Source organism: Elaeis guineensis, chromosome 1 (assembly GCF_000442705.2).
Source record: "Elaeis guineensis isolate ETL-2024a chromosome 1, EG11, whole genome shotgun sequence".
Classification (NCBI taxonomy): domain Eukaryota; kingdom Viridiplantae; phylum Streptophyta; class Magnoliopsida; order Arecales; family Arecaceae; genus Elaeis; species Elaeis guineensis.
Window position 1 is genome coordinate 103082248 of NC_025993.2, and position 72089 is coordinate 103154336.

Consider the following 72089-nt stretch of genomic DNA (forward strand, 5'->3'; position numbering starts at 1 on the left):
TTTTAAGATTTTTTGGGATATTTTTTAAAAAAATTAATTTTAAATGGAGAAAATAATTTGAAATAATATTTTTTATTTAAATTAAAATTAAAATTTTTATTTTTTAAAATTTAAAATTATAATTTTTATTTTTTTCTCATTTTTTTTCTTTTATGGTATTTTTTAAAAAAGTTAATTTGAAAAGGGGATTGTAATTTGAAATGATGATTTTTATTTTGAATTAAAATTAAAATTTTTATTTTTTAAAAATTTGGAATTATAATTTTTATTTTATTTTATTTATTTTTTTATGATATTTTTTTTACATCAATTTTTTTCAGATATTTTTTAAAAAGATAATTTGAAATGGAGATACTAATTTGAAATGATGATTTTTATTTGAATCAAAATTATAATTTTTATTTTTTTAAAAATTTAAAATTATAATTTTTATTTTTTTATAATTTTTATCTTTTTTGAAGAATTAATAATTAAAATCATCAATTCAAATGGTGTTTTTGAAAATATCATTTGAAATGATGTTTTCAAAAATACCATTTCAAATGGCGTTTTAAAAAATGCCATTTGATTTGACGATTTTATTTTTTTTCTTGTCCATGTGAAAAATGAGTGAAAAAGGATGGTAACGTGGCCATCATAAAACACCATTTTGAATGACGTTTTATACTATTTATATTATTTTAATAAATAAGTTAAAAATTAGATTATTTTTGTAAATAATTTTTTTTTTAAAATTAATTAGGTAAAGCACTCAAAAAAAGCGAGTAGGCTATGGCAAAGTTTTGCTAAATATGCAGCCCGATGAATGAGTTTGGACATACTTTCGTATCAATGATATTAAAAAATAAATAAATTACAAAAACTCCTCTGAAGCTAGGTCAAAATTATATTTATATTTAATAATTTAAAAAATTATGTTAAATTTTTTTATGTTTATTTTAATCTTATAATTTAGTCTGGATCGTTAGATAGTCTGTTAATTCAAAATAGGGTTGAAGTATCACGTAATTAAAATTTTTCAAATTGATCAAAATATCCTTTATCAAAAGATGAGTAAGATAAAAACCCTCCTCCTCGCTGGTTTTCCTATGTCTATCATTCAGATTTCTATCAAGAGAATAAAATGGAGGGTAAATTTGAGATGAGGTTCTCATCAACCCACCAAAGAAATGATGTGCTCTGGCTCCACAGGAAAATATAGCCCTTTTAGTCCAGTGGTGGTAGGGGATGGCAAGGCCAAGCATGAAAGCGATCATCATGAAGAAGCCCATAAACTGGATCTGGCCGATGATGTTGAATTATCGATGAACGTGATGGTTAATCAGTAGCCAGGGATGGCGTCGCAGAGGATGATCAAGGTCTGGGCACAGGCAATCTTGTAGACTTTCTCGAGGGTGTTCATGGTGGCAGCCTTGGGAATCCAGCTGACGGTGCTGAAGATATTCTTCTGGAAAAGGTTTTGGCTGTAGAAGGCGATGTCGAGGAGGAACCAGGTGGTGGCAGTACCGAGGAGGTGCAGGCTATGGTGGTGGGCGAATTTCTTTGAGAAGATGCCAAAGTTGCTGGCTGATTTTCTGATGAGCTGCTCTACTGTTTGCTGGTCCTCGATGATGTCGACCTGGATCACCTTCGACATGTTGGAGGTAGTCTACTTGGTGTTCCTAGCGATAAGCTGGTGTACCGGGCGGTCTTCGGCATCTTCATTCGATGGTAGTAGGTGAGCGTCATCGGGAAAGCACTGAACATGACAATTATCTGCCAGACGTAGTCAGCCTGGGGGATGGTGGAGGCAGCTCGGTTAACGTCATAAGGCGACGCCTTGGAGCTGTCTTTGAAGGCGACGGAGACAATGAGGGTGATGATTCTATCGGAGAGGTTGCCAAAGCCCTACATAGTAAAGATGGTGCCCAAAAGAGAGGCCAAAGGCAAGGGAGCAGACCATCATGAGCATAAGGGTGAGGCCGTAGACCTTCTTCCAACCCATCCTGTTGCCCAGCCATCCAAAGAAGAGCTGGTCGGAGAGCGTGCCATGGAAGGCCACACCATTGACGGTGGCCGACACGTTCGATGGGAGCGAGCTGGGAGTACCAGATGCGGGGTCGAAGTAATAGATCCGATTAAGGAGCTTGATCACCAAGGAGATGCAAAAGAGATCGTAGGCATCAGTGAAGAAGCCCATGCCGGCGATAAAAGATTGCCATGAAGTGGAGAAAGGGGGAAGAAGACGGTGAAAAGGATTATGATAAATTTCATTTACTGAGTTATAGTGGAGGACAATTTGGTTATTTCAGATACCTGAAACGGTTTGACTAACGACATTAAATTTCAGGGGTGTAAGTGTAGATTTTGAAAAACAGTAGGTGTAACTGTAATAAACATAAATCTCAGGGGGTTTTTGTAATTTATCCTAAAAAAATGTAATGATGCAAAGATAAAAAAAATAGGTTTGAATTAGGATCATCGGTAGTAGGATCAGATCAAATGTGGATTGAATTAGATTTAGATTGAGTAAAAAAATTTATCAAACTAAGTTTAATTTATTTTTTAAATAAATCAAAAATTTAGATATAAATATATTTATTTATTAAAAAATAATTTAAATTAATTTATATAATTTATTTATTAAATATATCAAATTAAATTAAATAGATTATATAGACCAAATAAATCAATTAAACATATTAGAAATAGATTAAATTTCTTTAAATAGATTAAATAAATTTTAAATAGCTTAAATAGACTGGATCATATTGCAATCCAATTATTAAATGGATCAAGATGGATAAAATAGGTCAAATATATAAATATGAATCTAATCCATTTAAGAAATGAATCTAGATGGATTAATCCATTATGATTCAAATTTATTTATATCAAATCTAAATTTATTTAAAATGGATCATCTGTGAATTAGATTGATAGATGGGATCATAAATTGTCAACTTATATATAACTAATATGCAATCTTCAAAAATAATCAGAGATCGAAAAACTCTTAGAAAGCATTTAGTATGGAATAATCCACTCAGGATCAAGGGTGATGTGGGTAGAAGTGATGAGATCACCACATTTGGTTACATCATAATGATCCTATGTGGTAATGATTTCAAATCATATCTCAACTCAATGATAGGATATCTATTCTCAAGATCAGAAATCCAACATCACCTCGAGATAGTGATCTTAGACTAAAATATATGAACAAAAATATCTCTTAGTCTAACAAAATATTTGATATATCAATATATTATTAATATATTATATCAATATTATATATATTATATTATATTTGATATTATATATTATATTTATAATATATATTATATTATAATATATTGTTAATCATATTATTGTCATATTATGATTCAATGATGATTTTAAATTAGAATAAAAATATCTTATTATACTTTATATTTATATAATAAAAATATTTAATTTATTACTTCTATTTTTTTATTTTTTTAATTAAAATAAATATGTGCATTGATAAATAATATATTATAAGCATAAATAAAAATTTTAATTTTATTATAATAATTAATATATTTTTATAAGATTAATAATTTATAGGACTAATAAATATATTTTTATAGAACCTATTAATTATTAATATATTAATAAATATAGTAATTCTTATTTATAATATATTATATATGATTAATAAATATATTTTTTTAAAAAAAATTTATGGATAGTTTTGGTATTGTATAATCAGTAATCTTGAATTTTCATAAAATATCAAACAGGTTACTCATGGATATCTAAAGATCTTTAATCATCAGACTATGGTCTATTAAATACAGTGATCTTAGATCACTAGTGATCATATCATTATAGGATTTAGATCATTGATAATCTTATATCATGGTGATGATCTCATTTAGATCATCAAATGCTATCCAATATAGTTCTGACTATAGGAAGGGAGTGTTTATCCTAACTTTCAATTTTTAACCTTTATTTGTGGTTGGTTGGTTGGTAGCTTTGTGTATATAGGTTATTTGCCTTTGCATTTTCCCCTCTATCCCAAAATAGATATGGGGCTTCGATGACGATGACAAGTAAGACCGCTTGCATCATGGCTAAAACCGCCTACGTGACACTCCTTCAATCTTCATTAAATGCTAGAGGTCTAGTGGACTACCAGTGGAGATCAGCTTAGGGGATAAATATTTTTTTTCTTGAACTATATCCATAATTGGTATCTCAATTAGGGGTGGCAATCGGGTCGGGTCATAAATGGATCGGATCATAAACAGGTCGGGTCAGAAAATTATCAACCCAAATCTGATATATTTATTAAATGGATCAAAAATTTAAACCTGAATCTGACCTGTTTATTAAACAGGTAATCCGATCCGATCTATTTAATCTGTTTATTAAATAGGTCAAATTAGGTTAAACGAGTTAAACAGATTAAATGGGTTAAACAGATCGGGTTAAATGGGTCAGAAATAGGTTAAACAAGTTTTAAATAGGTTAAATAGGTCTTAAATGGGTTAAACAGGTTAAACAAGTTGGGTTAAATGGGTCAGAAATAGGTTAAATAGGTTAACAGATTAAATAGATTATCTGACTCAACCCGATCTAGATATTAAACAGGTTAAATGGGTCAGATATCTAAAATCCAAATCCTATCAATTATTAAACGGGTTAAATGGGTCGATCCATTTATGATCCAAACCTGTTTAGTCTAAATTTAAACTTATTTATGGTGGATCGAATACAGATCGGATTGATGGATTGGATCATATTTTGTCAGTCCTAATCTCAATAGCACCAATCCTCTTTATTCTTGATTTTTAAAAAATATCATAGGTGGCACATTATTATATCACTTCAACATGCCTGATCGTTCCCTAGCATTATCAAATGAATTACAGTACCTTAACTTTTTCAAGCTAAACCTGTTATCATGCTCTAGACAAAAAATAAATTCATTAAGCACCATATATATATATATATATATATATATATATATGGTTTAAGATTTAAGGTTTGTCATTTAGGATTTAGGATTTAAGTTTAAGAATTTTAGATTTAGGATTGAGGGTTCAATGTTTAGAGTTTATATATATATATATATATATATATATATATATATATATATATATATATATATATATATATATATATATATATATATATATATATATATATGGTTTAAGATTTAAGGTTTGTCATTTAGGATTTAGGATTTAAGTTTAAGAATTTTAGATTTAGGATTGAGGGTTCAATGTTTAGAGTTTAGATTTTAAGGTTTAGGTTTTAGGGTTTAGAGTTTTGGATTTCAGGGTTTAGGGATTAGGATTTAGGGTTTAGGATTTTAAGGTTTGGGGTTTGGAGTTTTAGGAATTAGGATTTTAGGATTTGGAGTTTAGGGTTTTGAACTTGGGGTTTGGATTTTAGGATTTGGGATTCAGGTTTTAGGGTTTGGGATTTAGGGTTTAGGTTTTAGGGCTTAGAGCTTAGGATTTGAGATTTAGGGTTTGGGGTTTAAGGGTTTAGAGTTTAGGATTTTAGGGTTTAAGATTTAGGTTTTAAGATTCAAGATTCAAGATTCGGAGTTCAGGATTCAAGGTCAAAGGTTCAGGATTTAGGGTTTTAGAGTTTTAGGTTTTAGAATTAGGGTTCGGGGTTTAAGGTTTGGGGTCTATGGTTTAGAATTTAGAGTTTTGAATTTAGGGTTTCGGGTTTTAGAGTTTCGGATTTTAGGGTTTAGGATTTAAGGTTTAGGATTTAGGGTTCAAGTTTTCAGGGTTTAGAGTTTAGGATTTAGGCTTTAGGAGTTTAGATTTAGGAGTTTAGGGTAAGGGTTTAGGATTTAGGGTTTAGTAACCACCTTCAATAATGGTTTCCATTATGGTCAAATTTAGAGTTACAACAAGGGAAACAAGCCAATGTGTGAGCTGCAAGTTTTTGAAAAGCAAGAAATGAGCCATGAGTAGAACAGTATTTACCTAATGATTGTGAAACTTTTGTCTACTAAAATTCGACATTCACTATAAAAATGTAATTGTACTTCCTTGGTGCTTCTAATTTGGTCTTGAATGCTTCCCATTGTATATAGTTGGGGTAACAATGGATCAGCCTAGATTGTGTTTGAATCAAGTTAGAATAATAACACCGGTAACCTTGACCAAATCTTGATATCAAATTAGGACCTTTCAACCCATACCCAACCATAGGTTGACTCCCATGACCTTCATATTTGACATATACTATGCAATGCATGTAATATTAGGCAAACTTATAGTTTTGTACTTATTTGTTACTCAAATGAAGTACAAAACTATAGTTAATTATGGTCAACTAGATATAATATGAAACACATCTTTGTCTGTTGTTGTAAAAAGATCTCAGGCTTTTCTTTAAACAGCTTGATGAGGGATCACTGAGAGAGAGGTTTGATGAGACACCATTGAGGGAAAGATTTGATGAGGGACCTATTGTTAATCTGTGGTGCTCTCAAGTCTTGGAAGGCTATGAGAGAAGTCACGGCGATGGCTCTGGAAGGCTAGGATCGAGTATAAGTCCTAGGGCTAGGACTAGAGAGGTCCTAGGGTGAAAGTCTGTTTCTACAATAGAGGAGCTGACTCGGATCTAGATGGAGTCGACTTGGACTGGATCGAGCCGACTCAGGATCCTGAGAGAGTCGGATCAGATATAAAACAGAGAGTGGATTTTTCTGGCATGCACGGTGGCATGACAGTCGAGCCAGCTCAAGGTCTGATTGAGCCAACTCAAGTTGGGAACAAAATGATGCGTGGATTCTGGCTTCGACTAGGATTGAATTTGATTCTAGGGGTCTTGAGGCCTTGTTTGGGAGATCTTAAGGGGGTTAACTCAAGGGCTTGGTCTAGGATTAAATCTAAGGAGTGAGAGCATATGAGACAGACATGGTTCGATGAGTACTTTCATATATTGAATTGAGCCAAGAAAAGTTTTTGATCGGGCCTAATGGCTGTATATAAATATACATAGATTGTATTAGGATTTTACATAACAAAAGGAGTGGAATAAAGATCTTTTCTTCCTAACTTTTTCTCCCTCTCTAGTTCTAACATCAAACCCTAGCATCCTTCTCTCTTCTTTGTTGTTTGCTGGAGTAACATCTAGATTCCATACGAGGTGTTTATGATTAGATATGGATGGGTCGTATCAGAGTTTTCGCAATAATTGGTATCAGAACTCGATTACATAGAAGAAAGAAGAAGATGCCGAAGATCAAGTTTCAGCATAGATTTCTACAGTGCGCAGGTTTTCTCTCATTTTCTTTCTTGTTGCTTCTTTGGTTGAGGTGATCTCTCAGTTAGGTGGAGGATTTTGACTCAAGAAAAGATTGGAAGAAGGTGGAGGAGATCTATTTTAGATCTGATTCTATTTTTGGGGTGTGAAGCGTGGTATTACAAAAGGGTTAGGGCTGGTTATTTGCTTGAAGGGTGCGATGGCTTCAAGCGATTTTAAGGTGGAGTTTGAGAAGTTTGATGGCAAAAAAAATTTTACCTTATGACAGCAGTAGGTGAAAGATTTATTGGTGCAGGAGTGGATCTATAAGGTCTTGATAAGAAAAAGATCGAAAAAGATTAGCGCTAAGGATTGGGAGGAGCTGGAGGAGATTTTCTTCAACACGATCAGAATGTGCTTGGCGAATCAGGTGTTACTAGAGGTCAGCATGAAGACTACAGTGATAGGCCTTTGAGAGAAGCTAGAGAAGATATACATAAGTAAAAGCATGATGAATAAGCTCTGGCTGAAGAAGCAATTATACAGCTTGCGAATGTCCGAGGGAGATGATCTAGTTGGTCACATCTAAAGGTTCAATCAGGTATATTTTGATTTATTGAATATGGATGTGAAGATCGAGAAAGAAGATCGAACGTTGTTGCTACTGTGCTCACTCCTATTGACGTATGATGGTCTGATCACAACCTTGATATACGGCAAGGAGTCCTTGAAGTATGAGGAGGTTGTGGCTGTCCTGAGATCAAACGAGCAGTGATAAAAGTTCTGCAAAGAAAACTCTACTTCAGAGACGTTCGCTGTTCATGAGAGGCAAGGGAGGTCTAGGAAGAGAGGTAAATCCAAGGGCAGATTAGAGAAGGTTTTTAAGTGTTACAGGTGCCAAAAGATTGGACACTTCAAGAAGGATTATCCATTACGGAAGAAAGAAGGAGCAGAGAGGGACTCCATCAGTATAGTCGCTGAAAGTGAAGGGATGGATTATCTCTTGGTAGTTTCAAAAAAGCCTATAGGGAGCAGAGGGTCCGAGATGTCTTCAAAAAGATCTGCGGAGTGCGGAGGATCTGAAGGGGCAGCGATAGAGTGCAAGATACAGCTGAGACATAGGTAGTTGCCGGATGCAATAGAGATATGATCGGAGATAGGTGGTTGTGGAGTCACGGTACGAATGCAGTCGGGATACCCGAGACATAGGTGGTTGCACGGAGTGACAAAAAGGTAGCTGGAAGACAGACAGCTACAGATCGAAGGAGCGATAGAGAGACAGTTAGGAGATAGACAGTTGCAAACCACAGGACGGATGCAACCGGGACACAGGTGGTGGCATGGGGCTGCAGTGCAGGCATGGTCGGAGAGTGGTGATAGTGGAGCTGTAGCACAGGCATAGCCATGAAAATAGATGGCTGTGGATCGTGGCATAGGTGCAGCTGGGGAGACAGGCAGCTGCGAAGCCACAGCACAGGTGCAGCTGGGGAGACAAGTAGCTGCGGAGCCACGATAGGGGCACAGCCGGATATAGGTGGCTGTGGGACAGATGTGCAGCTGGATTACAGACAGCTGTGGGATTCTGAGCTTCAGATGGAGGCTATGGAGTACTGGAATCGAGAAGGATATCTTGAAGGATGCGGGCTTCGAGTTTCTCAGTGGCGGAGGTGTGGAAATTTCAGTGCAGGGGTAAAAAGGTAATTTTGAAACTTTTTCAAAAATTATAATTTTACAGTAAAAATTATTAATTAATCTAATTAATTAATATGTATTAATCCTACACAAAGATCTAAATATGATATATGTAGCATGCATTTAAATTTAAAATTTAAAATTCTATAGTAAATATTTTACTGTTATGTGTTCAGAACACATTACCTTTGTGCGGATAGTTGATCACCGCAGTCTGATCACCGTCGAGAAGGTCTGATCATTGCAATACAGCCATACAATACGTCTGGCCTCTGTAGATCATCCACACGAAGCTTCCGATCCGATCGGCTCCTCACGAATGCTAGTTCGTCGCAGAACCCTTTCGACGGTCGATGCTGATCGAACTCTTTTGATCGATGTCTGCCGACTCTTCAGATGCTTCAGATCATTAGCAGAGGTACTTGAGAGGTTGATGAAGCTCTTCCTGAAGTCTGATGGGCTCATGACACTCGTAGCTCACCTTCTCACTTCTCGAACCCTAAGCAGTAACCTTAGGGTACTCACAGAAAACCCTGCGCCCACTCTCTTTCTTTTCTTTTCTCTCAGAATTTTTTTGAACTTTCAACTCACTCACAAGGCCTTCTCACGCAACCTCTTCTCTCTCAGATCAGTTCTACGCACGCCCCACCTTCTCTTCCCTTTTAAAATGGTGCAAGACTGCATCTTCACCGCGTGAGAGGATAAAGCTAGGTGGTTGCTCACTTGAATTCAAATCAAATTTGAATTCAAATGCCAACCAACCTATCTTTATCCACTCAAGGTGAGAGAAGATAGGGGCATGGGCTTCTTTGTGCATGGAGAGTCTACACAAGAAATCTTTTTTCGTGTAGAGCAAGTGGCGCACAAATGGATAAGGTGGCGCATGGGATTAGTTGCCCATTCAAATTCAAACATCATTTGAATTTGAATGGCCAACCAACCAATCTTTATCCACTTAAATGGCACAGAAGGGAGGGGCGTAGGAAGGCTTATGTGTGGGAGAAAATTCATGAGAACTTGTTTCTCATGAATTCAAATAGGCGCAGGTGTGTGAGGTGGCACAGGGAGACTAGTCAAAGGTGGTTTCAAATGTTAAACCAACCTAATTGAACCACCTTATTAAAATAGGTTAGGTACAATTAGACTAAGTTAAACCCAACACAATTAGGCTTAATTAGGCTCAATAAAATCTTAATCAAATCAGGAATTGACTAAGTCCAACCCCTGATCAGATCAGGGACCAAACCACCTTGATGATTAAGTCAACTCTTAACCTAATCGGGTCAAATCCAACTAAATCCAATTCAATTGGACTTGATTCAAAAATAATTACTCAATCAAATTAAGTTAATTAGCAATCAAATCACTAATTAAACCTCTCATAAATATTGAGTCCAAATTCGATGGGCAATCGGACATCAGAGTCCATCGATATGAAACTCTGATCGAAGAGTTCCAAACCAGTGGGACTCTTGACCCCGGTACCCAAAATATGTGGAACTCATGATCAGAGAATCCTAATTCTCGATCACAGAATTCCAGACATGTAGGACTCAGAGTCTCCGAGCATTAGGACTCTTGGTCGAAGAGTCCCAGTCCAGTAGGACTCTTCACCAGCCATCAGATCAGATAGGAACCTCTAATATGTGTGACCCCACAGGTTTGAACCTAAGCCGGTAGCACAGGAATCAATTTCTGTACTAATTGAAGTGACCATCTAGCAATGATACCCGACATTCGGATAGATCGAATAGTCGCAATCACAACACTCAGAACCTACGTGAATATGGTTACTGTATAATTCATCCCTTTTGACCTCTGTGTATAGGACGACTCAGGGTTAAACTGTCAACCCTGCTTAGATCATCCGAATCGTGCTCAACTCAAATAGTCCTGTGACTCCTCACTAGGACTACCCTGACCAAGGTTTTGCTAAATTGAAATATGACTATACACAGCTCCTGAACTGGAGTGGTCAATCCCATCTTGACACACGCACCGACAAGTCAAGTACTTGACTACACCCAGCAGCCTTCCGTCACTAAATTAGAAATTCAGATAGTCCAGTGCCTAAGTGTAGTGAGTTACTCGCAAGTCACCATGGCGGTCTCAGGTCAGAGGGACATTTATACCCATATCCCATCGGAGCAAATCTTGACAGCAGAAAAAGCTCCAGAGTTGGTCATGTTCAGTGCAGATGTACCTTTACATCTCACTTGTATACCATACCAGTGTCTCCACACATCTTGGTTAAGAGGACAACCAACCCATATGGCACACAACGACCTATGCTTGATAAACGTTGTTATCCTTAGTGACAACATATCATTTGGTCGCAAATAGATTTAAGGACTAAACGACAAATCCTCCTTTGTCGAGTCTAAATAGTTCTAAGGACTTCACCACAACACAGGAGTTCATTAGAAGATAAAATAATTTGTGATGAAAAATATCAAAATAATTTTTATTTATTTATAATTCATATACTAATACAAGAAAGAGCACAACCGTCAACAGGCTGACGATTGGCTTTGGGATACTATTCCCAACAATCTCTCACTTGGCCTAAAGCCAATCGGTGCAGTATCTAATACCCATCTTCGACTTGAAGTCGTCGAACTCCTTCACCGCAATGGCTTTAGTGAATGGGTCGGTCAGATTTTTCTTATCGTCGATCTTCTGAAGGTCGATGTCATCTCGATCCATGATTTCTCGGATAAGATGGTAGCGGCACAGAATATGCTTCGTCCGCTGGTGTACCTTCGGTTCCTTCACCTGAGCTATGGCTCCAGAGTTGTCACAGTAGAGCAGAACTGGACCAACAAGGGAGGGTGCTACTCTGAGCTCGGTAATAAATTTTCTCAGCCACATCGCTTCTTTGACAGCATCTGATGTAGCGACATACTCTGCCTCGCAAACTGAATCAGCCACAGTGTGCTGCTTAAAACTCTTCCAACAGACAGTCCCACCATTAAGGGTAAAAACAAATCCCGACACACTCTTGCTGTCATCGTGATCAGACTGAAAATTGAAGTCTGTAAATCCCATAAGTCTCAAGTCCGATTCACCATAAACAAGCCACTGGTCCTTAGTATTTCTTAAATACTTCAGGATGATTTTAACAACCTTCTAGTGATTCTCCTCTGGATCAGATTGGTATCTACTCACTACCCCTAGTGAGTATGCCACATCTGGTCGTATACATGTCATGACATACATGATAGATCCCACTGTCGAAGCATATGAAATTTTATTCATACGCTCTCTCTCTTGAGGTGTTGTCGGACAATCCCTCTTCGAGAGAGAAATTTTATGGCCTATCAGTAGATAGCCTTTCTTGAAATTCTCCATGCTGAACCTCTTCAGCATAGTATCAATGTATGTGGACTGGGATAAGCCAAGCAACCTTTTAGATCTATCCCTATAGATCCTCATCCCTAGGATGTAGGAAGCTTCTCCCAGATCCTTCATGGAGAACTGTGACGACAGCCAAATCTTTATTCTCTGTAATACAGGGATATCATTCCCGATTAAGAGAATATCATCCACATACAATACAAGAAATACCACTACTGGACCATTAGCCCACTTATAAATGCAGGGCTCTTCTCCGTTCTTAACGAAGCCATACGTCTTGATCGTCCTATCAAAACGTATGTTCCAACTCCGGGATGCCTGCTTAAGTCCATAAATGGACCTCTGTAGCCTGCACATCTTAGACTTATCTGTGGATGTGAACCCTTCAGGTTGTATCATATACACCTCTTCATCCAGCTCTCCATTTAGGAAAGCTGTCTTCATATCCATCTGCCAGATTTTATAGTCCAGATGGACAGCTATTGCAAGCATAATCCGAATGGATTTGAGTATTACCATAGGAGAAAATGTCTCGTCATAGTCTATACCATAACGTTGATGATATCTCTTAGCAACCAGACAGGCTTTATAGGTCTCCACCTTTCCGTCTGCGCCCCTCTTCCTCTTGAAGACCCACTTACACCCTATGAATTTTACTCCTTCGGGTGGGTCAACCAAAGTCCACACATCGTTGACCTTCATGGACTCCATTTCGGATTTCATGGCCTCTAGCCATTTCTCAGAGTCAGGTCTCTGCATTGCATCCAAGTAGGTGATCGAATCCTCATCATTTTCATTAAGTTCGACAGGATTGCTGTCCCGGACCAAGAAACTATAGTATTTATCCGGTTGACGTGGTACTCTACCAGACCGCCTTAAGGGTGCAGGAACAATAGGCTCCGGATCTGATCTAACCAAATTCGGTTCAGGTTCAGCAATTTGTGTCGATTTTTCTACTTGTCGAACTTCCTCAAGTTCGACTTAGAGGCAACAGTCCCTTCACCAAGGAACTCCTTTTTCAAAAAGATTGCTTTAAAGCTGACAAACACCTTTTGCTCATCAGCTAGGTAGAAATAATACCTTTTGATCTCTTTTGGATATCCTATGAAATAACACTTGTCAGATCTAGGTTCAAGCTTGTCCGTAATTAAACGTTTAACATAAGCCGGACACCCCCAAACCCTAAAGTGCGAGAGTACTGGCTTACGTCCTATCCATATCTCATATGGCGTTTTGATTACAGACTTATTCGGAACCCTATTTAGAAGGTAACAAGCCAATTCGAGCGCATATCTCCAGAGGAAGATCGGCAGACCAGCAAACCCCATCATGGATCGAACCATATCCAACAAGGTCCGATTCCTCCTTTCAGACACACCATTATGCTGTGGTGTTCCAGGAGGAGTCCACTGAGAGAGAATTCCATTCTCCCCAAGATATGTCAGAAACTCATTGAAAAGGTATTCACCTCCTCGATCAGATCGAAGAGTTTTAATACACTTTCCAGTTTATTTTTCTACCTCATTTCGAAATAGTTTGAATATTTCAAACGACTCCGACTTATGCTTCATTAAGTAGACATACCCATACCTCGATAGGTCGTCTGTGAAGGTTATAAAGTAAAAATATTCACCTCTTGCACTTGAGCTCATGGGTTCACATACATCAGAATGTACCAGATCCAAGAGTTCACTGGCTCGCTCACATTTTTCAGTAAAAGGTGACTTGGTCATCTTCCCAAGAAGACAGGACTCACGGTTGGAAGTGATTCACAATCACCAACTTCAAGAATTTCTTCTTGAGCCAACCTGTTTATCCTGTTCTTATTGATATGACCAAGCCTACAGTGCCAAAGGTAGACTTCTGACATATTATCCATTTTAGGGCATTTACCGAGAGGTTTGAACCACATTAACAGACTGTGATAGTAAGTAAATTTTATTATTTAGTTGTCCAACAAACATTATAACACCATTCAAAATGACATTGCAAATATTTTCTTTTATTAAAAATTCATAACTGTACATGGTCAAAAGGCCTACAGAAATAATATTTAATAAAAAGCTTGGACAATAGTGACATTCACTCAGAATTACATTACGAGAGTTGATTACAAGGTTCATGATTCTTAAAGCTAGAACTGGAACTTTACTTCCATCTCCAACGTTCAGGAACCTCTCGCCTTCATCAAATCTCCTACTAACCTATAGACCCTGCATCGAATTACAGATATGATAAGAGCTTCCGGTATCCAATACCCAGGTAGTAGTATCACAAATGAAAAAGTTGCAAGGTGTTATCATATAATTACCTTGCTTCTTCTTCGGTCTGTTCGGATCCAGGGAGGCAATGTATAGAGGACAGTTCCTCTTTCAGTGCCCCTGCTTCTTGCAAAAGAAGCAGTCCGCCTAGCTCTGATCGGGCTTGTGCTTCTTGGTCTGACCCTGTGCAGACGTCCCAGCATGAAACTGCACCTTCTTATTCTTCTTCTTCTTGTTCTTCTTCCCTTTCTGAAAGGGTCGACGATCAGAAGAAGACCCTCCCACAACATTCACAGACTCCTTATGGAGCTGGTAGTCCTTCTCAAAGTTCTGCAGCAATCCCAACAAGCCGTGATAGTTCACTACAGGCTTTGTCATCCGAAAATGAGTAAGAAAGGGGAGGAAGGACTTGGGCAAAGAATTAAAGATCGCATCCTTACCGAGCTGCTCGTGCAAGGAAAAGCCTAGTTTACTTAGGTGCTCAATCATTTCGATCATGTACAGTACATGATCGGTGACTGAGGCCCCATCCCTCATCCGAGCATTGAAAATGGCACAACTAGTTTTGTGCCTTTCAACATCGTCAGACGTGCCAAAGGAGTCGTTCAACATTTGAAGCATCTCTTGCGGCTGGACGTTCTCGAACCTGCGGCTGAACTCATCATTCATTGCCGCCAGCATTATGCACCGAACGGTGGTGCGGTCGTTGAGCTACTTCTGGTAAGTATCTCGGATCGCTCCTCTAGCATTCGGGGCTGGCTCCTCAGATGTCGGATCCGTTACTACATAAAGGATCCGCTCATGCTCAAGGATGATTTTCAATTTTCGATACCAGCTATCGAAATTAGGTCCCATGAGCTTGTCATTATCTAATAATGATCGGAGCGACAGGATAGTAGCCATAGCTGCATAAAAGAAAATCAGACCTTTATTAGTACATAAATTATTAATACTAAAGACTTGAACTTTAGTCTAAAGTTTCTCTCAGTATTTATACGAATTGGTAGCCTCAACCTCCAATTCGAGGAATTACTTTAATTCCTTAGTGGGTACTAGAATCCACACAGGCTACACACGAGCCCAACTTTGGCTGGTCAACCCATGTGCATCTATGGGTAGGTTCATAACCAATTATTTCTCTAAATAACTTCTAGTAATTTATTTTGCCTCAGAACCTAATCACTAGGCTTTGGCCTCCACTGAAATGATCTGGTTAGGTCCAACCATTAACATGACTTGATTTGGTGAATCTGACCAATAAATGATCAGGCCTGACTTTGACTGGCCAACCTGACCACCATCAGAAAGACTCAACCAAATTATCATATTATGAATGATAATTTCATTAGTCAATAAGCACCAGGCCTTTGGGCCTCCAGTGATTATTAAACTAATTGACTCATTATCACTCACTTAATGGGAGGCTATGACTTAGTTATCACTATAACTTAATCATTTTTAGGGACCTAATAATTTTTGAAGATTTTATTAAAGGATAGAAGAGAAGAAATTAACCAGCCAATTTCAATCCTCCCACTGACTTTACTAAGTCAGATTACAAAGAATTTAATTAAAGCCGGCATTAGGAGCACCTAAATCAGTCACACTGATTTACCTAATGACATGAGTGAGCCCTAATCACCAAGTGATCTAATCAAAACCTAACTCACCAGGTTGGCCAGGTAAGTGAGATCAGTAAAAGAGATATGCCATTAACTCGTCAGAGATCGAATCAATGTGAGTAGCTCCCATTTAAAAACCACTGGTCAGACTGTCGAACTTACCTTAGATACCAACCGGTTCATTAGTTTTAATTTGATCAACTTAGTAAATAGGGTTCCACCACGTAGCCATGAATTAAGTCCATCTTGGTCTAGTTAAAGATATGGACCCATTCAACTACAACTATTGGAGTTGAGTCTAGATTGTCCTTGACCTAATCTAATTCAACTTTTGATTAGATTTGACCAATTACTCTAACTTAGTCCATTTTTTTAAGCTAACCTTAGGTCTTACCCAATTATGGACCTAATCCATCTAACCCATTGACCCACAAGTTTATGCAATTGTCTTAGGTCTTAATTCACAATTCTAGATCAACTAGACAACACTCAATTCTATTAATTAAGTATTTGGACTAATGGGTCAGGGTTTGGCATTTCGAAAATAATTTTTCAAATTTGAAAGATTTTATTTTCTGTTCACCAAATGTGTTGACTCATTTCACAAACAGATCAGCACATTTCATAAACAGCAATCCTATTGCTAATTACATAACAGAAAATATCTCAATCAAAATAAATCATGAATATTCTTTTAGATCTAATCTAACACATTCATGATAAATTTTACAATTGAACCTTTACAATTAAGTCCTTTCGCTGCTTCGTCTGCATGAGATATAATCGCTCGGTACCACTACCACCATAGGAGAACCCCATCGAATAGGAGGAGAGGACCTTTAAACCCTACTTTTCTCCTATGACCGGACGACCATGGCAACCAACCCAATTAGACTACTTGCTACTTGGATCAAGTATATCTAAATATACCAATTTCAAAAAATTTAAATTTTAAATTTTAAATTTTAAATTTTAAATTTTAAATTTTAAATTTCAAACAAATTTTAAATTTTGAATTTTGAATTTTGAATTTTGAATTTCAAATTTCAAATTTTGAATTTTAAATTTTAAATTTTAAATTTTGAATTTTGAATTTCAAATTTTAAATTTTAAATTTAAATTTTAAATTTAAATTTTAAATTTAAACTTTTAGATTACTACTTAATCTACGCATGTAAATGTATATCATATTTTAGAACCTGCTCTGATACCATTTATGAAAATTTTAGTGCAGGAGTAAAAAGGTAATTTTGAAACTTTTTTAAAAATTATAATTTTATAGTAAAAATTATTAATTAATCTAATTAATTAACATGTATTAACCCTACACAAGGATCTAAATATGATATATGTAGTATGCATTTAAATTTAAAATTTAAAATTCTACAGTAAATATTTTACTGTTATGTGTTCAAAACACATTACCTTCGTGCGGATAGTCGATCGTCGTAGTCTGATCATCATCGAAAAGGTCTGATCATCGTAATGCAGCCACATAATACGTCTGACCTCCGTGGATCGTCCACACGAAGCTTCCGGTCTGATCGGCTCCTCACGAATGCTAGTTCGTCGCAGAACCCTTTCGACGGCCGATGCTGATCGAACTCCTTCGATCGATATCTATCGACTCTTTCGATGCTCTGGATCATTAGCAGAGATACTTGAGAGGTTGATGAAGCTCTCCCTGAAGTCTGGTGGGCTCATGACACTCGTAGCTCACCTTCTCACTTCCCAAACCCTAGGCAGTAATCCTAGGGTACTCACAGAAAATCCTGCGCCCACTCTCTTTCTTTTCTTTTCTCTCGAAATTTTTTTGAACTTTCAACTCACGCACAAGGCCTTCTCACGCAACCTCTTCTCTCTCAGATCAGTTCTACGCACGCCCCACCTTCTCTTCCCTTTTAAAACGGTGCAAGACCGCGTCTTCACCGTGTGAGAGGATAAAGCTAGGTGGTTGCTCACTTGAATTCAAATCAAATTTGAATCCAAATGCCAACCAACCTATCTTTATCCACTCAAGGTGAGAGAAGATAGGGGCGTGGGCTTCTTTGTGCGTGGAGAGTCTACACGAGAAACCTTTTCTCGTGTAGAGCAAGTGGCGCACAAATAGATAAGGTGGTATATAGGATTAGTTGCCCATTCAAATTCAAACATCATTTGAATTTGAATGGCCAACCAACCAATCTTTATCCACTTAAATGGCACAGAAAGGAGGGGCGTGGGAAGGCTTATGCGTGGGAGAAAATTCACGAGAACTTGTTTCTCATGAATTCAAATAGGTGCAAGTGTTGTGAGGTGGCACAGGGAGACTAGTCAAAGGTGGTTTCAAATGTTAAACCAACCTAATTGAACCAACCTTATTAAAATAGGTTAGACGCAATTAGACTAAGTTAAATCCAACACAATTAGGCTTAATTAAGCTCAATAAAATCCTAATCAAATCAAGAATTGACTAAGCCCAACTCCTGATCAGATCGGGGACCAAACCACCTTGGCGATTAGGTCAACTCTTAACCTAATCGGGTCAAACCCAATTGAATCCAATTCAATTGGACTTGATCTAAAAATAATTACTCAATCAAATTGAGTTAATTAGCGATCAAATCACTAATTAAATCTCTCATAAATACTGAGTCCAAATTCGATGGGCAATCGGGCATCAGAATCCATCGATATGAAATCCTGATCGAAGAGTCTCAAACCAGTGGGACTCTTGACCCCGGTACCCAAAATATGTGAAATTCATGATCAGAGAATCTTAATTCTCGATCACAGAGTCCCAGACATATAGGACTCAGAGTCCTCGAGCATTAGGACTCTTGGTCGAAGAGTCCCAATCCAGTATGACTCTTCACCAGCCATCAGATCAGATAGAAACCTCTAATGTGTGTGACCCCGCAGGTTCGAACCTAAGCCGGTAGCACAGAAATTAATTACTGTACTAATCGAAGTGATCATCTAGCAATGGTACCCGACGTCCAGATAGATCGAATAGTCGCAATCGCAACACTCAGAACCTACGTGAATATGGTTACTGTATAATTCATCCCTTTTGACCCCTGTGTATAGGACGACTCAGGATTAAACTGTCAACCCTGATTAGATCATTCGAATCGTGCTCAACTCAAACAGTCCTGTGACTCCTCACTAGGACTACCCTGGCCAAGATTTTGCTAAATTGAAACACGACTGTACACAGCTCCTGAACTGGAGTGGTCAATCCCATCTTGACACACGCACCGACAAGTCAAGTACTTGACTACACCCAGCAGCCTTCCGTCACTGAATTAGAAATTCAGGTAGTCCAGTGCCTAAGTGCAGTGAGTTGCTTGCAAGTCACCGTGGCGGTCTCAGGTCGGAGGGATATTTATACCCATATCCCATCGGAGCAAATCTTGACAGCAGAAAAAGCTTCAGAGTTGGTCACGTTCAGTGCAGATGTACCCTTACATCTCACCTGTATGCCATACCAATATCTCCACACTCCTTGGTTAAGAGAACAACCAACCCATATGGCACACAACAACCTATGCTTGATAAACGTTATTGTTCTTGGTAACAACATATCATTTGGTCGCGAACAGGTTTAAGGACTAAATGACAAATCCTCTTTTATCGAGTCTAAATAGTCCTAAGGACTTCATCACAACACAGGAGTTCATTAGAAGATGAAATAATTTGTAACGAAAAATATCAAAATAACTTTTATTTATTTATAATTCATATACTAATACAAGAAAGAGTACAACCGTCAACAGGCTGACGATTGGCTTTAAGATACTATTCCCAACAGGAGGCACGCAAGGTGCAGGCAAGATGCATAGGGCATGGTGCACAGGAGATCCACTATGGTGGCAGTGGATGTAGATGCGTTAGATGCGTGAGCATGGAGTACTGGAGGACAACAGGACACTGGAGGATGCCAAGAGACAAGCAAGGTAGCAGGATCGTGCAGGTGGATTGTGCGGGGTTTGCCAAGACTTGGGGCATCAAGGTGGAGATTGTTATGAATGTGTGGTGCTCCCAAGCCTTGGAAAGCCATGAGAAGAGTCATGACGATGGCTTCGGGAGGCTAGGATCGGGTATGAGTCCTAGGGCTAGGACAGAAGAGGTCCTAGGGTGAAGGTCTGTTTCTGCAACAGAGGAGCCGACTCAGATCTGGGTGGAGCCGACTCAGACTGGATTGAGCTGACTCAGGACCCTGAAAGAGCCAGTTCGGATATGGAATAGAGAGGGGGTTTCGCTGGCACACACGATAGTCTAGCCGACTCAAGGTCTGATCGAGCTGGCTCGAGCTAGAAACAGAATGGCGTATGGATTTTGATTGTGGCTAAGATTGGATTTGATCCTAGAGATTTGGAGGCCTTGTTTGGGAGGTCTTAAAGGGGTTAACTCAAGGGCTTGGACTAGAATTAAGTTCAAAGGATGAGAGCATATGAAACATGGATGAGACATGGTTCAGTGAGTGCTTTCATGTATTGGATTGAGCCAAGGAGAGTTTTGGGTCGGGCCTAATGGCTTTATATAAATATACATAGATTGTATTAGGGTTTTACATAATGAAAGGAGTGCAATAAAGATATTTTCTTCCTAACTTTCTCTCCCTCTTTGGTTCCAACATCAAACCCTAGCATCCTTCTCTCTTTTTTGTTGTTTGCTGGAGTAACATCTAGATTCCATGCGCGGTGTTTACGATCAGATATGGATGGGTCGTACCAGAGTTTTTGCAACAGGACCACTAGGGGGTGGTTTAATGAGGGATAACTTAGAGAGAAGGAAATCGGTGCTCTGTTGCTGAGGTGATTATTCATGGCACTGTATCGAAGCTTCCAAGGCCCTCGAATTTGTAATTTTCAATTCCAAATCCTAATCTTGGCCTTCACCCTTTTAAGCCTATACAAATGAGGGGCATTCAAGAATAAGTTCTCAAATGCAAATCCTAAACTCAACCCTCACCGCATTCAACTATTCTCTTCTCTTTCTCTCTCCATCTTTGTCTCTCTATCTCGATATTTCTCTCATTTTTCTACCTATATTTTGGGCTTAATATCGTGTATGATACGTCATCTTAATAGTATTGACACATTATTTCTACGTCTGTAGTCAAATGATGAAGTCGGATCCTAGTTGTCGGCAGATCAATGTTGTAACAACTTATAAAGTATACACGTCTGATTGAAAAAATTTAAATGATGTAATTGAAAATAGAGAAATAGTATAGAATTTTTTAAGCAATTAAGTTTTGAAGTTTTCATGACTAATTAATACTTTTAAAACTTTTGGGGTTTATTTGGTTGGGGTTAATCTAGTATGAAAAAATAAATCCTATATCAAATTACCATATTTGGTATGAAAAACTGAGAGATGGTAAAAAAATTAATGGATCCCATCTTGATTTTTTAGAGAGAGAAGGTAAAATAAATATCATGCGGGGTTGGTATTTGATAAAATCTCAAGTGATGGTAATCTATACTTAATAAAAATATCCCAATATATTTAATAAAGATAAGTGCAGAATAAAATAGTGATGATAATGAAAATACTAAAAAGGATAAAGCTAAAAAAATAGAGCACATTTATGGTCATTAAATTTATTTTGATGTCTTTTCAAATTCATTTAATAAAGAGCTTTTATAAAAAAAATGTTAAGATGTAGATAGCATTATACAATAGATTATATAGTTATACTCATTATATAAAAACTATTTAGAGATGACCATATTATCTTGATATTAAAAAATATTTTATTTTAATTGATATATTTATAAATTTGGCTAAATTTATATAAAGGATTATCTTTAACCAAACATAGTAACTTTTTTGTATCATTTTTTAGAGTAATTTTTTCACCAATCAAACATAGTAAAAAATATTTTCTTTTATAATTATTTTTTTAAATTAATAATTTTCAAAAATCTTGAAATCTATCCTATGCATTAAAGTGCATCCTGCACTCTCCCAGCGCACCACGTGTCGAGCTTTGAAAATCTTTGATAATATTTTTTTTTTCGAGCTCTCATGACGTCCACCTCCTTTCTGCTCTCCTCGCTGCCACCTCCCGTCGGTCTTCATCGTTGCCTTTTTTCCAGCATCACCGATGTCAGCCCCCATAGATCTCCAAAAAAGAGATGCCGATCTCATCCTTGCTCACCTTGCTGCCACCTCCCATCAGTCTCTGCTATCACTTTTCTTCCCATCGTCACCATCATTGGCCTTCTCCTTCGACTTCCCCCAGGTGCTTTCCTTTCCATAGATCTTTGAAAATAAAAAATAAATAAAAAAAAGAAAGAAAATACCCAACACAAAACCCCAGCAATCATCTCAGCTTCTTTGTTCTGTCGCTCCAAGCATCCCACCCGATTGGGACTTCTGATTGTCTAAGTTTCCCTGCTCCATTGCTGCAAGCCTCCCACCCGGTTGGGACTCCTGAGGATGGAATAAATAGAGAAAAAATGGGGAAACATAAGGAAAATCAACAAAAATAAAGGAAAGATGGAAAAAATTTAAGGTAAGACCTTTTCCCACATAAATAATGATATTTTTTTTCCTTTTTGCCTCTTTTTCTTATCATTTGATTATCTTTTTCAGAGATCTGTGGGAAAGGAAGGATTTCTTAGGTTCCGATTGGATTTTTTCCTTGAAGTATATGGGATTTTGTGCGAGTTGTGTTGGTGTGAGTTGGTCTCTTGAGGTTTTGAGAGTTTAATCTGGATAGAAGCATGATATTTTGTAGGGTTTGGAGATTCTTTACCAAAAGGATTCTTCTTTGGCTGTAAAAACTTTTCAATTTATAGGACTTCGTTCTTATGATAATGATGTGGTGAGCTATTGGGATCACCGACGAATAGCATTTTTCATGGAGGCAAGGTAGAGATGAACAGAGGGCAATATATTTTTTTAACTATATTAGGAGAGTTCAAAATTTCGAAAAGAAAAAAATTGATTAATCTATGCGAGAAAAGGTCTTGCCTTTTAATGTTTTTATGTTTTTTTTTCCTGATTTTTCCTCAGCTTTTTCATTCTTAGGAGTATCAATGGGATGGTTTTCATTTTTCTTTTTCAAGTAGCGGTAGCACTTTTTCTCTTTTTTTTTTGTTTGGACTTAACAGAGAAAGGTAAGGTTAGCTGATGTTTCTTCTTTTTTATTTTTTTTACTATTTTTTATTATTATTTTATAAATTTATTAGAGGATTCAAAGGATCAAATTTTTTTTGGTCTTCAGAGCACTCAAAAGGAAGAAGCCAAGGTGCTGAATTAGTAAATCAGGTGTGGGCTAAATTGTAGAGAAACCAAATTATTGGATTTTTGTTTAACCAGCTCTGGATTTCATGTTGATGGGTATCGAGTTAATGGCTTGGTGGATCCAACTATATTTGGATCCATGTTATCAGGTTGGTAGGTGCACTAATCGAGTTCTAGATAGTCAGGTTAATAAATTAGTTCGGCTAGGGTTAGGGTCCAATTTGGGTTAGGTGTCAGGTTTAGGTGTAGGGGTTGGGTTAGGGTTGAGTTTAGGGTTATGATTTGGGATCGGCTAGGTGTTCGGGTTACGATTGAGTTTAGGGTTAGGGGTTGGGTTAGGATTGAGTTTAGAGTGGGTTTGGGCTGGGGTGGGTGTTTAGGTTAGGATTAGAGGTCCGGTTAGCATTAGGGTTAGGGGTCTGGGATCCGATTAGAATTAGAATGAGGGTTAGGGTTAAGATTAAAGTGAGGGTTAAAATCAGGGCTTGAATTAGGGTTAGAGTTTCGAAGAAGGTAGAATTGGAGAATAGAAGATTAATTTAAATATATTTTATAATCTAATGATTTTATTACTGATTTTATGATCTACTATAATTACAAGCATGGATTTAATTAAAATTTGGTCTAAGATTTTGCTACAGGAGGTTATCGGTAAATTAGATCTTATGTCATCGGTTATGGATTAAAAATTTCAAAAAAAATATTGATCACAACTTTTGAAAAACACGTTCATTTAGAAATTTTTCAGTAGACCACTTCTCCGAAAATATCACTTCTTACAATTTAGTATTTAACTTTTACAATGAATATGTTATCACATATTTATTTTTCTTTTAAAAAACTAATTTTTCTTTCATTGTATAGATATGAGACAGTACTATCATCGAAGAAAAAAAATGCATCTTAGATAAATTAAATTTAAGTAACTTATTTTTTTACTATAATAAATATTTTTTAATTATAATACACATATAAGTTTATAATATAGTAATGTAATTTTTATTTTTTTATTTTCAGTACAAGCAAAAAAAAAAAAGTCATTCAAAGAAGATGGTCGTGTAAATTTTGAAAATAATACCATATATGATGCATATTTTAATTAAATTTTTTATAATTATTTATTTTATTTTTATCATATTTTGATCAAGATATATTATAATCAAATGGATCCAAATGGTTTAAATCTGTAAGAATGTCTTTATAATTTTTTTATATTTAATCATATATTTTCTTAAAATTATATTCAAGATTTAAACTCGAATTGGGCTCGATTAATATTCGAGGCGAAATTTATATATTTAGGATCGTTTAATTTTAAGTCTGGAATCGGTTGGGCACGCTTCGGCTTTTGCAAACCTGTTTTTCTTTTCTTTTTTCCCGGATGTTGGGATAAGCACAACTGCGCCCCTCGAGGACCCCCGCAGCCCCCGTGGTTCGACCCTTGAGGCTCTCTGGCAGGCGGAGGAAGGGTGGGGGTGCGATGGCAGGGTCGGAGGTGGAACAAATTGTCGGAGCCCCCCAGGACGCGATAGAGGAGGTCATAGAGAAACGCGGACGGAGCTCGCCGGCGATGGTGACCTTTCCGGATGCCTTTCGCCGAAAAGTCGAGAGCTTTCCCCCACCACTCAAGCTGGAAGTCGAAGAAACCGCGGAAAACATGAGCCCTCGCAACGTGTGGCAGGTACCCTATTCCTCTTCCCCCATCCCTCCCTCCCTCCAGTCTTTAACCTTCTATACCTCTCCTTCTTCCACATCCTTTCTCCCCTCTTCCTTTCTATCTTCTATCCAACCAATCTTTACCTCTCCCTCCTCCCCATCCTTTCTTTCGTCTTCCTTTCTATCCCGATCCGTCTCGCCGGCGGCAGTTTCTATCCCCTGTTTTTGTGCAACGGGACGCCTCTTTTGTTCAACCTATATATATAATCGAAAAGTGTGCAAATCTGGGACGGGAAAGTAGCCTAGCAGATGCTTGCCCAATAAGAATTTGGTCAATCATTTAGAATCGATTCAATTTCCTATTTAAAGAGTCCTGAAAGTAGAAAGGAAAGGTTAGTTACGAGATTAAAAGTGGCAGCAGGCCCTCTCCTTCTCCTATCTTCTTATTCATCTATTTTAGTATCCTTGTCAACCCGCTTTATCACTCTCACTCTACTGTGTAGAACGCTGAGAGTTTTCACTGATAAACAAACCTGAGATCATGTCAGGGATTGTTTATACGAGCAGGCGAAAGAATTGATTCAAAAGTGTTTGAATTCAGATCTAAAATCAGATCTGAAATTAAATTATGCTGCTTGAAACCTGGCAACTTCATATGTTTTAAGAGACTGCATGAAGTTGGTAGCAGAGTGTCAGGAGATGACGCTGACAGTTTCTTTAAAAGCTGCAGCCATGGTGAATAACACAGAATGAGATAAGGGCCTCCAATGACATGAGGATTCACTTGAAAGATTAGGGCAAACAGTAGGCGATAGATATGTAGTGGTAGTTAGAAGTGACTGTGTTGCGGAGGGACAGCATGAACAAGAGATCCGATGAAGTTATAGAAATGCTAAAGTGATTGGATAAGGTAATTCAGATCCTCCTCCTCTTTCGAATTTGGAAAAATAATGTCCAGATTAAGCCCCACGGTGCACATTGGAAACAACCCTCGAATGATGCAAAAAAATCTAATTTGACTTTCAATTTTTGGGAAACAGTATGCTGATTTCTCTTCTCAAAATCAGTCATATGCTAACAATAACATTGTAAGGCAGCAAGCTAGAACTTTTGAAACTCAAGCACAGCAGAAATCTGGGCTTGAAGTATCTGAACAGCAAGTAGCAGAAATTTGGAACTGCAAATGGATGTTGATGAATGTTTATCAATTGGACAGGCTTATCGTCACTCTAGGTCGTTTTGTCCACAAATCTTGAGCACTGCAGCATGTTGTAGAACCTCTAACAGTGTGTGATTAGGGTGTATAACTGGATTTGCCTGATTTTCAAGGATTGATGGTCTTGAAGTCTTATGACAATTTGCTTGGCACCAATTGGGTGAAGGAAGAAAGATGCAATTTGCAACCGCAAAGCTGAAAGGGGCTGCTTATATGTGATGGGGACGAGAACTAGAGTTTAATAGCTCTGGATGAGGAGAAGTAACTACACGGGCTGAGATGAAAAGGATATTGTGCAACAGATTTTTGCCAGTGGGTTATGCATGGCACTTACATTTGCAATTTCACAAGTTGCACTAAAGGGATGATACTGCTACAGAGTTCACAAGAGAATTCTTTTATTTGACAACCAGAAGTGGGATTTATGAGTTAGAAGTTGTCCTTGAAGCTCGTTATCATACAGGTCTGAAGCTATGTATACACAACAAGATTGTAACCGTTCGAGTTTGGGCAGTAGAAGAAGCTTTCCAGATAGCATTACAAATTGAAGAGTAGTTAAATTGATGAACAATGAGTAGAAAACCAGCCCTAGGTTCTTGAATGATTCCACAACCAAGGCCTTTGGATGAGGCTGGCTCACTCAATACAAAGACAAAGAGAAGGAACATCCAATTTTCTAATTGTGGAGGATCGGGCCATATTTTAAGTACGTGTCCTTAGAAAATGGTGACATTGGTAGAAACAAGTCCCCAGGATATAGGGAGGTTCCTTATACCTATGTGAAGCTTGGAGGAGACATAGGGGATCGGACATTTTTCATACGCAGGCTCATTCATGCTCAAAAGCAGCACCCTGATCATAATTGATGGAGATCTGATATTTATAAAACATGCGTGATATGCCAAGGAAGGCTTTGCGACTCATTATTGATGATGAGAGTACAGAAACCATGGTCTCTAGTGTCTTAGTTGAAAAGCTGAACTTGAAGATAGAGCACCAAAAGGCATCACTATCAATTAGCATGGCTTAGTGATCATGAGCATCTCGTTGTGAAACACTAATATTTGGTTCGTTTTTCAATTGGGCTATAATGAGAAGGTGTTATATGATGTAGTTCTCATGTCTGCTGATCATATGTTCATTGATGGATGAGCCAACACCTATAGCTTCAGCTATAGAAAGCAGATTTTGACTTTCCAACCTACTCCATCAGTGCTGACTTTTAACAACCCAAAGCAATTAGGATTAACCAGGAAACCAATACTACATCAAGGCAAAGGCATATTGGGCTTGTATCGAGGATGGAAACCAATTCAGCTATTTACTCAAGCTCGAGGGGAGCTTATATGCAGCAGAAGTGAATTGATGCAACAAAGAAGCCCATTTAAACTGTTCAGGCTACTGTATCATGAACAGCAAAGGGGCCTGTTTTGGTATTTTAGTCATAGTTTTCTAGACATTTTTCTTTTAAAATTTGTTGGGAGTCTTATGTGCTGTTAAATTTATAGGCCAGTTGGTGCTTGTCTAATAGGAGTTCTAGTTAGGTGTTTAGCGTCAATTTATTTCCTATTTGAAAGTCCTAATGAAAGTTGAATTAGTGACTAGTCTTGCCTCTTTAAAAGGGATGTTGACCTGCTGTTTTGAAAATTTGTGAGTTACTCTGAGACTAAAATTGGGCACGTCCCTACTTCTTCTCCTATCTTCTTATTCATCTATTCTAATCTCTCTCTTACTACTCTCATCAACCTGCTCTCTCTCTACCATGCAAAACACTGCTGCTAAACAGCAGAGTTTTTGTTGATAAACAGTTCTGAGATCATGTCCGAGACTGGTATACACAAGCTGGAAGAATTGATTCCAAAGTGTTAGAATTCAGATCTAACTTTAGATCTGAAATTGAATTAATGCTGCTTGCAACCTCCTATCTTTGATGCAGATTAAACTAGAGATATTAAGCATAACAAAATTTTGTTCTTATAGATGAGATAATTGTATTCTGATTGAGTGTTTTTTTTTTTTTAATATATAAGGGGAAAAAAGACAAGTCAAAATATCTTTCTTTTTCTCGAACCCTCCCAACTAAAAATCTTTCCTTCCGTTCTCAAATGAGAATACAAGGAATTCTATTTTCATACAATATCTTAACTGAATTTCATGTAATGATCCTTTTTTGTTCTTATGGTAGCCTGCTCCAGTCTCTTTACAAAATTTTCGCTGTTGAGTTAGCCATACACTTCACATGTTTCTAGCAATTCACATAGCCTCATCAAATGATGTAAGTTGTGGATAAGAATCTACAACGCACTAAAAGTCCTTGTTGACGGTCCTTTACTCCGACAGCATCTAGAGTTTCTCGAACAATGTGATATCTCACACTGGGTAAATCCGTAACTCTTTTCTTACTAATACTGCAGAATGTTCTTGTAAATTTTGGCCATTACTTTTGCTAATTCGAATTGAATGGTCATATCAAATTGGTCTATTTTCGGCTTCATATACATGGTTAGCATATTCATCATAGTTAGCAGCTCCGTATCAAGGTCATTATCAATATCATCACTATCATCAATATCGATATCGTCACAATCATCAATATCAATATCATCAATATCGATATTGTCAATAAGATAACCTTTAGGCTCGTCATCTAGGAACTTGTTTGGAGAGGCCATATCAAAATGAGCCAAGCTACAATATTTTTCAAAGGTTGGCTCATAAATGAGACAAGGCTGAACACTTTTGCCGTGCAAAAATAATGGGAAAGCTTGGGTCAGCTCAACTAAAGCTTGGCTCAAAACTTAGCGGAGCCAAGCTGAACAAATATTGTTAAGTTGGGGCTCGAGCTTGGCTCAAGCTCGAGCAGCTCTTTATATTTGAGAGCCTGAGCAGCCTGTTCCTCGGGTTGCACCCGTTCCTAGTTCCTTTATCTGCTTCTTATATTTTAGTATCAAGGATTTGGTAGGTCTTATTTCCTTCACTGGAAGTCTAAAATGGAGCATTTGCATGTGGATTCTAGAAGTCGTCTATCAGATCATTTGAAAGATTTTGGGCCATCGATGAATTGAAAGGGTTCCAAGGGGAGCAGTGCTGCTTCTAGGTTGTAAATATAGAAGAAAAAGGGAAGGTTGACCTGGGGTTGAAAAGTCTTGTTGGGTTAATTAGCATATCTGCTTGACTTAAGAAAATTCTTGACGTGGATGTCGGTTTAAGTTTGGGTGGTTGCTGGGTGCCTAAGGTCACTTTGATGGATGAAGATTCTGCCAGCTCTGTGAAATGGGAGCAAGAATTGATCTGTTTAATGAATTGCCTGGGGAAGCAGGGATTGGAAGGGAAAGTTGGAGCCGTCAAAGGCAATTAATGATGACATGTGGTTTCTTTGATCCATGTCCTGGACAGTGGATCTGCTGATTTAATTGATTCATTGTGCATACAAAAGCATTGGATAGAAATTAAAAGGTTGTGCTTGCTTATTGTAGTAGAAAAGATATAGCTGATTATTTTGAGGAGGCAAGTTGTTACTCAGGTAGATTCTGACGTCACTACTGGTTGTTTTACATGTGCATGTCTTACAATTTACATGGCCTGCTTTTAGTCCATCTATAAGCAGATCTAACAAGTAAATAAACGTGCAGTGACATCGGAGGATCGAAGTGAGATTGTTCTGCTTTGATCCTGAAATGCTGTGAGTTCTACACATCTTAGTCAAGCTTCATTGAGATTTTGTTGAGGCAATACAGGTGCCATTGTGTAAGTTGATGTTACAGTTGATGCAGTTGATTACATATGATGGTCTCTGTTGGATCATTTAATAACCTTGTAAGGGTTGCTTCATTTCACCTTTTTATACATAACTATGTGAATACTGCAAATTAATGGTCCTGCCTCTCTCTCTCTCTCTCTCTCTCTGGATTTTATCTTTCTGGGTGTAATGAAATGATGGCTTAATGATGGAATTAGAAGCCTCTGACCCTCGCTTATGCTACATTCATGACTTTGCAATTGTGGGTGATAGTCCTAGCTCAGTTTATCTCTATGAGCTTTCATGTGATTCATATTGCATCTCATGCACCTCCAAACGGTTCCATGCCTGCAATAATTTAAAATCCTGTGGCAATCTGATGCGTTTTGGAACAGTCAAATAGAGACTACCAGCTGCTTGGACCAAGTGCGGTTGGTTTGTCTAGATAACTTGGCTATTTCCCTTAAACATAAATGCTTATTATCATATATTGACTTCACAATTTTTGCATTGCAATGTTTGAGTTCATGGTAAGCAGTTATGTCACGTCGATCCATCAGCTCAACACACTAAATTTTCAGGCTGTTTCTTTTGGTTACAGGGGTTGCCTTACTAAAATATGATGTTGTTACTCCTCTAGGTTTATGCTCTTGGAGGATTTATGATTCTGAGGTGGATCTGGGCTCGGTGGAGGGAGAGAAGGGATCGAGGAGCAAGTGAAGATTCATCTGCTTAAAATGATAAAATTGTCAGGCCGAAGCTTCCTCATGTGGAACTACACCTGTTGAAAGCTCCGTCATCTCTGTTATCTTATGTTGCAAACTAAATGCTCACAGATGTTACATTGGTTGAACAGGATGTGATACGAAGATGTGGGCATCTACAATGCTCTTAGGATCATGCAGGTTATTTCTAAGCAATCTGTTTTAGGCTCCATTGGTGGTGCACATACAGTTTATTAATTGGATGATCCCACCTTGTTAACGACTTGGAACTCATTAGCAATATTTGTGTGAAACGGTTAAGCTGGAACTGCTGCGTGATCTCTGTTTTATCAAATCAAGTTTACTCATATAATTACGGGGTTCATAGATAGAAATCTAGTTGGATCTGATGGGGGGATCAGGGAAGCCTAGCCTGTAAGTTTGTAGAGTTGAATTAGTCTTGTTTTAATTCCTTTATTTGATATCGATTTCTTTCGTCTAACATCATGCGGGGTAAGAGTTCTTTCTTTTTGTTCTCTCATTAAACATTATTCAATCCCAGTTTGTTAGCTGGGAAAGGGAGCCCACCTTGTTAAGCATGTGTGGCCGAGTACCATATGACCTTCTGTTGTTATAATTGATATATTTAGGTATATAGTGGCAGACATTTTGTTGCTGCTTGTCATTTCCTTTACGATAAGCTAACGAAAAGGACTGCAAGCTGCACACTTTCAGTCCTCACATGGTACTCTTGCATGCTGTTGCTCCCCCATTGTAAGATAGTGTGCTGGACTACTCTCTTACAGCTACGAACGAGCTTTTCATGCTGTGCGAGGCAACTTTCTGCTGTGGCACCTGAAGCTGCCGCTTTTGCTTGGACTCCACGATTGTAAACTTCACTGAAGCAATCCATTTTTTGTTCAGCGCCCAATGTGTGCTGCCGAGGCTTTGTTCGTTGTATTGGAGGTATGTATGTAGCATCAAAAGAAAACTGGCATCCAAAAAAAAAAAAGAACGAAAATTGTCGTTAAGTTTTTCACGAACTGGTTTGTATTTTTTTTTTTTTAAAAAAAATAATTTGATGTCCGTTTGTTTGGTTTGCTTTGACCTAGCTCCTTTGGTGGTCGACTCGCATAACCTTCGTCACTATTACTAAATATTAACAATAATATTATTCTTGATGGAACAGGTAAGAAGGGATGTGACGGGAAGGGGACACAATAAGAGAGCAAGGCCCCATTGGAAAAGGAGGGAGCCAGCCATCATCCGTTTACAACGCTGCTCGGAGACTGGTGGGTGAGCTGGTGGCTCCCTCTAGCAGCAGCTTACGAGCTCGCGGGTACCCGTGATTCCCTCGCTTCCTCTCTCTCTCGTTCTTGCTCTTTTCCAGAGTGTGGAGATCATCATCGCAAGCGCCCTCGCAAACCGCACGCTCCCAGCTGCCCCGTCGTCGAAATGATGGATTAGTTGAGGTTGGCGTGATGCTATCATCTCCGATCATCGTAACAACAGCAGAGAATTCACTACTTCAATAACAAAAGATTAAAGCAAGCAGAGAACGGTGGGAGGGGGCTCACCTCAATCAATTACTATGACGGCGTTTCTCGGCCAAGCGGAGTGGAGGGGGCTTTGGGACCCACGAGCGACGGAAGACAGCAAGCGAGCGATTTTATTTCTTTCATCCTCTTCTAGAACTGAACTACACACGTGTTACTCGTCGCGCTCCCCCGTCGTCTCTTTCCGCGCCCACCGAGCCTTTCCACCTCCACCGACTTTTCCCCACAGCAACAGAAAGAAAAAGGTGATGGAATAGAATAAGGTCCTATATCCTGCCGCTGCTTGTGGTCTCTGATTCTGTCCACCATTCGTTTTTCTCTTTTTTTTTTTAACGTCTTTATCTTTCTAACAAATAAATAATGGAAAGGTGAAAGAACACGGCTTCCCGGTCCCCTCTCTATTTTTCCCTCAACCCGCCGGCCGGGGCTCGTTTGCAGTCGATGTCGTCTGTGAATTTTTTGTTTTTTGTTTTTTTTTTCCTTCCTTCTCTCCTCCTTAGCCCAGGTCAGACGTTGGTTGGTCTTAGCACGTTTGACTAGGCGTCGCGAAGGTAGAGACGTGCTGGCGTCATCATGATGGGAAGGGGAGGGGTGGGTGGCCAGGTCTGGATGGTTTCCTCTGCTTGCCTCCTTCCCCTCCTCCTCCTCGCCCTCGCCTCCTCATCATAATTCCCAATTCACCACCAAGCTGAAGCCACGGATGAATAAGAAGACCCACCACCAGTGTCTCCCGCGCCGCCCCCCTTCCTTCTTAACCGTCCCTCCCTCCCTCCCATGACTCAAGGAATTGAATTCAAGTGAAGGCGATCCCCCTGGGCGGCGTTCTTATTTTCTTCTCTCATGCCCACCTGTTTCTCATTCCTATTTCTATGATACGGTGTCTTTGGAGTAGTGAGCTGGGGTTCGACTGCACCGGGAGGGTCGAGTGGTGAAGAAGAAGAAGAATATGGCTCCGAGGGCGTGCCGTTTCTATCGCCAAGGAGACGACTGGTACGTCCCTCTCTCCTCCTCCCCCTTCCCTCCTTCTGCAGCCTCTGATTCACTCAATTCGCACGCACTTCCGCACCTTTCTCATACTCAACTGCATCCCCTGCAGTTCTCGCTTGGATTTTTCTGGCTCCGTGTGTCCTCTGTTGTATAATTTGACTTGCTGGCTTGCTTGTTCTTCTTCTTCGCCTCCTGAATGGAATGGCGTACGTAAATGTTATAACTGCTCTGTTTGGTTGATGTCCGCTTGTCTCATGGGCACCTAATCCATTAAAACGTGGGCTTGATTACTTTAGATTCATCCTAGGAATTTACCCTTTTAGTTCCTGAGAACAACAGGAGCTGGGTGGTTTGAAGCCTTGAACAATTTTACAAACCATCACCTGGCTCTGGGAGCGTCTGGCCCTTTCCTGCCTCTGGATATACATGTGTGGGTTCACCAAAAGATGCAGCAAGCTCCATAATTTCCATACTTCCTGTTCGTAGAAACCTTCAACTTGTGATTTGGATGCACAGCGGTCAATTAGTTTGGAAAAATAAAGATATATATGGTGCAGGAAAGCTCCAAAAAAAGTGTAATATTAGGGGAGGAAAGAAATTGTAATAAATACTAGGGTTCAGACTGTAACTTTTCTATATCTTTCATTTTGCAGTGTAATATTAGGGGAGGAAAGAAATTGTAATAAATACTAGGGTTCAGACTGTAACTTTTCTATATCTTTCATTTTGCATGGTCTTATCCTGATATTTGAAATTGTTCCTGAATTGGATAGATATACTTGATCTGACTGCTTTAACATGGCTGGTACCTCAACAAGCAGAGATGGTTGATGGCTTTCACCCCAAGCTGATGTGTCTAAGAACCGGATGGAATACTTGATCTAATCCTGACCTAGATTGAAAATTGCAGACTCCTATTTAGGATGGAATACTTGATCTAATCCTGACCTAGATCGAAAATTGCATTACTCCTATTTTAGTTACGATACTTCCCCTGTAATAATTGCTACTGTCTTTCTGTTTCTGAAGATTGTCATATCCAAATTCTTCCTTGCACCTTTTATATCCTCTCTCAATCTCTATGCTGAGAAAGAAAGTTAATTCGTAAATTTCGGTGTAGTCTACGATAGTCAACATGTCATTAGATAACAGAAGTAGAAAATCAATAGTTTTTCTGCAAGTACCTAAAATTAGATAAATTATTCATTCTTGATTCTGGTACTTGTCATTAATCTTTAATTCATTAAATCATTTGTATGATAGCCTTGACTAGTGCATTTCACTATTTTCAATCTTTCACACAAAGTCTTATTTGATCTTAAATACGAACTTTCTTTAGCTCATGTACATTACTTTTCAGGTCACTACGTAAGATCTATAAACATTGTATTGTTCTAAGTCCATTTCATACAATGTTACCATCACTTGTTAGAAGATATCATTTTAGGTTTTAAAAGAATTATATCTTGCTTATATGTTTGCCTTGGAGAATATTTGTGATTAAATACCTTGAAAAGAATCTTGCAGGCATTAAGGGGAAATCATGTACTTTAAGTTGCAATGGAGGTGGCTGTGATCAGCATTACTAATATTTGGTAGTTGGTGAGAAGAGAGAAGGTTGGGGGGGGGGGGGGGGTGTTGTGAAGGAATCCATGGTGTGCCTTCATCCTCATCAACTGTCAGCCTTGAGCCCATATTTCTTTACATAAGTTATGCCGTGTTATTTTAAAAGAGATTGAGATGTTATTTTTTCTCCCCTTGTTGAATTAAGGGTCCTGTTGGAATGAATTCCATGCTGGAGGAAGCTGGTCAACCTTAAGAGAAGATCATAAATTGGTCTTGGAGGAACAGGTGCTTGCATAAAAGTTTCAAGGAGAAAAAAAAATTCTAGTCATCTTCATTCTTTTCTTTTCTCTTGAATCTGAAAGTATATTCCTCAAATCCCTTATAAAGTTCCATTTTGTTTGCCTGTTTTTGGTATTGTCCTTATTTTGTTCCCAAGGATGATATAAAATATTGATCTCCATCATGTTCAAATATATGTATATGTATATGTATATATGTGTATATGTATATGTATATATTTATATATATGTATATGTATGTTTATATGTATATCCATATATTTATGTATGTATGTATGTACATACATACATGCATCCATGTACATACATACATGCATCCATACATGCATGCATATGTTTATATGTATATGCATGTGTGTACATGTATAGCATGTGTGTGTGTGTGCGCGCACGTGTTGTTTCTTAGTCCATCCTTTGCTTTTTTAAGCACCATCTTGGAGTTTATGCCATCCCGGTTGGCATGTAGAATTTTTGAGAAGATTGTAAATGGCCTAGGGTGGATCAGATGTTTGAGGTAAAGCACATCCAGGAAAGGTCAGTTTGCAGTCATATGTCGAGCTTTATAGATCGTTCTTTTGTGCACATCTTTATGCCTATTTATCTTGGCTGATCAAAAAATATTAGGTTATATTTTTTGTTATATCAAGATCAGAGTAAATTATTGGTTGTCTTAATGAAACTTTTTCAAACCAATCACTTTGGAGTTGAATGGAAGCCTACAAAGAAAACTCATGTAGTGAGATGCTTTGATGAATACAGGTTTTGTGGCACTGGTCTTCCAAGTGATATTGTTATTGAAGTTGAGGGAGTATTCTTCCATCTTCACAAGGTACATGTTTGCAAGTCTTAGTAAGTAACGACAACTTAGCAAGCATTTAATCTTTCCTTTTTTCATTCTTTCTCATGAACCTTTTTTATGTTGTGTAAATGGCTATGAGCATGGAACAAAATAAAACAGATTAAAATTTACTAAGGCTGTAGACAAAATGGATTTGGGCTGGGCTAGACCCATGTATGTCCAGGTCCGGTCCAGTTTGTCATATAAGGCCCAAATCGAGTCAAACTCTCTAACTATTGAATCTAGATTATTCTATCATTGGATTTTGAGGTCCAGGTCCCCATAATCTTGTAAAGCCCTGTCCCATTACAGCAAGTAAGATAAATTTTCAGGACATAGGAATGAAGACTTGAGAAAAAGGCCCCACAAAATAAGAAGTGAAATGAGAAGCAAAGCATATTAGTTGGTTTAGAATGCTTACTTTTTTACCTTCTTAATTGGACTAATGCTAGAGTCCGGTTGAACACATGAGCACAGTGGACCCTAATGCTTGGGACAGAGTTCTGGCCTCTGCTGGATTTCTGGCACAGTCCAGCCATTGGGTTCTTTTGTCAGCTCAGATTTTGTTGAACTTGGGCCGATCCAGGTCCATTAAAAACCCAAACGTATATCAGATGCCTGTAAACTGAAAAAACAATGTGCTTAAAATCCATGCAAGTCCTCAAATCAGATAGCGAACTAGGAATCAATGTAAGTTGAAGATTGTGGCCATGGTGAATATGTTTACATCACATTATTCACTAGAATGCTGGGATAGGTGATGAGATTGTTTATCATTGCTTAAGAAAAATGCAGACCACCATTTTGTGCTTGTTTCTTTTTTGTTTTCCTTTTAAGTAGGTCCATAGTAACATGTAGTGGAACATGGATGCCCAACTGAGTCTTTGAAATGGGAAACATGTATTAACAATATAAGCTGATATGGAAATGGAATAACTGGTAGTGGAACATAGTGCATAATGGGTCAAGCAAAAACAGCTTAATCTGTTTGACACATGCAACAGATATTAACAATGTAAGTTAATGAGAAAAATAGATGTTTCAGATTCCTAACTTATAACCATATTTGAGAAGCGGGAAGCATTTATTCATCGGTTTTAGCAATAACAGACCTGGTATTTGCTTTCCATGTCCGAATAGATTAGTTTGCTTTTTGGCTTAGAATACAATGATGGCATGAGATAAATAAAGTATGCACCGTATCATATCGTTTAATACTATGTATCTCAATGATTTAAGCACTGGTGTGTATCAGTCCATATTGGTTGCACCTTACCATATTGGTGAAGTCCTGGTACTTGCACACCCCTTGGTACCAACATATGCTGATATATGGATATCAACTCTGTTTTTTCATGCGAGCACACCAAGAGGCATACCATGTGCCTGTAGAGTACCATTCCAGTCCATACCATACCTGTACGACATCATTACATGTACCAGTATGGCAGTACCAATACATCAACCCATGGCGTATCTACTGTAGGCTTGTCGCTGCTACCATTATTGGTATGCATATTTTGTATATATGCATGATTCATGAACATGAATGAACACATGCATACGTACACCCACATGTGCATATATTTTCGTACATGCTTTTATATGTATCCACATACATAGGTGAGTGCATGTTTTTGCTATACAAATTCATTCTATATGTTCATAGGCATGCATATGCATGTATATTATCTGCATTTAAATAGATGTACATACACATGTGAATACTTATGTACATACCTTGCCACACATTTCTATTTGCATATGCATGTTTATATTTTTTGCATGTATTTACATGCATAATATGTATGTCTTTGTCTGTGTATGTGCACATCTGTGAATATGTCTTTACATATATGAATTTATTTAAGTCATATGTCAAATTCACTTGATATATTGCAAATTTCTGGAAAATGAAAATTTTAATGTCCGGTAGGGTATGCCATGACAAGTCAGTTACAATGCAGTTTCAAGTAAGGTCTATGCTTATAAATGACCAAGCTATTATATTGATTGCTGAGAAAGCTGATGCGATCATTTTAGGTTCCAATGTCCCAGATTTATCTGATACCTGATACCCTGATAGACTGTGAAGGTGATTTTTTATATTTCTACTTCAGATTTTGAGTTAACATGAAAGATTCTGCCTTACATAAGCTTCTCCTGTCATTAGCCTCATCCTGTTGTGACCCTTAATCGGAGTTATTCATATGCACTTCATTTTTTTTTTTCCTTTTTGACTGAAGATCTGTGTGCATATCAGAGTATCCAAGCATCCCTAAGTGTTTCTGCTCTGCTGCTTGGACATCTAAGACACCTTTCTCAACACCTTTTTGTGATGTTTGATTTTGAGAGCAATCAAGCACTTAGTTGTCATTTTTCCCCTCTTTTCTTATCATGAATGACTTTTGCTTTGTTGTTATGCAATGCCATCTTCAAGAATTCTTCTTCATTGATCACAATGCAGCAATATCTGCCTTATCTCTTTTTTTTTTCCTGAAGTATATGCACTTCCTGATCACAAACGCAGTCATTTTATTTCTAGAAAAGCAAACTGATAAAAGCTATAAACATATTTTTATTCTAAACTGATTGAAGCTATAAACATGTTTTATCCTATTAGCTTTGACAACTACATGACTGCTTCTTAGCATGTTATTCTCATCTAACCTTTTTATATCATCAGAAATGTGACCTTATTTCCAAGATGAAAACGTATAAATATTGATTTTTTCCCCATTGTATTTACCTTTTTTAAAGGAAGACAAGAATATTAATTTTATACTGACAAGTAAATGACGTGTGAAATTATTTTTTGTATTTTTCTTTCTTGCAAAATATAATTATTTCTACTCACACAGAAAAGAAATATACACCTTGCATTAATTTCCTTTCCATGAAATTGTATATGATGCTGCTCACAAGGCATGAATCTATCCATTATATTTTGAGAAAGCAGAATTGTACATGGAAATCATAGTTTTGTTAATGTTACTGCTGTATTGGATGCCTTTGCATTTATCCTATTTATTCTTTGACAATGATTCAGATGGAAAAAACTAGCTTCCTGTAGAAGATCTACTATTTTGCATTATTTTCATTAAGGGAACGCTAGGATATTATTTCATTCTGGTGCAAATAATTTATGACTGTGCTTGCCTCTTCAGTTTCCCCTGCTGTCAAAATGTGGGAAGATTGCACGTATGATAGAAAAACTGCGAAATACAAAAGAGGACATGTGCCTTACATTAGTTGGATGTCCCGGAGGACCTGATGCATTTTTATTTGCAGCACAGTTCTGCTATGGAGTCAGAGTGGAACTGACACCGAAAAACATTTTAATGGTGTATTGTGCAGCAGAATATCTTGAAATGACAGAGCAATTTGATGAGGAGAATTTACTGGCTGTGGCAGAAAGTTTCTTTCACAAAGTCATCTTTCATAGCTGGAAAGATTGCATATTGGCTCTGCATTGCTCTGAGCATTCTATTTCAAATGCTGAAACCCTCCATATTGTGAGCAAATGTCTTAATGCTCTCTCAACAATGGCATGTACTGATCCTAGTTTGTTTGGATGGCCGATGATGATGTATGGGAGTTTACAAAGCCCTGGTGGTAGCATCCTCTGGAATGGAATAAACACAGGGGCTAGAATTAGAGCCTCACTATCTGACTGGTGGTTTGAAGACATCTCATGCCTTGGTGTGCCAATGTTTAAGAGATTGATAGAAACAATGAAGGAAAGAGGCATAAGATCAGAAAATATAGCTGGTGCACTGATGTACTACTCAAGAAAGTATTTACCTGGTCTCGACCGGTGGCAGAGTGGGCAAGCAGGCAGAACCAGAAGTCTTGCAAGTTTTGCTACGGTGCCAGCCGCAGTTGATCAAAAACTGTTACTGGAAAGCATTGAAAAGCTACTTCCTCAAAAGAAGGGAAAGTCTTATTGCCGCTACCTGTTAGGGCTTCTACGAGTTGGTATGATACTAAATGTTTGCCAGTCATGTAGGGACTCTCTGGAGAGAAGAATAGGCATGCAACTTGAATTGGCCACACTCGATGGTCTCTTAATTCCTAATTTCTCAGATTCTGATTATTTATATGACACTGATTGTGTTGAGCGGATTATTCATCATTTCGTGTCTTCACAGGAATTAAATATTGCACTGTTTTCACCTTCCTCTTTTGATCCTGCTACATCTCCATCCTCTAGTCCTTTGATTAAAGTCACAAAGTTAATAGACAGTTTTCTTGCTGAGGTTGCTCCTGATGTCAACTTGAAACCCAAGAAGATGCAGTCTCTCCTGCTGGTCCTTCCGGAAGCTTTGAGATCCCTGGATGATGGACTATATAGAGCACTAGATATATATTTCAAGGTTTGAATCTGTTAATTCATGTTGTCTGACTATATCATAGTTTATTACTTTGCTTATTCCCATCAGTTTTGGTTATATCGCATATATCTTACCGAGAGAGAGAGAGAGAGATTATAATAGATGGACCTTAGAGCAAGGTATTATCTTCTGTAAAAATTCAATGTCTAATTTGTGATGTTTCCAAAAAGTTTCTATTCATCAACTAATGTCTAACTTGGAAAGCATAAGGAATATTCTAACTTAGTGCTTTGTAGCCAATCTAATTAGACAAAAATGGCTTACTGAAGACCTAATGCTCTTAAAGTTTTTGTTTCCGTAATTACTTGTGATTGTATTCAGAAGAACTTTCTTTTTTTTTTTTTTAGCTCATACATTAGTGTAAATGCATGCACTTTTCATCACGGTGGGTTAGTGATGTGTCTTATACATATATTGCTCAAGTCAGATGCATAAAAAAGGCAAACTGCAAGTAATGTACGAATCAATGTTAGAAGAAATATATTGGAAGGCCATACTCTGGCTGTTACTTTTGGTGTTGCCCAACAATGTAGTTTTTAGACAACGGGTGTATCATTATTGTGCTTCAAATATTCATAATCTGATGTCTCTTCTGCAGGCACACCCTTGGCTTTCAGAGAAGGAGAGAGTGCAGCTTTGCAGCATAATAGACTATGGGAAGCTTTCCATTGAAGCGTATGCACATGCATCGCATAATGAATGCTTGCCACTTAGAATCATTCTCCAAGTTCTGTTTTTTGAGCAGTTGAGGCTGCGTACAGCTCTTTCTCACTGTCTTCATGCATTAGAAAGTGATGACGCTGCCATTGTTGATGACATGGCTGGACAACTCTTGCAAAGGGATGGGTGGGTTTCACTTGTCCGTGAGAACCGGGTCCTGAGGGTAGATATGGAGCGGATGAGGTCCAGGGTCAGAAAATTGGAACTAGATTTTGTAGACATAAAACAAGAGATGGGGAGGGTGAGTAGACCTCACAATTTGATCAGCTCCACTCGTCTCATTCCTAGAAAACTTGGGTGCATGCCGGTGCCAAAGGATCTACACTCTGACGCAATAGAAAGCACAGGTCCTAGCCCGAGAAGGTCAACTGAGCGACCATATCTTTCTCATTAATCAAGCCATCAGTAAAGTTTTCCCCCATTATTATTATTATTATTATTATTATTATTATTATTATTTATGGTGCACCAAAAAATTGGGGTCCTTGCCATCTTATGTTTGATATGGGAGTTTTCGCAGTGGGGATCGAGTATCTTGCTCTCGAAGTGCAGATGCTCTCATGAAAAGCAGGGTAAGTGTTCGACAGTTGAATTGTATAGCTTTTTGGTTTGTCTTCTGTTCTTCCTGTGCTTTGTGAGACCGATGAATTTTTTAGTGTGCTCTTTGTTACGCTTTGCCAGCAAATGCTGTGGCTGTTGCACATGATCCTTTCATTGTAGTGATCCAGCAGCTAGATGTCAAAATATGGAACTGTTGTGAAATTGCTGTACTAAAGTTGATGGCAGATTGCACGATACAATTATATAGACATTGGGCATGCTCTTTCTTGAAGTGGGTCTTGCTTCCTAAAAAGACGGTGGCTAGTTACATACATATGTTTATGTGAAACTGAAACGGTTGAGAGGCCTCTTAGTTCTTGCAGTTTACCATGGCCCACAGAAAATCTGGTGCTATACGTATATATGAAAAATGTATCATGGTTGGAGATAATCATGGGCCATCTGTTATTAATTTGCAACGAGAGTACATGGAGCACTATCTTCCGAGCAAGAAATTTGTATTTGTATATTAAGCTGGGAATAATCATGGTAAGAGGGCTTGTGGTTATATTCCGGAGCTTTGGCACTCTTCCTAAAACGACCGGCTGACCAATGAAGCTCGTTATTTTACGATATCAATGCTGCATGTGTTCCTGTCTCTTGCCGGATAGGTATCGTGCACCTTATTGCCCTCCTTTCGTTTCTGCCGTGCTGTCGCCTGATATGGAGCTCCGCAATTGAGTAGTGGCAAGGAGGCACCAATAGCATTGGACCAAAGACCGACTGGATGATTCTGAAATCAACTAGTGTTATGCGTCTCCGGAGGATGGGATAGGAGACATGGACGGCTATGAAACACATCTGATTAAATTTTATTTTCTTTTTGTTATTGAGGTAACTTAATCAACATACTTCCTTTTAGGCAGGTGCTTGTTGCGTCTCTCCGCTGATTCGGAGCGTTTTTTTTTTTTTTGATACAGCAGGTGTCAGAACCTCAAATGAAAAGTTAAGCTCAAACGGATTTGGAGTGTATTTGTGCGAACAAAGGAAACAATTCCATAGAGAAATGGGAGGAAAATGCATTCCTGGAAAAAGGTACCTAAAGAGAGTTACCTAAAATCTGCCATCTACTCCAAAGTTTGTAATGTATATTAGTTATCTTCTTTCATTCTGGTAGAAACCTAGAAACCTATCGGTGGAGATAGGATTTATGAGGGAAGGGACAGGTAGTTTAAACCGACCCCGGTTTCTTTGTACGTGAAAATTGGGTTCGCACTTCTTCAAGCGGCAAAATAAATCATTTCGTTTGAATTAGTTTGTCATCAAGAAATTGTACATAATTGACCACCCTGTTTCCTATAACATCCCGTTTGTCATTGGAATAAAAAGGTCGAGAGAAATCCATCCCATATATACAATACGAACTGATCGAAAAGCTATGTTTCCATTTTTGATTAAGTACAGTATCATTTTATTTTAGTTACTTCGTCCTCAACAAATTATACATAATTTACCCTGTTTTCTGCAGCCCTCTGTTTGTTTATAGCATAATTTACTTCGTCCAGGAAAATTTATCCCACATAGACAACACAAACTCTTGGGAAAAATGAAAACTCACTCTTTTCAGGGCCCGCAAGAACCGACTACATGTGAGATGCGCATTGTAGGCCTCTAGAAGATTTGCTAGCCCATGTATAAGCCTTTGCCCATTCTGATTTGAATTATCGGTCTTATCTCTTTGACCCACATCTAATCTTAACTTATGTAACCTGTTAACCTATATTATCTATATAACCTGTTAATCAATTTAATAAACAAATACCTGTTTAATCCCGCATGACTCGATTATTAAATGAGCTAAATAGATCAGGAGGGCAGAACGACCGAATTGTTAAATAGTTTAAATAAATTATGCTGTTTATGATTTAAATTTATTTAATCTAAATTCGAATTTGTATACCGTAGATCGGGATTGATGAGTCGGTTCGTATTTCGTCGGTTCTAAATGTGGATGGAGCCAATTTAATTTAATTTTTATGCAAATACAATATATTCGTGTTACACGGAGGATAGAGGCCTTGGTCTTGATTTTGGGGGAAGAGGTGGAAGGGGATGCTGGGCGGTGGGTATTGCGTTGCGGGGCCCTACGCCCTGCAAACGTGTGCGGTGTTGCTTAACGGAGCCGTCACACTCCGTCACGGTTCCGTAGACAATAAGTCACGGGCGGCTCCTATCGTTACCCATTTAAGTGCCCTCGCGTGGACGATCCGGCACCCCGCTACTAACGTCGTCTGCCTCCCGTCCCGTCGCGTCTTCTCTCCGCCAGGTTCGATCGGGGAACCGACCCTAACCCTAACGCCGCCACCTTCCCCATGGCCTCCTGCGACGACGACTTCGCCCTCCTCGGGGACGAAGCCCAGTCCCAACCCCCGCCGCCGCCGCAGCAGCAGCAGGCGGGCGCCTTCGCAGCGGCCCATCGCTACGTGACGAAGGGCCCGCTCCACATCCAGTCCCGCCCCCTGCCCCCACTCGCCGCCATATCCAGCCCGAAGAAGGGGGTCGCCGGCGGCGGCCACGAGGATCCCGAGGACTTCGGCGAGGCCTTCGGCCAGACCGACGCCTCGAATCGCCCTGGAGGCGCCCCCGCCTTCCCAGAAGTCAGCCACCACCACCACCACCACTGCTTCGCCGACGACGCTAACCCCTTTGGCACCCCGCAGCCCGACGACGACGACGACGACGACCCCAACAACGACCCCGAGCGCAAGTCCCGCGGGGCCGCCACGCCCGCCTCCCATCCCCACCCCCACCACCACGGGCCGCCGCCATCCTCCCGGCCAGACCCCAAGCGCAAGGACAGGGACGATGTCAGTGACGGGGAGTCGCCCTATTGCTACAACAGCGCGGCCAAGAAGGGCCGGCACATGTCCTCTGGGGACTACCGCAAGGACCGGGAGGAGTGGAGTGACACGGCCATCGGCAGCCTCCTGGACGCGTACACGGAAAGATACGTTCAGCTGAACCGGGGGAACCTGCGGGGGAGGGACTGGGAGGACGTCGCCACCATCGTCAGCGACCGCTGTGACAAGCAGAAGGCCGGCAAGAGCGTGGAGCAGTGTAAGAACAAGATCGACAACCTCAAGAAGCGGTACAAGGTCGAGTGCCAGCGCCTCAGCAGTGGTGGCCTCTCCATCAGCCACTGGCCCTGGTTCAAGAAGATGGAGCAGATTGTTGGCTCCTCCTCATCCTCCTCGAAGGCTGCTGGGGATGAAGACAAGTCCGGCGCCCTAGGTGGCACCGGTATGGTCACAAGGCAGATGAAAAGGTCCTTCTTCCTCTTCGCCTGCTATTCTCCATTCTAGTTCTATCAGTCTGACTATTTGTTCTTGCCCTCTAGCTTGTTTTACACCAATGCTTCTTTAGTGAAAATCCTGCATTTCTTACATGTTACATGGCTTTGTTCTACCCACCTCTTTCCATCTAAAGCGGACTCGATTCTGATGTTTGATTGAGCTACCAAAGGGTAGACACTCTTAAGCATTTCCAATATACGCACTAAGAGAAAAAAATCATTGTTTTATTCCCTCCAGATGAGTTTTGGGCATCAATTAATCGATAGCTGCGGTGGAATTTCTAGGGGCCAGTACATCCCCTTTCATGAACAAAAGCAGCCTCTATCTATGCTATCTAATTATTGAAAAGTTATGCAAGTCCCCAGACTATGAATGAATTGGATATGATAATGATGAATCAATTATGGTGGTTGCTCTGACTGATTATAAACAATAAAAGAAGTGTGGATCTTCAAAGATCCCAATGGAAGATATAAGAGAAAATGCAAAACGTTCACTTAGCAGATGGAAATGACATAATCTATGGGGAAGAGGAAAGTGAACATGACTCATGCTTCAAATTGGAGGACATATTATTAGCTTCTAGGTAAACAGTGAGTTCTATATCTGGAGGAAGCAGATGGAAAGTCTTTTCATTCAAGAAAATAGCCATGAGTGTGGGAAGTAGCTGTAGCTCAAACAGAATTTGGCAAAAAGGGTGGGGTGGGGTCAAGGGGGAGGGATGGTTCACTCTGAATGTAATAGAACTCAGGAATACAGAGATGTCTTGGCCTCTAAAAGGAATTAATTCATTGACAGAATGTGAAAATAAAAGTCATAACAATAACCTAGTTACAATTAAATAAATAGAGGCCAAATGAACCAAAGAAATTCTAGACCTTTGCTAACCTGTCTAACTCATCTAGTCCAAAATAATGCTCGGTAAGAAATTTCTTTCATTAAACAGTTTAAAAGAGCAGACTAGATATGGTTTAGGTTTTTGCCATATCTGTCAGTTGCTGTGAGCTGATCTGAGAGTATGTTTTGCCTGCATTACCATTGTTGCCAGACGTGCTAAGAAGGGAAGAAAGAAACCAGAAAAATAGAAAGAAGAATAGAGATTGAAGAAGAAAAGGAAGAAAAGGCCAAATGTGGAGGAGCAATTACATTTTCACATTTGATTGGATACAACATCTGGTTGGAGAACTCAGTAAATGGCTGCTGCTATTGCCTTAAAAGAAAATAAAAAGGAAGTAAGAAGAAAGAAGAAAGAGGAAGACAGATTGTGTTGCTATATCTACTGTGTTATGAGAAAAATAAAAGTGAAGAAAGAGTGATTAGATGAAAAAAAATTAGATGATGTAACAGATAGAAGAGTCAATTAAGAAGAGTAAAAGAATATTGGAAAGAAAGGGAGAACATGTCTGGATAGAAATGAAGATAGTAGAAGGAAAAAAGGTAGGGTTTCTGATTACATACAGAAATTAAAGGAGGGGAACGAACTAGATTGTTCTTGTATAGGTTAAAATGTTTAGAGGAAACCATTTACTTTTTTAGCCGCTTGAATTGTTCATGCGTATGGCACATATGAGCGCCATGTTTTGGTTTTCTTTGGACTTCAAACATCTGTCACATTCTCCTTCCGTATGTATTATTTAAATGCATTTTGCATGACATGTAAAGTTTCACTAGTGTGTGACATTTCCATACAACATTTGTTGTTTGCTGGATCACCATCTATCAAATTTTCCTTTCTCTTAATAAATGGTTTCACAAGTATCCATCAAATATGCCTTTTCCTTAAAAAGAATATAATACTTCGTTTTGGATTTTTTCTCGCTCTTTCTTTTAAGAGTGAACCGAGAAAAGTGAAATGACTAAAAGAGATTATTTTTGTCATACAAAAATAATTTGGATCAGATAAGGGTCTTTTTTTTTTACCCAAATTTAAATGGCTTGGGCATGGATTAGAGCTTTGACTTGACTCAAATCATGAGGGTATACTTTTGCATAGGTGAAGTAGTATCTGGTGATGGACCATAGGATAAGCTTGTGAAGAGTGATATGTCTCTTTAAATAGTTGAAATGAAGCTAGGATCACTGTTTCAAAAAGCAGTTCATATCGATATGATAGAATAAAAATTCTACCAATTAGTCATATATTTCTATTAGAAAATATCTATTAGACAAATGGAATTCTATTACTTCTATTTAGTCATATCTAGGTCTATATTGTTAGTAATATTAGTTAGAACTAAGAACACGAGATACAACTAATATAACGAATGGTATAGATATAACCATAGAACTAGGAACTATATGGTTCATATTAAATTAATAGCTAATATCTAATCTAAGATGAAACAATTTCCTGAATTTCTATTCATTCTTTTTGTTGTACTCTTTTTATTTCTGTTATGTGAGGCCGCTTAGCCCAGAGGTTAATGCACCCCTTACAGCCACATGTCCGGCTGCAAATGCAGAGGTGGCCAGTGGATCAACCGCACAAGCCATATGTGGTCCCATTATGCTCTAGGCCACATAAGTGGGCCTCCTGTGATTGGGTGGTTGCATACACACCCACGTAGGCACCTGCACACCGCACATGCACATGCACCCGCACACTGCACATGCACCCACATATGCACCTGCACACTGCATAATACCTGCATATCTTAAGTACTATGTTGCTTTTTCTTTTGTTTATGAAGCATGTACTTGAAAGTTTAGACTTTATTATGGACCTCTAACTATATTGCACCTTTACTCTGTTGCAAGTTTGAGCATGGTCTATACTTTATAAGACGATATTGTCATTTTATTAGGTTAGCATGTCATGTTAAAAGTTAGAATACACACTCCAAAGTCTCAAAAAGTTTAAATGTGCATCCTTAAATTTTTTTTCCTTGAGTTTTTTGATTTGTTTCTAATTTTTTAGCCATTTATATATTTATACATATTATTTTTAAATATTTAAAAGTGTAGATGTGTATGCAGCTTATGCGCTATGCAGTGACCTAATCACACCCATCCCGCTTCATTGGCTATGATCTTCTTTTTTTCAACTATGTGGCAGTTCACCATGTGATTGGCTTAGAATGGGTTGAGTTGGGCTGGCCCATGTAGAGCAAAGTAAGTTAGGGGTCAATCTTGTGGATCAAGTTGGATCATGGACTCAACCTATGGTTGGGTATGGGTTGAAAGGTCCTAATCTGATATCGGGGTTTGAATTCTAACTTGATTCAAACACAATCCAGCCTGATCCATTGTCACCCCAAATATATATGATGGGAAGCATTCAAGACCAAATTAGCAGCACCAAGGAAGTACAATTACGTTTTAATAGTGAATGTGGAATTTCAGTAGACAAAAGTTTCACACTCATCAGGCAAATACTCATCTGCTCATGGCTCATTTCTCGCTTTTCAAAAACTTGCAGCTCACACATTGGCCTTTTTTCTTTGTTGTAACTCTAAATTTGACCATAATGGAAACCGTCACTGAAGGTGGTTGCTTTCATCAAATTCTCTAGATATTGTATGCTTTATAATTCTTAGAAAAGAATGCCTTGTAGATATTACTATCTGCTTGTGGTACGACACTGCATGATTTTATCATGAATGTTGCGAACCTCATGAGATTTTGCTTTTGTTGATGTTTTTGGTTGCTCACATTTGGCTGGTGTTGTTCCTTTATTTCAAATGTCAATACATGATATGTCTGAGTGATTTCTTAAAGGAGAAATGCAAAATTTAAATTTAAAATTAAAGTGGCATGAGGTAAAGGTTAGATGATTACTTATTCATGTAATTGTTGGCTGTCCTAATTAACAATACTCATTATTTTTAATAATGTGCACTGTTAATCTGTGGGCAATAAAATGGCACCTTCGATATCCATAGTTCAGAGTAATTCTGCTGTTTTGCTATCTGGGCGTATTTTCTTTTTTTGACTAGAAAATAGACATAAAAGGCTATTCTGTTATGCATTACTAAATGGTCATACTCTGGCAGCTAAAATCTCAAGCATAATCTTTTTGTGAAGGGTGAATTTGGACTGTTGTAAGATAGGTTATGGGAGGTAATGCACCTTGAAAATCTATGTTAGCCACCTGATTCAGTAATATCACCTCCGGGATAAATGTAATTTATATGTTTCACTCAGGTCTAATGGAGTGAGCCAAGGATGGAGTCTGGCCTGGGGTGAGATGTTTTCAAGAACTTTCTTTATATCTTTTCTTACTTTTTAGTCCTGTTGGAAGAAGTTTCCACTTCTGTACCCTTATTTGGATAATACCTCTTCCATAACAAGTATTCTTAGTTTCGTTGTGTAGTTATACTATCCCTTGCTTAAACTTGTTGCTGTTAGATGTCAATGCCAAACTTATTTCATTCTAAGCATATTACATGACACTAAATTAGTTTTTGGGTAGACTACAAGTCTAGTTATCTGAGTTTTATCTCCCTTATTAGTTATTGAATCTTCAACCTTCTACAGCACAAACTTATGGTCATTATAGAGGAATGTAAATTGATCCTTCCTTAAATTGAGTAGAACTTATGCTTAGGTTCTTGTTTGTTAGATGTTTGAAGATAGATGTAATCTGGATTGGTTTTTGGGTAGACTACAAGTTTAGTTATCTGAGTTTTATCTCCATTATTAGTTATTGAATCTTCAACCTTCTACAGCACAAACTTATGGTCATTATAGAGGAATGTAAATTGATCCTTCCATAAATTGAGTAGAACTTATGCTTAGGTTCTTGTTTGTTAGATGTTTGAAGATAGATGTAATCTGGATTGTTGAAACAGCAGAAGCCCGTATTTGTACTGTTCCAATTTTAAGCATGTAGATTTTAGACAATTAGATACGTCCTTGTCTTCAGGTTTATGCTAATTTCCACTTGCTCATTTTTTTTGCTAGTTCATGTGTTTCATAATATGGTATTTTCCTATCCATGCATTCACTATGCAGCCTAATTTATGATCTTGCTAATGTAGAGTTCTAATGCAACTGAAGATGTTATCTAGTTAGTGCAGTTCCAGTACAGTAATTTTATTGTTTTCAAATGCCAAGTGATCTTTTGTCCAACCTGAAGTCAATGGTGGCTGGAGATGGGTACCTTGTAAATAATAACAAGGTGCACATGTTCGGGGACTTTTCTAGACCGTTTGTTAGCATTAGCCCAGTAGGATGTTGGAGATGGTTACTTACAGCATGTAATTAGATCTTACTAGCAGGAAACTTTTACCTAGGGCACAATACCTGCTTTGTAAAATCCAGAAAACTCAAATCTGCACCCATTTCCTGAGCGCTTCCTCACTCCAAGCATTCTTAGGATATTTCTTTCCTCGGACCTGCACTGTACCTGCTCCTACACCCACTGGCAGTTCTTTTAACTGATAATTAGATATTCCTTAATCTCTTCTACCATTGCCAAAGAAAGAAATGTGCTTATTTAAAGTGAGATTGCTTTTTCTCTTGATTTTAGTTTGAGGGAAACATTGATCATGCAATGAGTTCTGGTCATGCCCTGGATGCCTTTCTCATTAGTCTACTAATGCATATGCTGTTTGGTAATTTCTCAGCAAGATATGCATGTACATCTGCATGCACGAGCACGTGTCTGTGTGTACGCATGTGTTTGCATGTGTCTGTGGGTGTGTGCAGACATTCTCCTAATTTAGGGCATTGTAACACAAGATGATAATTTTATGTGCAGATACCCAGCAGCTGCTTCTGGGCCTGTAAACTTAACAAATAACTCAAAAATGAAATCGTTAACAAATCCAAGGTGGAAGAGAGTGGTTTTGAAAATTAGTGGTGCTGCATTAGTTGGGGCCGGTCCCCAGAATGTTGACCCGAAGGTAAGTTGTTATATTCTGTCATACTTGTAAGGCTAAAGTACATAACTGTTTAATCTACTACATAGGTACAACTATACCATGATATACTTCATGAATATATTCCTGAAGTTGGATTTTGTTCTCTCTTCAGGTGACCATGCTGATTGCTAGGGAAATTGCCATGGCTAACCGTGTTGGCGTAGAGGTATTCTAGATTCTTCTTGAGATTAGATTCTCCTGGAGATTAGATTCTCCTTGAGATTTAGTGAAATGTCAATGCAATTCTCATTCTGTCAACTAAGCTTCTAAATTATTACATTTTATTATGCTATCTGGCTTGTGGTGTTTATTAGGTGGCAGTTGTTGTTGGAGGTAGAAATTTCTTTTCTAGTGACACCTGGGTAGCTGCAACTGGCATTGATAGAGCTGCAACATATCAAATAAGGTAAAACATTTGCTATTGTACTTTTAATGTTAATATATATACACACACACACATATATATACACTTTTTTATGTTCACTTTTTCTGTTATTATTTGCTGTGGAATTGTCTTCATACTATATGAAAATAACTTCTTTATGGACACTGATAATGAGGGAATTTTGCAGATAAGATGATGCTGACTTATTTTCCTTTTTTGAGGATTCGGGCCACTTGTATTTATTTATGTTCAATGATAATGTATTTTTATAATTTTGGATGCCTTTGCCACTGGCCACAGTGGATGCATTTCTTCCGTTGGTTTAGGCGGAGTTAATGCAAATATCTTTTATGGTGAGTTCACTTTTTTCTTTGTATAAATGCACATAGTTTAATATTGAATCAAACACACATTCTTGTTGAACATGCAATGGACGCTTACATGTTGGACCGAATATGTGCAGCCAGGGGCAAAAGCATCCAAAACTTTAAGAACAGGTCACTCTTGCAGAAAATAGAAGTGATCTGGATCTGCAGAAACACAAATAAAGTGGGCAATTTCTGCAAAACATCCTTAGAAAGATGCATGATAAACGAAAAGTTGTAGTGAAATTCAGATTTATAATGAATTTATAGTAGACCCATCTTTTGTATTCTGAATTATGAGAAGTGAGTTCTAAGAATATTTCACATATTTCTCATAGGGAATGAAATCAATATTACTAATTTACACCTGATGGCAGTGGCACCACATTACATGTACATTTGTTCACAAGCTTCTTAAATATAGACCATGTTTAAGGTTGACAAAAATAATTAAACAATGGATAACATATCATTGCTATAAAGAGTAATTCTTTGTGCGCACCGCCCAATCACATTGGAGCACATAGTGCACTTAATGATGAGACAAATATTTAATGCCACTCAGTTTTTTCTTTCTCTAATTTTTAGTGACAAAAATACCATTCCCTTCGTAGAACAAAGAAAAAATAATATTATTATTTTTTAATGCTTTGTATGATTTTTTGTGAATATATATAACATTCTGAACAATATATATGGCTTCTTGTGTCGCTATGACATCCTGAACAATATATATGACTTCCTAATATCTTATATGATTTTCTGTGAATATATATGATATCCTGAACAATATATATGATTTTCTGTGAATATATATGACATCCTAAATAATATGTATGGCTTTCTAATGCCTTATATGACTTCTTTTAAGTATATATGATAATCTGAACGATATATATGACTTTCTATGATATATATGACATCCTGAATAATATATATCGCTTTTTAATGCGTTATATGATTTTCTGTGAATATATATAACATCTTGAAAAATATATATAACTTTCTGTGAATATATATAATATCCTGAATAATATATATGACTTTCTAATACCTTATATGACTTTCTATGAATATATATAATATTCTGAACAATATATATGATTTTTTGTAAATATACATGATATCCTGAACAATATATATGACTTTCTGATGCCTTATATGACTCTCTGTCAGTATATATGACATCTTGAATAATATATATGGCTTTCTATTGGTTATAATAACCAATAGGATATCATAGAAAGAAACGAGAAGTCATATAATATCCTTTTGGTTATTATAACCAACAGTAAGCCATATATATTGTTCAGGATGTCATATATACTGACAAAAAGTCATATAAGACATCAGAAAGTCATATATTATTCAGGATATCATATATACTGACAGAAAGTCATATAAGGTATTAGAAAATCATATATATTGTTCAGGATATCATGTATATTCACAGAAAGTCATATAAGGTATCAGAAAGTCATATATATTATTCAGGATGTCATATATATTCACATGAAGTCATATATATTGTTCAGGATGTCATATATATTCACAGGAAGTCATTTAATATATTATAAAGTTATATATATTGTTCAAAATATCATAAAGACATAGGAAGTCATATATGTTGTTCAGGATGTCATATATATTCACATGAAGTCATATAAAGTATCAAAAAGTAATAATACTATTCTTTTTTTATTCTATGGAGGGAAAGGCATTTTCATCACTGAGAATTGGAGAAAGAAAAAGCTAAGCAACATTAAATATCGGTCCTATCATTAAGTGCGCTACATGCTCCAATGTGATTGGACAGTACGTTTCATGTCAATTTTATTATACCGCACATGGTGCACATAGACTTTCTCTAGCTATTATATGTACACTTGATTTCGCTAAATATATCTTACACTACCAAATCCTCAGTCTCAATCTCATGGTGGATCTCACATTGAGAATTGCCATGAGGGAGATGTACCTAGGTCAAGAAATGGGCTCGAGCTGGCCCGAAGCCCATCAGATCGGGCTGTCTTCGGGTCAGGCTCTGTGCTAGGCCTGAACAATATCAGGCCGGGTTTGGGCTTTAGATATAGAGCTTATTTTTATTTTGGACCGAGCTCAAGTATACCCTCAGTCTGGGCCGAGCTTGGCCCGAGCTCGAGCCCGATCACTTAAATGATCGTCGAGCTCCTCTTGAAGAGTTTCGATAGAATCTACATGGATTAGGGTTCTTGGTTCTCCTCCTACCAAGCATGGTGATGAGGTCATTGGTGGCAAGGGTGAGATTATTGGAGTAGTCAGCCGCTAGCCGCGATGTGTCTGCCGTGACCAAGTTCGTGTGCGAGGAGAGCGTTGCCTCCCCGACCTCCACCATCTACAAGAAGCTCACATTCGACCTCCTTCGCTCCACCTGCCTCACCTCGACCTCTGGGACACCATCATCTTCGGCGTCTACTCTAACCTTGCCTTCCCCGACCTCGACATCACCGTCGCCACCCCATTTGTCCTCTCCATCATGCCCCCCACCTCACCCACCTTGTCCATGATGCCCATGATGCCCACCACAAGATCATCTCCTACTTCGACTCTCTCATCGACTCCCTTCGTCTTATTGCTACCGACGCCCTCAAATGCATCCTCACTTACGACAACATCGTCCTCCTCTATGATGCCACCCCTGTGCTCCTCGACTGCGTCTTTGCCTGGTGGCACCACATCACCACTGCCACCACCCTCAACTACTCCGATGCCGTCGCCCTTGTTGCTTTCTCGACGGTCCATCCAAACAAACTCTAAACCCCCGATGTGAGATAGATGGCTGATGGCAAGGTTTTTCATACCGTGCCGTACCGGCCGGTACACCCTGTATCGTACCGGACCGGCGGAGAACCGGCACGATTCGGCCGGTAAATTCGGTACACGGACGGTACGGAAGGAAAAAAGAGAAAGTGAGAAAGAGAGAGAGAGAGGAGGAGAGGTAGGGAGGTGGGAGCCGTCGGAGGGCTTCCGAGCCCCGTATTGCCCAATAGGGCTTTCAAGAGAGCGAAAAAGAGAGAGAGTGCTCGGAGGGGGGGCGAGGGACCTACCGGACGGACAGCTCCTCCGTCGTGAGAGCCCCAGTGGCCAGCGAGCCGACGCCGACGGCCTGAGGGCAGTCGAGCGGGCGGAGCCCCTCGGCTCCGCCTCTTTTTTCGAAACAGACGACTGTCTGTTTTGATTATTTATTTATTTTTTTATTTTAAACTTATGAATTCGGCAATCTAGTTGCCGACTTAAGGAATTTTTAAAAAAAAAATACAAAAATCGTGAATCCGGCAAACTATTTGCCGGCTTCACTTAAAACTAGGTTTTTTAAAAAAATTTGCGAAACAGGGGCGACGCCTCTGTTTCGCGCCCGCGGCGCCGCGTGCGTGGACTGCGCCCTCCGACGACCACGACGGCCAGTCGGAGGCTGTCCGGCGGCCCCGCTGGCTCCTTCCCCTCCCTCTTTTTCTTTCTTTCTCTTTCTCTCTCTCTATTTCTCTCTTTTTTTCTTCCGGTTCGGGTCCACTTGCCTTCGTCGGTTCGGTACGGTATGAAATCGTACCGAACTGTACCGTCAGTCGGTCGATACGGTCGGCGGTACCGGTTCAGCATACCTTGGCTGATGGGGTTTATAGATTTGGGCTTAGCCCAATCAGCCTCGAGCCTCTGGGTTGGTTAAAAAATTTGGGCTGGGCTCGGGTAAGGTATGGCCTGGCCAGCCCAATCCAGATCCAGCCATGCATTGAATAGTATATTGCAAAGGGATAAGAAACATGGAGTAATTAGTTTGGCATTCAAAGTATGAATATGATTGAAATTGGATGGTATTGGCTACAAGTTTATAGGGTTGAGTTGCGAGGGGGGGGGGGTGGCAGGTTTTGGTGCTGAATTGCATGTAATGTTGCATATGTCTAACCCACTCTAAACTCCACAATGGTGGGACCCTCATGCACAAGGGTGCCCTTTGTTTGGTTAGAATAACTTGTGCTCCACTCATCGTGAAAAGTTCTAAATATTTATGTGGGTGACTTGGAAAAATGATTCATTATAATGGAGAATCACAATCTGATGAGGCCTACAAAACAGACCGATGACATGAAGAGTTTGAAAATAAAGTTGATTGGTTGTCTAGGGTAATTGACGTCATCCAACATGAAAGTTTAACTGCAGGACTTGCATTTTCTGAAGGAACGTTGATGTATGCCTATTCACAGATGTACTTGAATGCTTATTCAGTTTTTCTCATTGCTTCTCTCTGCCAGTGCAATGCTTAGATATGGAAGCTCTTTGATACCCAGAGAATGGTTAACCTTTTAAGTGTTGAATTACAGTATGATGGCATCAGTAATGAATGCTATATTGCTTCAAGCATCATTGGAGAAGATTGGTGTCGAAACACGTGTACAGACTGCATTAATGATGCAAGAGATTGCAGAACCATACATAAGGCGACGAGCTATCCGTCATCTGGAAAAAGGAAGAGTTGTTATATTTGGTGGAATTGGTGCTGGGACAGGAAATCCACTTTTCAGCAATGACACAGCTGCTGCCTTGAGAGCTTTTGAAAGTATGTTCTAGTGCACATAACAAAAAACTCCCAAAATTCGTCTATAATTTGGAAGTTCATGCACACTTGTACTTTCTTCTTAACTCATCTTGGTGTCAAAGAACGTATTCTGATGTCTTGTCTTTGGGACAGTTAACGCAAATGTTGTTCTAAAAGGTACTACTGCCGATGATGTTTATGACTGTAATTCCAGAAACAGCAATAATGTTGCATTTGAGCACATTTCATTCAGGGAATTGGTTTCTCGAGGCTTTACTGCCATTGATATGACAGCAATTACGTTCTGCGAGGAAAACAACATTCCAGGTTATTTTCTTCCTTCTTATCCTGTTTCATATTCTTATTCTCTTGAATCTTACAACAGTGTGGTCCTGCTTGTCTTACAGTTGTTCTTTTTAATCTGCTGGAGCCTGGAAATATTTCAAGTGCGCTATGTGGGGACCAGGTTGGTACATTCGTTGACCAGACTGGGCGACTTAGCTGATATATAATTCTTTGCTGATTGAAGGTACACTTGGAAATCCATGTAATCATGGAACCATTTTGTACAGCAAGTTCATTTAATGCTTCAACATTGCTCTGTGCTTCCTCTTAAATGGGCTTTTTCGCTTGTCTGATGCTTCTATCATGGGTCAGACAATGCTTCTGTGTCAGAGAGAGGCTGGCAGCCCCAAAATTGTCACCCTTGTGCAATGTGGTAATTCGCTGCAGGCTGTACCAATATGTCAAATTATGTTGTTAAATTCCCACCACCACCAACAAAGGCACATGTTCGAACTGCAAATAAAGTTCTATTGTACTGTATTTATAAATTTTGTTGTAAATTATTTCAGTGTATTGTATGAAATGATTGATTGGGAGGAGCCCTAGACAGAAGTCGCAGAAACAGTAGATGTTAAAGCCTCTTGGATTTTCTTTAAGGATGGAAGTGGACTGGCTTAGGTGCCATGATCTGGTTGGTTGGTTTGGGTCTGATCTTGTGCAAGGTGATGTTTGACGGGCTCCATCCGTTTACTACATGGAAGCCCCAACCTGTGAATGAATGTGCTCAACAGAGTAGTCCTGATTTAGACGCCTTAGGGCGGCATTTAAAGCCACCACAAATGCTCCAAGTCGCCCTCGAAGGAATAGATAGTTCAAAGAAGTCTGTAAGAGCAAGTATGTGGGTAATTAACCACTGTATGTACGTAGTCTGGTCCAGTGCAGCGCCTATTATGGTATGCCTTTTTTTTTTTTTTTCTTTGCCCTCTCGATATTTTGATCTGGAAATTGAGCCTTTTGATAAGGTATTGAAATACCGTCATCCAGGAAATATAGCACAAGCTACCTGATAAGTCTGCCACGAATTTCAGTGGACTTGCATCGCCAACCGAAATTTAGGGTTTAAATTCCCCCTGAATAGTAAGTTGAGGTTTCGATTTGAGCCTAAAATCATGCATTCTTAATCATTTAAATCCGGATGATTATACAAGGAGTATGTGTCTCTCAAAAAAAAAAGAAAAAGAAAAAAATTACAAAAAATATTATTGTGATATGAGAAAAAATTATAAAAATAAGTAAAATATTATTTTTATGCCAATGTATTGTTGGGTGGTTCATTTTGGCCCTCTGCTCCGTGATAGCTCTTTTACAAGTTGATACTCATGCAACAAGAGGACTCAATTGGGTTCAGACTGATACTTATCGAGTATCAGACTTTCGGGCTAATCCTTGGGTTTATTGGATCACATTTTTTCAGTTTGAAAAATATAAAAAGATACTTGCAAAGGTTAAATATTGACTTTGAATTTAATGGGATTTATACAATAGAGGCATATCATGTATCTTTTGGTTAAAAAATGACAACTGTCTTGTGAACCCTTTAGTCCTACATAATTTTAGGCCTTTGGGTTATCAGAGGAGTTTTATTTATCTAAGGATGCCCAGGGAGATCCTAGTCCGTTACTGGACCATTCAATATAAATCCATGAAATGTCAACTCTCCTCTCTCCTCTCCCATCCCCTCCCTCTCCACCTTTTTCCAAACCCCGATCTCTCATCGCACTGTCGTCTTCTTTAATTCTGGTCTTCAACGATGGCCAGGATTCCGGCCATTGTTGAGCGTGAGCTTGGGCAAGGCCTATGATTCTTGATCTCTTTCAGCCAAGAAAACCATGCAGGTGATGCAGCAAGAAGAGCTTTTCTTGATTTTTGCCTTGATTCTTTTCAAGTTTCGAAGTAAAGGTTTTGGACAGTTTATAGCGATTCAAAAGAGAGGAAGCTTGAATCGCTGATCAAATTAGGACATATTTAGTTGGGAGAAATTGGACTCTAAAATCGGAATGAAAATAAGTGACTCATATTCTAGCTATTTGGTTGGGGGGAGGGGGAGTTCTATTTCCATCCTAATTCTGGAGGAGAATGGAAATACCCCAATCCTTTAAAATTCAAATCTCTACTCTCCCTTAGTATTCAAAGCCAATTCTAATTTCAATTCTGATTCGCATCACGAACTAAATGTATTGGGGGATACAGCCATTCTAATTCTAGTTCTGGTTCTGATTTTGATTTCGGTTGTAAACCAAATACACCTCTAATAGATTTGCCTCTAATTGAAGTAGATTAGGATCTAAGTTTTTGCATGCACGGTCCAAACTAGTTCATGAGGTTCTACAGTGGTGCTCTTCCGGCTAGAGGGGAGATAGATTTGGTTGCATGCCTGTTTCTTGGTTTCCGAGGTTCAAATATCACCATATCACTTGACCAAACCTAATTGTTGATCTTTTACTAAGTATATGGATGCCAGCTCGAAGCAATTTGGAGGCCATTCCTAGAGCTACAGTGTTGACTCAACGAAAGAAAAATGAAACAAAATAGAGAGAAAAATTTAGAGGCGGGCTATATATATATAAGATCTGGGCTTAGATTGGTCCAAGCTGACAAAAAGACGAGTCCGACACAATTAACAGATGGTCTCATATTTCAAATCTGGCCTGCATTGTCGAGCTTAAAATATAAGACTAAGATCATCCAAAAATCTTCAGGCTTGAATGGGCAACCGACGCATGAATTGGTACTTATCAGCACTCTTAGGATGCCGTCTTCTATTAAGCTCATATGAGCCCAATAAGAGAGGAAAAAAAAAAGAACGGCTTCATGATACATGTTTCCTCTCTTCTCGTACCTACTTTCTCTCCACCTATCATATCCACTATTGTGGCATTATACCTGTTGGTACAAAAATCCGCTTACGTCGGAGAAGCTGGAGTCGCGGTCGCCGCCGGGACCTGCAAAAGAAGTCTAAACCGGAGGTGAGGTTGTTCCGGCAAGATCCTCCGACGCTCAAGTCAGTTCTCTGCCTCAACAAGAATGGAGTGCTCGAACGGAAATTTTAGCAGAGTTTCTAGGTAAAGACGAGAGCTTATAGAATAACGTATCTGGGGTTCCCCCTTTTATAGGCGGAGGGGGCAACAAACTGATGGTGACGCCTGTAACCGTCTGGTAGTGGGCTGCCCATAGTCAGAAAAAGTTTGTTGCAGAGAGTAGTGGGGTGGACCCGTGGCTATTACCGGGGCGCACCACGTGGAGTCTGCCACGAGGAGTGGAGCGGCATCCGTTGTCGCGACTTGTCAGAGGATAGAAGAATCGCGTGGTCTCCGTCGCAGGAAGTGGAGCAGGATCGTGGCCATCATTACGGCCTGTCAGGGAGTGATGGAGCCGCGTGGAATCCATCGCAGGAGGTGGAGCAAGGTCGTGGAGTGATGGAGCCGCGTGGAATCTGCCGCAGGGAATGGAGCAGAATCGCGGCTGTTACTGATGGCCTGCCGTGGCAAGTGGGACACGTGTCGAGCGCGGACCGGTCTGGAGGGATTCACGATCATTATGGCGCCGGATCCCAGGATCTATTTAAACCCGTCCCTCCGCCTTTAGGGGTCCCATTCCGCTCGAGAGTTCCATCAGTATCCGCCCCTTTTTCGAGAGTCCCGATTCTCCTTGGCGTCTTCTTGGGCCATAGGCGTCCTTCAAGTCGTCCCTTCAGAGCGATCTAGGTTAGTCCCGGAATCTTCGCTCTTCTCTCTGCCGCTTAGGGGCCTCTTCTTCGCCATTTTCTTCTGTCGCCTTCCTCTGAGTTGGTCTCCTGTGACCTCTCATCCTTTGTCCTGTCTGTTTTCTTCGAGATCTTTAGAGTCTTCATTCGAAGTTATCTGAAATGTCTTCCGGCTCTTCCGCTTCCAGCGGTTCCGAGAGTTCTTCCGCCTCAACCCCCCAGGTTCCTCGTTTTGTAGATGAACCCGCATCTGGGGCCGGGCCTCGCCCGATTTTTACGCCGGGCGCCATTCCATGCTCCCTGACCCCGGATGAACTCCTTCTGATAAGGGTTCAGTATGGAGTTCCTCCAGAGTATGACCTGGAGCTGCCTGGTCCCTCCGACCGGGCTAGCACTCCCCCACCCGATCATTTTTGCTTGTATCAGGAGGCGTTCCGTGCCGGGCTCCGACTTCCACTTCCGCCCTTTGTTGTCGCCCTCTTCCGCTTCTTAGATATCTCTTTGGCTTCAGTTGCTCCGAACTCTTTTAGGTTTTTGATAGGGTTTCTCTCCCTTTGCTACGTAGTCGAGGTCCAGCCATCCCTCTCTCTCTGTTTAGGCATTTCTATACCTTCAAGCGTCATCCTTCGGCGAAGGACTGGTGGTATTTCTCCCCTTAGTTCAGCAAGAAGGGGTTACTGAAAGGTGCCCCCTCTTCAATCCATAACTGGAAGGAAAAATACCTCTTCGTCCACTGCCCGACCCTGAGGCTGGGCCTGCCCCCTTGGGGCTCTCTGAGGGATTCTGTCCGTCGGACCCCCAGCCTGGGGGAGGACGACCTCCAGGCTGCCCGGAAGCTTCTTGACTACTCCGCTCTTTCCCTTCCCAACCTTCTGAGGGAGCAATTTTTGTTCAACATCGGCCTGAGCCCCTAGAATCCTGCGAGTACTCCATCTTTTCCTTTCTCTTCTCTTCTTCCGTCCTTCTTCTTTTTCTTTCTTTTTCTTCTCTTTTCTCTTTTTTCTTCCCTTTCTCTTTTTTTTTTTTTTTGCGTGCTACTCCTTCCTTTTTCACCCCATTATTGACTTCTGATTTTTGATTGATTGATTTCTTCTTTTTTTTTTTTTTAAGGAATGGACGCCGAAGCAGCATGGATGCTTGCCAGGGGCCTCAAGGCTCACAAAAGAAAGGGTGCCACGGCCTCCGGATCAGCAAAGAGGGCCAGGGCGGAGGAGACGAGCTTGGCCGTGCCTGTCCAGGCGGCTCCAGCGATCGACGTTCCTTCGGACGCCGAACCAACGGCCCCCCGGGCCTCTTCGAGGAGTCCGCCGACTGGGGTTCCCGTTTCAGGGGTCCGCCCCACGGAGGCGCCCGTAGTCGAGAGGGGGAAGAGAAGGAAGTCGGTGGCCCACAGGGTGAGTAGCCGCCGAGCCGCCGCTGACGAGTCCCTCGGTTCCGAAGAGGAGCTGGAGAACCCCTTCAATGACAGGGATCTGATCAAGCGGTTGATCGACGGCTGCATTCTTCCTGAGGTCGTCGAGAGGATCGATCGCACCGATCTCGAGCAGCGGGTTTGGGACTCCCTGGGGTCCTTTCTCGAGGTAAACAAATCTTCATTTAATTGGTTTTTCGACCCCTGTTCTGATCCCCTAGCCGCCCTTACAGATTGGGCATCAACTCCTCGCCAACATCGAGGCGACGAATCGGGTGAGGAGGGACGCCATCCAGGCGGAGGAGCGTCGCCGGGCCGAAGTCGCCCGCCTCAAGGAGAAGGCCGCTGAAGTAGTTGCCCTCCAAGAGGCCCTGGAGAAAGAGAAGTAGGCCCGGGAGGAGGAGAAACAGACCTTGGAGGAGACGGTGAGAACGGCGGAGGTCGGGGTCGCCAATTTGACGGAGCAAATTTCAGTCCTGATCTCGGAGGCCAGGGGTCTTGCGGTAGAGGAGTTGAAGGCCTCCACAGAGATGAGAGATCTGAACGTCCGGTTTGGCCAGGAAGCCTTCATCAAGGGGTTCGAGCTCTGCTAGGAGAAGGTGGCCAGAAAATTTTCCGAGCTCGACCTCAGCTTCTTGGGCGAGGAGTCCGAAGATGAGGCCGGGCCTTCTCCTACCGCAGCCCCCCTTCCAGGGACACCGAGCTCCCTGACTCCTGCTTCTGAGGTCTGAGACCTCCGACCTTGTAGCTTTCTTTTACTGCAATTTTTTTCTTTCTTTTTATCTTCAAGAATCATTCAATCAATAAAGTTGAATTTTTCACCGTGGATGGCTTCCCTTCTCTCCCTTTCCTCCTTTTTATTTTTCTTTCTGCAATGAGACGCGCCTTGACGCTTCTGTCTCTTGATGGCAGTATCCTGCCAAGGCACTTTCCCTGCCCCAGGGGATCCCGCTGAAGTCCACGATCCAGCGGCTGAAGAAGGAGGTTCTTCATGCGATAAAAAGATCGAAGAAGATGGAAGGCGAGCTTCGTAGGCTAAGGGAGGGTTACTCTGAAGCCACCTCGGAGGTCACCCGCTTTCGGAATCTCCACGTGAAGGGAATCATGGAGTATAGCCGGAGGAAAGCGGACTTCGCGAAGGAGCTTGAGGAACACAAGAAGAGTGCTAGCGATCGAATTTGGGCTCAAGCTGCCAAGATCAGCTCTCTCAGGGTGGAACTGTCAGCTGCATAGGAGAGGATTGGCCAGCTGGAAGGGAGTTCGTCCCGGCTCTTGGCTCGGGCCGACGGTGATCGGGAATGGTCGAAGAAGGTCTCCGACCTTCAGCAGCAGCTTCAGGACGTCGAGGTAAGCTACGACGTGCATCGGGCCGGTTGGCGCAGGCAGGTGGATGAATATAAAGGGAGACTCAGGGTGGCGGCCGACGAAGTCGCCCATCTTCAGAGGCAGCTGGCTGACAGGGCTCAGCTTACTTCTGCTCGGGACTCTAATGAACTCCAGTCCCTAAGAGAAACCGTCGAAGGGCTTTCTGTCGCCCTCGGAGAAAGGATGGCTGAGCTACAGCAATTGAAGATCCAACTGGCATACAAGCAGCAGGCCGTCACGGACGCGGAGGCGGAATCTGAGGTCCTGAGAAAGAGGCATCGAGAGGCGGAGACCGAAAGCCAGCAACTTCGTCGGGCGCTCCAGGACACGCTGCTGAAAAAGGGAGAGCTAGAAGAAGAAGATGAGAATCTGTGGCAGTCCTAGATAAGGGGTGGAGTAGATAATTTTAGGTCGGAAGGAGCAGAGCTTCCCTAGGGCTCTTCTTGGCCTTTTGTCTTTTCATGTATACATTCTCCCTTTTATTGTTTTGTCTCGCTTTTGTCGTTTTGCTTTTTTTCCTTTGGCCTTCTGGGCTTCATGATGTATATTTCACAAATGAAATGAAAAGAAGATTTTATGTTATCTCGTCCACATATTGTATTAAATTGATGTCCGTCGAACTTCTCTCGTCGTTCGACTTGTCCGACGTTGACGTCGTTTGGAGGTGCCCCGTCGTCGATACGCTGGTTTGCTTTCCTCGTTGTTCACGGCCGCAGACTCGAGCTTGGTGGTCCGAGCTTCGTGTTATCTCAGAGACGTTGCTGTTTTCTTGACCTGTGTCGAGAGCCATCTTAGAGGCCGGGGGTGTTTGGTAGGAACTTTCTGTTTTTGTTGAGACGAGGTTCCTTAGGTCTTTGGTGTGGTTTGTCCTTCATCTGTTTTCGACGTAGTTCGTCGCTTTTCCTTTTTAATTTTCCTCCTCTTTTCGGAGCGAGGGCCCTCCCCTTGCTTTTTGTGGGATTGCATAAAAGTGTGAAGGTGCCACTGAGGGTCCTTTCCCCTTCATCCGATCTTGTTGAGCGGTCGGGTTTCATCACCGTCAGGATGAGGTTCTCCTTCCATTCCTGACGTAGTCGATTTCAGCTCAGGTTAGGACGAGGTTCTCCTCCTGTTCCCAAGGGGGCCACGGGGGCACATAAGGGCCATCGCAAGGGTCTCTCCCCCCATCCGGTCTAAAAGAACCGGGCCTTCGACTTTGCTCATGTCAGGACGAGGTTCTCCTCCTGTTCCTGACATGGCTGTGGGGGCGCATTAGGGCGTGGTAAGGCCTCTCCCCCCATCCGGTCTAAAAGAACCGGGCCTTCGACTTTGCTCATGTCAGGACGAGGTTCTCCTCCTGTTCCTGACATGGCTGTGGGGGCGCATTAGGGCGTTGTAAGGCCTCTCCCCCCATCCGGTCTAAAAGAACCGGGTCTTTGACTTTGCTCATGTCAGGACAAGGTTCTCCTCCTGTTCCTGACATGGCTGTGGGGGCGCATTAGGGCGTTGTAAGGCCTCTCCCCCCATCCGATCTAAAAGAACCGGACCTTCGACTTTGCTCATGTCAGGATGAGGTTCTCCTCCTGTTCCTGACATGGCTGTGGGGGCGCATTAAGGCGTTGTAAGGCCTCTCCCTCCAATCCGATCTCAAGATAATCGAACTTTCATTTTATTTATGTTAGGATGAGGTTCTCCTCCCGTTCCTAACATAACCTTGTTTTAATTGTTTGAAGGGGTTATCCCCAGTCGTAACACATCCATGCCAAATGGGAGGAACATGCAAAGTCGAAAGAAATTTAGATTCAGGGCGAGGTCGTAAGCGATACATTTACAGGTTTCTCGAGTTTCATGGTCGTGGAAGGTCTGCTCCTCCTTGAGGCCCTCCGGTGATGGCGTCGATGGTCCCAATTGGAGGCCGATCTCCGGGCTGCTCCTCCCTCCTTGACGGTTCAGGTTGCGGTAGGGCCCTTAGCCGATCTTCTCTACCCTCAGGCCGGCATCGGATGAACCTGTCGAGTCGACCTCGTCGGATGAGCTCCTCGATCTCGTCTCGGAGCTGGATGCATTCCTCCGTGTCGTGGCCGTGGTCGCGGTGGTAGAGACAGAACTTATTGGGGTTGCGCTTCCCGGGGTGTGTGCGCATCCTCTCTGGCCTAGGGAGTTGCTCCCTGACCTCCATCAGTACCTGGGTCTTCGAGGCATTGAGGGAGGCGTAGTTACGAAATCTTCTCGGTGGAGAATCCCGTCGAACCCCGCGATCCGGACTTCTCTGCCTACGTACCCGGGGTGGAGTATGGGCACTCTTGTGCCCAGGAGGGGATCGAGAACGCGGCCGAGCTTCTCTCAACCTTTTTTCGACTGCGGGCTTACTCGAGTCTCCCGCCTGTCGCTCTCTCGCGGTCTCCTCATCTTTCATTTTGAAGGCTTCTTTCGCTCGGACGTACCCTTCAGCCCGAGCCAACAAATCAGCAAAATTTCTAGGATACTTCTTCTCCAGGGAGAACAAAAGGTCATTCTTCTGAAGGCCGTCCTTCAGAGCGGCCATTGCTACCGATTGGTCCAAATTTCGGACCTCCAGTGCTGCGACATTCAAGCGGTTGATGTAGGCCCGAATGGACTCCTCCTCCCTCTGCCTGATATTCATGAGGGACTCCGAGCCCTTCCGGGGGCGCTGGCTGCTGACAAAATGGGCTATGAATTGGTGGCTCATTTGATCGAAGGAAAAGATGGTACCCGGCTTCAGCGTCGAGTACCAGTTTCTCACCGCTCCCTTCAAGGTGGATGGGAAGGCCCGGCACAAGATGGCGTCGGGTGCGCCATAAAGCAGCATCATCGTCCGGAAGGCTTCCAGATGATCGATCGGGTTCGAAGTCCCATCGTAGCTTTCAAACTGGGGGAGTTTGAAGTTTGGCAGAATCGGTTCCTGCATGATCATTTGAGAGAAGGGGGGTCAGTGCAAATATCCTCACCATAAGCGGGGGGAGCATGGCGGAGTTCTTCGATTTGCCGATTCATTTCCTGGAGCCTCCGATCCAAAAAATCCTCTCGACTTCGGGTCTCGAGGGTCCTCTGGCAGAATGGGGGCAGGGATCTTCCTGGAGTAGAGTCATGATCCGATTGAGGGCTCTCCACCCTCGGGTTCATCTTCCTGGGAAAGACGGGGCGGCTGGCCCAAGTGGCCCGCCCCACTACCAGATTCTGGCGTTCCGGCGACACCCTTTCCAGACGCACTGATGCTTGCGGCTGCTGCTGCTGCATGGCCTGTACGGCCTCAGTGAGGCCTTTGACCTGCTGTGCTAGCAGATCGAATTGCTCCACGCCGACCACCGTCGCCGGAGGAGGAGGAGGAGGCTGAAAAACTGGAGGTGAGGCCGGAGCCTGAGATCTGGCCGCAGAGGCCGTGGATCGTCGTGTGGACACCTTACGGGGAGGCATCGGGCAAAGACCAAGTAAAGGAGGGAGGAGAGGACGTTGAAAAAGATGCCCGGGGGCGGTCCCGTTGAGCGCCCCTTTAAGAACAAGGGTACTGCGAAGACACAGCCCTTCCTCTAGCGCCAATCCTGTTGGTGCAAAAATTCGCTTACGCCGGAGAAGCTGGAGTCGCGGTCGCCACTGGGACCTGCAAAAGAAGTCTAAACGGGAGGTGGGGTTGCTCCGGCAAGACCCTCCGATGTTCAAGTCAGTTCTCTACCTCAACAAGAATGGAGTGCTCTAATAGAAATTTTAGCAGAGTTTTTAGGTAAAGACGAGAGCTTATAGAATAACGTATCTGGGGTTCTCCCTTTTATAGGCGGAGGGGGCAACAAACTGATGGTGACGTCTGTAACCATCTGGCAGTGGGCCGCCCATAGTCAGAAAAAGTTTGTTGCGGAGAGTAGTGGGGTGGACCCGTGGCTATTACCGGGGCGTGCCACATGGAGTCTGCCACGAGGAGTGGAGCGGCATTCGTTGTCGCGACTTGCCAGAGGATAGAAGAATCGCACGGTATCCATCGCAGGAAGTGGAGCAGGACCGTGGCCATCATTACGGCCTGCCAGGGAGTGATGGAGCCATGTAGAATCCGTCGTAGGAGGTGGAGCAGGATCGTCGAGTGATGGAGCCGCGTGGAATCTGCCGCAGAGAATGGAGCAGAATCGCGGCTGTTACTGCGGCGCGCCAGGGGGTGAAGGTCTGTCGGCTGAAGTCCGACTGGAGTGTCTGGCGGAGAGAGGTAGTTAGCCATCTGTCCGAGAGGAGCTCGAAATCTGGCTTCGACAGGAGCTCGGATGGAGTCTTCCTTCAGTCACAATCAGGGGTGGAGTCCGGCTCCCGTAGGGGTCTGGGCGGAGTCTTCCCTGTAGTTGAAGTTGTGGACGGAGCCCGGCTCCCGTAAGAGTCCGGGCGGAGTCTTCCTGCAATTAAAGTCAGGTGCGAAGTCCAGCTCCCGTAGGAGTCCGGACGGAGCTTACCAGCGGTTGAAGTTGGTGACGGAGCCCGGTTCCCGTAGGAGTCCGGGCGGAGTCTTCCTTGCGGTTGAAGTTGGGTGCGAAGTCCGGCTCCCGTAGGAGTCTGGACGGAGCTTACCAGCAGTTGAAGTTGGTGACGGAGTCCGGCTCCCATAGGAGTCCGGGTGGAGTCTTCCTTGCGGTTGAAGTTGTGGACGGAGTCCGGCTCCCGTAGGAGTCCGGGCGGAGTCTTCCTGCAATTAAAGTCAGGTGCGAAGTCCGGCTCCTGTAGGAGTCCGGACGGAGCTTACCAGTAGTTGAAGTTGGGGACAGAGCCCGGCTCCCGTAGGAGTCCGGATGGAGTCTTCCTTGCGGTTGAAGTTGTGGACGGAGCCCGGCTCCCGTAGGAGTCCGGACGGAGTCTTCCTGCAATTAAAGTCAGGTGCGAAGTCCGGCTCCCGTAGGAGTCCGGACGGAGCTTACCAGCAGTTGAAGTTGGGGATGGAGCCCGGCTCCCATAGGAGTCCGGACGGAGTCTTCCTTGCGGTTGAAGTTGTGGACGGAGCCCGGCTCCCGTAGGAGTCCGGGCGGAGTCTTCCTGCAATTAAAGTCAGGTGCGAAGTCCGGCTCCCGTAGGAGTCCGGACGGAGCTTACCAGCAGTTGAAGTTGGTGACGGAGCCCGGCTCCCGTAGGAGTCCGGGCGGAGTCTTTCTTGCGGTTGAAGTTGTGGACGGAGCCCGACTCCCGTAGTAGTCCGGGCGGAGTCTTCCTATAATTAAAGTCAGGTGCGAAGTCCGGCTCCCATAGGAGTCTGGACGGAGCTTACCAGCAGTTGAAGTTGGTGACGGAGCCCGGCTCCCGTAAGAGTCCGGGCGGAGTCTTCCTTGCGGTTGAAGTTGTGGATGGAGCCCGGCTCCCGTAGGAGTCCGGGCGGAGTCTTCCTGCAATTAAAATCAGGTGCGAAGTCTGGCTCCCATAGGAGTCCGGACGGAGCTTACCAGCAGTTGAAGTTGGTGACGGAGCCCGGCTCCCATAGGAGTCCGGATGGAGTCTTCCTTGCGATTGAAGTTGGGTGCGAAGTCCAGCTCCCGTAGGAGTCCGGACGGAGCTTACCAGCAGTTGAAGTTGGTGACGGAGCTCGGCTCCCGTAGGAGTCCGGGTGGAGTCTTCCTTGCGGTTGAAGTTGTGGACGGAGTCCGGCTCCCGTAGGAGTCCGGGCGGAGTCTTCCTGCAATTAAAGTCAGGTGCGAAGTCTGGCTCCCGTAGGAGTCCGGACGGAGCTTACCAGCAGTTGAAGTTGGTGACGGAGCCCGGCTCCCGTAGGAGTCCGGGCGGAGTCCACCAGTAGTCGAAAGTCGGAGGGGACCTGCAAGGGTCAATCCCGCTGAGGACTTCGGCTGAGGATATTTTATATCCAACAATACCATCTTGGCCTTTGTCCTCGAAACTGTTATGGAGTTATACCCCCACCTTTTCTCATGGAGGTTTTTTCAAAATAAACAACGCTCTAAAGAACAAAGTCCTTGACTGGATACTAAGTCAGTCACATAAGATTATGAAAATAACGATCATCCGAATAGAGTCTGGAGTGATCTAAATAGGAAGAATTTGGAAGAAATCAAGAATATTGTTGGCGAAGGGATGAAAAGGGAGACGAAGATCGATTCAGAGAGTCTTCCCATGCAAGACAACTCAACCCTCCAAAGTATTAGAAATATGATCTTCCTGACTTAGAACTTCAAGCTAGAAAGAGGAAAGAATTGAGTATGAAGATTGAAGCCATCTAAGGTTAGCCTCAAAGATTGTTGACTCCTCATTGTTGAGGCCCCAAAAGTCTTCGAACCCCTACATGGGACTGTCCAAGCCATGGGGTTCAGAGCTTCGACACCCTGACAAAGAGCCTGCCTCGATAGCTATCCAAGGATTGTCCTCGAACTTGGTTCGGGGAGGATGCGGCTGAAAGCTCCAGCCACTTTGATGATTCTTGCCCCTTGCCTGATTACCAGAAGACATCAAGAAGAAAGAAATGAAAAATCAAAAGGATAGAACAGAGAAGAAGGTAACTAAAATAATGAAAATCGAGGGGCAAGAAGACCAACTAAAAAAGGAGTTTCAAATGAGAAAAGCTCGCCAGAGCCAGAGAAGAAGAAGATGGGTGGCAACAGGGAAACCTCTCCAATGGATTGGATGCGAGAATAGTGGAAGCAACTGGCCGAAAGAATAAAAGTGGAGGAAGAACATGCCTATTTATACTATGCACCAATGGTCCAGATCGAAGCCCCGAACTGCCAAATTTTAGCCATGTGGCATAGATCAGGGCTATCCGATCAGGCGACTCATCGTCGCACCACTCTTATGATTCAGCCATATATACCGATCTGTAAGAAGCATCATCGGACCAATCAATGCTTGACACATGGTAACTCACGATTGACCAATCCATAACTATCGAGTCCCGACTTTTCAAATCGGATTGATATTCTACCTCGAGCCACCCATCCCTCATAAATGTGATGGGATTTGTGAAGCGTCGCATCTCCCTAATAATTAAGACATGATTTGTGAAATGACACATCGAATTGGCATTGAAATCCATGAAACAATGCATCAAATTAGCTTCAAAACTCACAAAGTGATGCAATGGTTCATCTATAACCTGACTCGGATGATTCACCAGAATGGACAAAAGCCGAGGACTCCTTCTGAGGATTACTACTTTCTTTGCTCGAGGCAAATACCTCAAGCTTGAAAATGGGGGGCAAGTATTGTGGGGTTATACTACCTTGACTTTTGTCCTCGGAACTCTTCTTCAGGTATATTTATTGGCCAGTGACCAAGATCTCAAGGTGGAACTTAGAAGCAAGGATCATCTAAATGTCCTCTGCTCTCTGCATCAAGGGCTTTGATGATAAGCATCATTTGGATGTCCTACTCTTTCCATATCGAGGTGGATCTCGACAGTGAGCATCATCTGGATGTCTTATTCCTTATGCAAGAGAGCTCTCATTGTTATGGCCCCAATGTGGATCCATTGGAGCCAGAAGGAAACGGATGACCCCATTGAATTTTACCTTCGAACACCATCCTCGATCGACTGCTAATGACCGCATCGTACTATTGCTGACCTTATGATCGGACTCAAGCCAATGACTTCAGAAGACTTATGGATATTGAGCATTACAAGGAGAACGTGGGCCAGCATCATGTCCCTTAAATGATGGGCAGTTACTCCAGATGGTTATAACAAAACATAAGTGTGAGTTAATGCCATTAATCATCCATTACCCATGACAATATTGTGGGCTATGATTCTCTATGATAGTGATCGATAATTGAGGTAACATATTTCTTCTCCCTACTATAAAAGGAGACCACAGAGGACCCTTCGAGAGACTTTTTTAAGGCTAAGAAAGTAGTCTCTTGCTAAAATCTTTTCTCACTATTTTCAAACTTTCGACTAACTTAAGCATCGGAGGGCTCTTCAACAAACAATCTCCGATGATCTAACTTTTCTTGCAGATCACAAGAAGATTCGATCATCCTTGTATTATCACTGACCACCAGCTCACACCTCGGATCACCACCGATCTTGCTACTTCTTCTCGTCCCAGAGCCTTATGGCAACATCTATCACCACCATCTCCAACTTGTCTTGAATTACCCAAGCGAGCCAAAGATGTTCAAAGCCAAGGTACAATATCAATATCAAGACATCATCGAATGTCACCCCTCTTTATGGTGGGGTCTACATCTTAGGCCTTAAGGGTAGCAGAGCCAACATCTGAGCATCTATGATGGTAGGAGACCCCTGATATCATCAGTGGTGAGCTCATGGAGCACTGTGAACTACCTTGGCAACATAGGAAAGGGTGTAGATGAGGTCCTGGGACTACCATGGGGAGGTTGATGGTTGACCGGACAAAAAAGTCCTTAGTTTAGTGGTAAAGTTGTAGATCAAGAGCTCACCGACTCAAACTTGATTCAGTTCTTTCTTTCTCAAGTTTTAGCACCAAAAATTAAAAGGATAGAAAGGCAGCCATAGGCTAGGTAGGGAAGCTGGGCATCTACGACATGTAGGAGATGGACAGGTTGGACAGCTTGGGTATTGAGGGTGGGAGATGGGGGTTTGAGGGTGTTAGAATATATTATGTTAACATATATGTATATATATTAATATCTACTTGTATCAATCTAGGATATAATTTGATATGATTATATATGATTAGAATATATTCTATTAACATGTATGTCTATATATTTAATATCTATTTCCATCAATCTATGATATGATTAGGATTTGATTTGATTTGATCTCCTTCCTTGTATAGTCTTCTCCTACACCTATATATAGGCCTTATATTCTCTTATTCAAAGACATAACATAGTTATTTTGTTTTCTCTTTCTCTCTCGTTCTTTTTTACTCTCTGTTAAAACTCTGACATGGTATCAGAGCTTATACACTTGAGGTTTCTCCATTGACAATCTTTTTGTGCATGGTTATTGGTGTTTCCTCCCTTAGTTTTTTTCACCTCCCACCCACATACTGTTCTTAGTCTTTTCCCTCTCCAATTGTGCTTTTTGATCAAAACTAGCTTCCTAGGTTCATACGTTTTCAAACTGGTTTCAGCTGATTCTTCTTTATTCTTTTTGTGGTTTCCTCAATTTTTGGATGGATCTCCATTTGGTGGTTTCTTCTTCACTCCACCA

General features: G+C 41.0%; 2 protein-coding genes and 1 pseudogene across 9 annotated transcripts; 2 read left to right on the forward strand and 1 right to left on the reverse strand.

Annotated features, from left to right (window-relative positions):
- Positions 1-2182, reverse strand: part of LOC105038437 (probable inorganic phosphate transporter 1-8) — a 5087-nt pseudogene extending 2905 nt beyond the window's left edge.
- A 30021-nt stretch (positions 2183-32203) lies between these two features.
- Positions 32204-41908, forward strand: LOC105038184 (BTB/POZ domain-containing protein At3g44820). Of its 7 annotated transcripts, none has more exons than XM_073257769.1 (4): positions 32204-32517; positions 35884-35953; positions 39130-40338; positions 40955-41908. In XM_073257769.1, the coding sequence occupies exons 3-4, from the start codon at positions 39166-39168 to the stop codon at positions 41468-41470; spliced, it is 1689 nt and encodes a 562-aa protein (XP_073113870.1). In that variant the 5' UTR covers positions 32204-32517; positions 35884-35953; positions 39130-39165; the 3' UTR covers positions 41471-41908. The 7 variants fall into 7 exon arrangements, with proteins under 7 accessions (XP_073113870.1, XP_073113873.1, XP_029118340.1 ...); XM_073257772.1 differs by lacking the exon at positions 32204-32517 and adding an exon at positions 32524-33262 and having other exon boundaries at positions 35884-35973; XM_029262507.2 differs by lacking the exon at positions 32204-32517 and adding an exon at positions 32524-33262.
- A 1780-nt stretch (positions 41909-43688) lies between these two features.
- On the forward strand, positions 43689-57050 carry LOC105038186 (uncharacterized). Of its 2 annotated transcripts, XM_010913901.4 has the most exons (8): positions 43689-44941; positions 50671-50815; positions 50946-50999; positions 51148-51239; positions 55939-56174; positions 56307-56480; positions 56561-56682; positions 56811-57050. In XM_010913901.4, the coding sequence occupies exons 1-7, from the start codon at positions 43989-43991 to the stop codon at positions 56656-56658; spliced, it is 1752 nt and encodes a 583-aa protein (XP_010912203.1). In that variant the 5' UTR covers positions 43689-43988; the 3' UTR covers positions 56659-56682; positions 56811-57050. The 2 variants fall into 2 exon arrangements, with proteins under 2 accessions (XP_010912203.1, XP_010912202.1); XM_010913900.4 differs by having other exon boundaries at positions 43690-44941; positions 56561-57050.
- The last annotated feature ends 15039 nt before the right edge of the window (positions 57051-72089 follow it).

Excerpts from the sequence above, each read along its gene's own strand:
- LOC105038184 (XM_029262507.2), top strand. The coding sequence starts at position 33,219 with ATGGCTCCGAGGGCGTGCCGTTTCTATCGCCAAGGAGACGACTG. Across the intron at positions 33,263-35,883 it reads TATCGCCAAGGAGACGACTG|GTTTTGTGGCACTGGTCTTC; the intron begins GTACGTCCCTCT and ends TGATGAATACAG. Across the intron at positions 40,339-40,954 it reads CACTAGATATATATTTCAAG|GCACACCCTTGGCTTTCAGA; the intron begins GTTTGAATCTGT and ends TCTCTTCTGCAG.
- LOC105038186 (XM_010913901.4), top strand. The coding sequence starts at position 43,989 with ATGGCCTCCTGCGACGACGACTTCGCCCTCCTCGGGGACGAAGCCCAG. Across the intron at positions 51,000-51,147 it reads CTAACCGTGTTGGCGTAGAG|GTGGCAGTTGTTGTTGGAGG; the intron begins GTATTCTAGATT and ends GGTGTTTATTAG. Across the intron at positions 56,175-56,306 it reads TGCCTTGAGAGCTTTTGAAA|TTAACGCAAATGTTGTTCTA; the intron begins GTATGTTCTAGT and ends TCTTTGGGACAG.